The sequence below is a fragment of the Triticum aestivum genome, chromosome 1B, assembly GCF_018294505.1.
Source record: "Triticum aestivum cultivar Chinese Spring chromosome 1B, IWGSC CS RefSeq v2.1, whole genome shotgun sequence".
NCBI classification, from domain to species: Eukaryota; Viridiplantae; Streptophyta; class Magnoliopsida; order Poales; family Poaceae; genus Triticum; species Triticum aestivum.
In genome coordinates this window covers 20,815,192-20,887,280 of record NC_057795.1, presented here as the reverse complement: position 1 = coordinate 20,887,280, position 72,089 = coordinate 20,815,192, and the positions used below count along the sequence as shown (strand labels likewise).

Sequence of the window (72,089 nt, the reverse complement as noted above, 5' to 3'; positions counted from 1 at the left end):
CTAGAACCCTACTTCAGCCACGTAAAACTTGCAAACAACAATTAGAGGACGTCTAACTTGTTTTTGCAGCAAGTGCTTTGTGATATGATATGGCCAAAGTTGTGATGAATGATGAATGATCTATATGTCATGTATGAGATGTTCATGCTATTGTAATAGGAATCACGACTTGCATGTCGATGAGTATGACAACCGGCAGGAGCCATAGGAGTTGTCTTTATTTTTTGTATGACCTGCGTGTCATTAAAGAACGCCATGTAAACTACTTTACTTTATTACTAAACGCGTTAGTCATAGAAGTAGAAGTAGTCGTTGGCGTGACAACTTCATGAAGACACGATGATGGAGATCATGATGATGGAGATCATGGTGTCATGCCGGTGACAAGATGATCATGGAGCCCCGAAGATGAAGATCAAAGGAGCTATATGATATTGGCCATATCATGTCACTACTTTATATAATTGCATGTGATGTTTATTATGTTTTATGCATCTTGTTTACTTAGAACGACGGTAGTAAATAAGATGATCCCTTACAAAATTTCAAGAAGTGTTCTCCCCTAACTGTGCACCGTTGCTACAGTTCGTCGTTTCGAAGCACCACGTGATGATCGGGTGTGATAGATTCTTACGTTCACATACAACGGGTGTAAGACAGTTTTACACAGCGAAAACACTTAGGGTTAACTTGACGAGCCTAGCATGTACAGACATGGCCTCGGAACACGGAGACCGAAAGGTCGAACACGAGTCGTATGGAAGATACGATCTACATGAGAATGTTCACCGACGATGACTAGTCCGTCTCACGTGATGATCGGACACGGCCTAGTCGACTCGGATCGTGTAACACTTAGATGACCAAAGGGATGTCAAATCTGAGTGGGAGTTCATTATAATTTGATTAGATGAACTTAATTATCATGAACTTAGTCTAAAATTTTACAATATGTCTTGTAGATCAAATGGCCAACGTAGTCCTCAACTTCAACGCGTTCCTAGAGAAAACCAAGCTGAAAGACGATGGCAGCAACTATACGGACTGGGTCCGGAACCTGAGGATCATCCTCATAGCTGCCAAGAAAGATTATGTCCTACAAGCACCGCTAGGTGATGCACCTGTTCTCCCTGCAGAACAAGACGTTATGAACGCTTGGCAGGCACGTTCTGATGACTACTCCCTCGTTCAGTGCGGCATGCTTTACAGCTTAGAGCCGGGGCTCCAAAAGCGTTTTGAGAGACATGGAGCATATGAGATGTTCGAAGAGCTGAAAATGGTTTTCCAAGCTCATGCCCGGGTCGAGAGATATGAAGTCTCTGACAAATTCTTCAGCTGTAAGATGGAGGAAAATAGTTCTGTCAGTGAGCACATACTCACTATGTCTGGGTTACATAACCGCTTGACTCAGCTGGGAGTTAATCTCCCGGATGATGCGGTCATTGACAGAATCCTCCAGTCGCTTCCACCGAGCTACAAGAGCTTTGTGATGAACTTCAATATGCAGGGGATGGAAAAGACCATTCCTGAAGTATTTGCTATGCTGAAATCAGCAGAGGTAGAAGTCAGAAAGGAACATCAAGTGTTGATGGTCAATAAAACCACTAAGTTCAAGAAGGGCAAGGGTAAAAAGAACTTCAAGAAGGACGGCAAGGTAGTTGCCGCGCCCAGCAAGCAAGCTGCCGGGAAGAAGCCAAAGAATGGACCCAAGCCCGAGACTGAGTGTTTTTATTGCAAGGAAAGTGGTCACTGGAAGCGGAACTGCCCCAAATACTTAGCGGACAAGAAGGCCGGCAAAACCAAAGGTATATTTGATATACATGTAATTGATGTGTACCTTACCAGTAATCGTAGTAACTCCTGGGTATTTGATACCGGTGCCGTTGCTCATATTTGTAACACACAACAGGAGCTGCGGAATAAACGGAGACTGGCGAAGGACGAGGTGACGATGCGCGTCGGGAATGGTTCCAAGGTCGATGTGATCGCCGTCGGCACGCTACCTCTACATTTACCTACGGGATTAGTTTTGAACCTCAATAATTGTTATTTTGTGCCAAGTTTGAGCATGAACATTGTATCAGGATCTCGTTTAATTCGAGATGGCTACTCATTTAAATCCGAGAATAATGGTTGTTCTATTTATATGAGAGATATGTTTTATGGTCATGCTCCGATGGTGAATGGTTTATTCTTTATGAATCTCGAGCGTAATGCTACACATATTCATAGTGTAAGTACCAAAAGATGTAAGATTGATAGTGATAGTCCCACATACTTGTGGCACTGCCGCCTCGGTCACATAGGTGTCAAACGCATGAAGAAGCTCCATGCTGATGGACTTTTAGAGTCTCTTGATTACGAATCATTTGACACGTGCGAACCATGCCTCATGGGTAAAATGACCAAGACTCCATTCTCAGGAACAATGGAGAGAGCAACCAACTTATTGGAAATCATACATACTGATGTGTGCGGTCCAATGAGTGTTGAGGCTCGCGGTGGCTATCGTTATGTTCTCACCCTCACTGATGACTTGAGTAGATATGGGTATGTCTACTTAATGAAACACAAGTCTGAGACCTTTGAAAAGTTCAAGGAATTTCAGAGTGAAGTTGAGAATCAACGTGACAGGAAAATCAAGTTTCTACGATCAGATCGTGGAGGAGAATACTTGAGTCACGAGTTTGGTACACACTTAAGAAAATGTGGAATAGTTTCACAACTCACGCCGCCTGGAACACCTCAGCGTAATGGTGTGTCCGAACGTCGTAATCGCACTCTATTAGATATGGTGCGATCTATGATGTCTCTTGCCGATTTACCACTATCTTTTTGGGGCTATGCTTTAGAGACTGCCGCATTCACTTTAAATAGGGCCCCGTCGAAATCCGTTGAGACGACACCGTATGAATTATGGTTTGGGAAGAAACCTAAGCTGTCATTTCTAAAAGTTTGGGGATGCGATGCTTATGTCAGGAAACTTCAACCTGAAAAGCTCGAACCCAAATCGGAAAAATGCGTCTTCATAGGATACCCTAAAGAAACTGTTGGGTATATCTTCTACCTCAGATCCGAAGGCAAGATCTTTGTTGCCAAGAATGGGTCCTTTCTGGAGAAAGAGTTTCTCTCGAAAGAAGTAAGTGGGAGGAAAGTAGAGCTTGATGAAGTATTACCTCTTGAACCGGAAAATGGCGCAACTCAAGAAAATGTTCCTGAGGTGCCTGCACCGACTAGAGAGGAAGTTAATGATAATGATCAAGATACTTCTGATCAAGCTCCTACTGAAATTCGAAGGTCCACGAGGACACGTTCCGCACCAGAGTGGTACGGCAACCCTGTCTTGGAAATCATGTTGTTAGACAACGGTGAACCTTCGAACTATGAAGAAGCGATGGCGGGTCCGGATTCCGACAAATGGCTAGAAGCCATGAAATCCGAGATAGGATCCATGTATGAAAACGAAGTATGGACTTTGACTGACTTGCCCGTAGAACGGCGAGCCATAGAAAATAAATGGATCTTTAAGAAGAAGACAGACGCGGATGGTAATGTGACCATCTATAAAGCTCGGCTTGTCGCTAAGGGTTATCGACAAGTTCAAGGGGTTGACTACGATGAGACTTTCTCACCGGTAGCGAAGCTGAAGTCCGTCCGAATCATGTTAGCAATTGCCGCATTTTATGATTATGAAATTTGGCAAATGGACGTCAAAACGGCATTCCTTAATGGTTTCCTTAAGGAAGAATTGTATATGATGCAGCCGGAAGGTTTTGTCGATCCTAAAAATGCTGACAAGGTGTGCAAGCTCCAACGCTCGATTTATGGGCTGGTGCAAGCATCTCGGAGTTGGAACATTCGTTTTGATGAGATGATCAAAGCGTTTGGGTTTACACAGACTTATGGAGAAGCCTGTGTTTACAAGAAAGTGAGTGGGAGCTCTATAGCATTTCTCATACTATATGTAGATGACATACTTTTGATGGGAAATGATATAGAACTTTTGGACAGCATTAAGGCCTACTTGAATAAGAGTTTTTCAATGAAGGACCTTGGAGAAGCTGCTTATATATTAGGCATCAAGATCTATAGGGATAGATCAAGACGCCTCATAGGTCTTTCACAAAGCACATATCTTGATAAGATTTTGAAGAAGTTCAAAATGGATCAGTCCAAGAAAGGGTTCTTGCCTGTTTTGCAAGGTGTGAAATTGAGCTCAGCTCAATGTCCGACCACGGCAGCAGAGATAGAAGAGATGAGTGTCATCCCCTATGCCTCAGCCATAGGTTCTATTATGTATGCCATGCTGTGTACCAGACCTGATGTAAACCTTGCCGTAAGTTTGGTAGGAAGGTACCAAAGTAATCCCGGCAAGGAACACTGGACAGCGGTCAAGAATATCCTGAAGTACCTGAAAAGGACTAAGGAAATGTTTCTCGTTTATGGAGGTGACGAAGAGCTCGTCGTAAAAGGTTACGTCGACGCTAGCTTCGACACAGATCTGGATGACTCTAAGTCACAAACCGGATACGTGTATATTTTGAATGGTGGGGCAGTAAGCTGGTGCAGTTGCAAGCAGAGCGTCGTGGCGGGATCTACATGTGAAGCGGAGTACATGGCAGCCTCGGAGGCAGCACATGAAGCAATATGGGTGAAGGAGTTCATCACCGACCTAGGAGTCATACCCAATGCGTCGGGGCCGATCAAGCTCTTCTGTGACAACACTGGAGCTATTGCACTTGCCAAGGAGCCCAGGTTTCACAAGAAGACAAGGCACATCAAGCGTCGCTTCAACTCCATCCGTGAAAATGTTCAAGATGGAGACATAGAGATTTGTAAAGTACATACGGACCTGAATGTAGCAGATCCGTTGACTAAACCTCTCCCAAGAGCAAAACATGATCAACACCAGAATTCCATGGGTGTTCGATTCATCACAATGTAACTAGATTATTGACTCTAGTGCAAGTGGGAGACTGTTGGAAATATGCCCTAGAGGCAATAATAAAAGCATTATTATTATATTTCTTTGTTCATGATAATTGTCTTTATTCATGCTATAATTGTGTTATCCGGAAATCGTAATACATGTGTGAATAACAGACACCAACATGTCCCTAGTAAGCCTCTAGTTGACTAGCTCGTTGATCAATAGATAGTCATGGTTTCCTGGCTATGGACATTGGATGTCATTGATAACGGGATCACATCATTAGGATAATGATGTGATGGACAAGACCCAATCCTAAACATAGCACAAGATCGTATAGTTCGTTTGCTAGAGTTTTTGCAATGTCAAAGTATCTCTTCCTTCGACCATGAGATCGTATAACTCCTGGATACCGTAGGAGTGCTTTGGGTGTATCAAACGTCACAACGTAACTGGGTGACTATAAAGGTGCACTACAGGTATCTCCGAAAGTATCTATTGTTTTATATGGATCGAGACTGGGATTTGTCACTCCGTATGACGGAGAGATATCACTGGGCCCACTCAGTAATGCATCATCATAATGAGCTCAAAGTGACCAAGTGTTTGGTCACGGGATCATGCATTACGGTACGAGTAAAGTGACTTGCCGGTAACAAGATTGAACGAGGTATTGGGATACCGACGATCGAATCTCGGGCAAGTAACATATCGATTGACAAAGGGAATTGCATACGGGGTTGATTAAATCCTCGACATCGTGGTTCATCCGATGAGATCATCGTGGAGCATGTGGGAGCCAACATGGGTATCCAGATCCCGCTGTTGGTTATTGACCGGAGAGCGATCTCGGTCATGTCTACATGTCTCCCGAACCCGTAGGGTCTACACACTTAAGGTTCAGTTACGCTAGGGTTGTAGGGATATGTATATGCAGTAACCCGAATGTTGTTCGGAGTCCCGGATGAGATCCCGGACGTCACGAGGAGTTCCGGAATGGTCCGGAGGTAAAGATTTATATATGGGAAGTCCTGTTTCGGGCATCGGGACAAGTTTCGGGGTTATCGGTATTGTACCGGGACCACCGGAGGGGTCCCGGGGGCCCACCGGGTGGGGCCACCCATCCCCGGGGGCCACATGGGCTGTAGGGGGTGCGCCTTGGCCTGCTTGGGCCAAGGGCACCAGCCCCACATAGGCCCATGCGCCTAGGGTTTAAGGGGGAAAGAGTCCTAGGAGGGTAAGGCACCTCCTAGGTGCCTTGGGGGGGAGGGAAACCCCCCTTGGCCGCCGCACCCCCTAGGAGATTGGATCTCCTAGGGCCGGCCACCCCCCCTTGGCACCCCTATATATAGTGGGGGAGAGGAGGGACTTCATACCTTGAGTCCTTGGCCTTTGGTTGCCTCCTTCTCCCTCCCCAACACCTCCTCCACCTCCTTATTGCTTAGCGAAGCTCTGCCGGAGTACTGCAGCTCCATCAACACCACGCCGTCGTGCTGCTGCTGGTGCCATCTCCCTCAACCTCTCCTCCCTCCCTTGCTGGATCAAGAAGGAGGAGACGTGGCTGTTCCATACGTGTGTTGAACGCGGAGGTGCCGTCCGTTCGGTGCTAGGATCTCCGGTGATTCGAATCACGTCGTGTTCGACTACATCATCCCCGTTCTTTGAACGCTTCCGCTCGCGATCTACAAGGTATGTAGATGCATCTATTCACTCGTTGCTAGATGAACTCCTAGATGATCTTGGTGAAACGAGTAGGAAAATTTTTATTTTTCTGCAACGTTACCCAACAGATAGTGTCTCTCCATGGTGTTCCTTTGGAAATTAACTCGGATCGAGGAAGTCTTTTCACCTCTCGATTTTGGGAAAGTTTCCAAAATGCTATGGGAACCCGTCTCTCCTTTAGCACCGCTTTCCACTCTCAGTCGAGTGGTCAAGTGGAACGCGTCAACCAGATTCTAGAAGACATGCTTCGAGCCTCTGTTATCTCATTCGGAATGGGTTGGGAGAAGTGCCTCCATTTGCCGAATTCGCTTACAACAACAGCTATCAATCTAGCTTGGGTAAAGCCCCTTTTGAAGTTCTCTATGGACGACGGTGTCGAACACCCCTTAACTGGTCAGAAACCGGGGAAAGACAATTCTTTGGCCCGGATATGATTCAGGAAGCAGAAGAGCAAGTTCGCATCGTTCGTGAAAAGTTGAAAACAGCCCAATCTCGTCAAAAGAGTCAATATGACCGAAAACATAAGGCTATGACTTTCGAGGTTGACAAGAAGGCTTATCTTCGGGTTACCCCTCTGAAGGGAACCCATCGTTTCGGTATCAAAGGCAAATTGGCTCCTCGTTACATTGGACCTTTTCGCATTCTCGCCAAACGAGGAGAAGTTGCCTACCAGTTGGAACTACCTCCGCACCTCTCCAGAGTCCATGATGTCTTCCATGTTTCTCAACTCAGGCGTTGCTTCTCGGATCCTATCCGTGGAGTGGACTACGAAACGCTTGATCTCCAAGATAATCTTACATATCGAGAGTACCCCATTCGTATCCTCGATCAGGCCGAGCGTACCACTCGACGTCATAATATCAAGTTTCTCAAAGTTCAATGGTCGCACCATTCTGAGGATGAAGCAACTTGGGAAAGGGAGGATCGTCTTCGACTCGAGTATCCCGCCTTCTTCCCGGAGGAACCCAAATCTCGGGACGAGATTCTTTTGAGTGGGGGTGAGTTGTCACACCCTAGCTAGTCATGCATTAGAGTGTTGCATCATGTTTATTCTTTCACCAGAAATCTGAAATGGGGATGACAGAACCCCCAGTCCCCTCTGAAACCAACTAGGGTTTTCTAAAAACCTTTTCAATGAACCTGAAATGCCCTTCTAAAATGCCCATCATTTTTGTCTTGGTTCAGAACCTCTGCCAAAAGTGGTGCACATTTTCCTAGGCCATCTTAGGGTTTTTGAATTAAATCATAAATATTTGAATTTGGGCATTTAAAATTATATAAAATATTTAAATGCTCAAATAACTCCAAACTAAAATGTTTCATGTTGGAAATAATCCAACTATGGACCAGGAGTAGTTTGGTGATTTTAGGAGTAGCCTAAGTATTTTATTTAATTCAACAAAGTTGCAGAAGTAAAAAAAAACGGAAAACAGAAAAAAAGGGAAAAAACTTACCTGGCGCCCAGCACCCGGCCCACCTGCCGGCCCAGCCCAGCACCGCTCCAGCGAGCTGCTTGCCGGCCAGGCAGGCAGGCAGGTGCCCGATGGCGACCGCAGCGTGCGCCACGCACCTGCTCGCCGCCTCGCCGCTCCCCTCGCCCGGTGACGTCGTGGACCGGCCTCCCTCGCTCCCCCGAAACCCCCAGACACCCCCTCTCCTCTCTAGCTCCTCCCCCTCGCGCTCCCCCGCCATGGCCGACGCCACCATCGCCGTGCCTTCGTCGTAGCCGTGCTCCCCGCCGCCCGTGCGTCCTCTCATCGTGTCCAGGAGCTCCGCCGCTGTCCACTCCATCAAGCAAGCCGAGCCCCGAGCGCTCGCAACGCCTGAGTCCACCGCAACGACCTCGCCCGAACCGCCGTCGCCGGAGATCCCCTTCAACGCCGTCGTCGCTCCGGTCCATCTCCGGCCACACCAAGGGCTTCGTCGCACTCACTGTGAGCTTAGCCATCTTCCCCTCCCTTCCGTTCTTGCTCCCGAGCCGTGTAGCGACCTCCTGGAGCTCAACCGCACCCACCGCCGTGGAGCTCGTCGCCGACGTGCTCCCGGTCATCCTCCGACCCCTCCACGGTGTCCATCATACTCACCGTGTCCCGTAGCACCTAGCTAGCCACTCCCCGAGCCTTACCGACCCCTCTAGCGTCACGTTCGTCGTCGACCGAACCCCGGTGGCCGCCAAAGTCGTCGCCGGCGCCAACTCCGGTCACCCCGACCCCAACGGACTCCACCAAGAGCTGCGGCTCGACCTCAGCTCCTCTCCGGTGGCCTCCGCGGCTCGTTTGGTTGCCGAAACGGCAAAAACCACTTCCGCCGCCGCGTCGGGCTCGCCGGCGGCTAAACGCCGGTGCAGCCGACCCGGGTTTGACCACGGATGGGCCCTGGTTGACTCCCCTGAGTCAATGACAGGTGGGGCCCAGCCCTGTTAATTAAACAGGTTTAGTTTTATTTAAACTTTAATTAAACTAATCACACTGACACGCGGGACCCACTGTCAGGTTTGACCCGGACGTGTTCCGTTGACCTGCTGACGTCACACTGACGTCACGCTGACGCAATAATTGATTTTCTGGAATTATTCTAATATAGGAAATTCCAGAATATAATTTAAACTTCAAAAATTCATAACTTTTATTCTGTAACTCCAAATCAGACAAATTATATATGAAAAATGATCAGAAAAATCCAATCTATCCATCTGTACTATTTTCATGCATGATTAAACAAGTTAACCTGATGTTTAATGCAGAACAAGGAAAAGCACTTTAAAAGGCCATGTTTGGGTTTGAAATTTGAATCTTTGATTCAAATTGGTTCAAACCCTTCTGGTTTTAGTTGCATTAGCCCAACACATTCATATTGCCATGTTTCATGCATGCATCATATTGTTGCACATTGTTTGGTGATGGTTGTGTACCGGTGTCCTTTGCGACAGGTTCTGCCTCCGAGGAGTATCGTGATTACCCTAACGAAGAACCGTATCAGTGCATCGAACCATCAGGCAAGCAACCAACCATTTGATCATATCGATACAATCCCATGTTCTCGCTCCTGCTCTCTTTTACTGCATTAAGACAACGCGTTTCAAACTGCTGTGTGCTACGGTAGTTGAACCCACTTCCTCTGCATGACCTGTCATTGCCACAGTAACTAGATGAAACCCACTAGCATGTGTAGGAGTTGATTGAGCCATATGTATGTGTTGTTCCTACCTTGCTATGCCTGCTATGCTTAGAGCCGTGTCAGGTCTGGTTCATCTGGGTGATGGGCTAGAGTGAAATGATTATGTCGGTAATGGGAGTGGTGTGGTGAACACGATTTGGTAAAGGTATCGATGAGAGGCCATGTAGGAGTACATGGTGGGTTGTTTCATTGAAGCCGACCTTAAGCACTGAGATCTGTATGTGTGATTTAAGAACCAGCTACTACCATGCATTGGGCCCGAAACCAATGGACCCTCTCGACTTCTTATTCACCCTAGTTCTCTGTCCAGGAGTTGCAAGTAGTTTCTGGTGTTTGTAGCCTACTGGAGGCCGTGGACAGCGCTGACCGTAGGGGTGGGCTGTGATGCGGTAGGTACGTGGCACGGTGTACCGAATACCCGTTAGGTATCTCGGGAACCCTGTTCACATCGTTCGGGGCCGTATGGGAAACCTCGGCCGGACTCCCTGCGGATGGAACCTGGATAGGCGATGAACCTGGACTGGAGGCTTAGGTGATTAGGTAGGTCGTGGCCGACACCCACGTTGGGCTTCCGCTTGAAGGTTGCCGAGTACATGTCGTGTAAACGACGGTAAGTGGTGAGAGCGTGTATGAAGGAGTACACCCCTGCAGGGTTAACATGATCTATTCGAATAGCCGCGTCCGCGGTAAAGGACTACTTGGTTGCCTATACAGTTCATAGACAAGTAAATGGAAACTGCTAAAAGCCTCAAGATAAGTGTGAGTGCCGAGGATGGCTCTTCCGTAGGAAGACGGAGGTGGATCCTCGGTAGTGTATTGAATTGGTGAGTAGTGGACTCGTGTACGCAAAACCATTTCAAGTTGGAGTCTCGTAGGTTAGCCTAGCCAAGAGTCAAAGCTGGCTTGCTGCAATAACCCCACCAACCCTTCTTGATGATATGCATGTATGTAGGATCTGATGTAAGTCTTGCTGAGTACCTTTGTACTCATGTTGCTATAATTTACATTTTTACAGAAGACGCTGCAACCCCTTCTGATGGGTTCTACGTAGACGTTGACATCAATGAGTAGGCTAAGGCCCAGGTGGTGATCCTGAGCTTGTGAAGGACCACGTAGTATAGCTAGGCTTTCCAAGCCTCTTTTATTTTACTAGTTGTCTGTACTCAGACAAGTTACTTCCGCTGCTGGTTTGTATGACTGTATGACTTGAATGCTGGGTCGTGAGACCCGTACCTTTGTGTATGTTATGTATGGCTCTGTGAGCCTTAAATAAAGTACTTGTGTCGTAGAGTCATGTTGTGATGCCTTGTTGTATTTGCACATATCCAGCATATTGTGTGTATGATTGAAATGCTTGGTATGTGTGGGATCTGACTATCTAGTTGTTTATCTTTAGTAGCCTCTCTTACCGGGAAATGTCTCCTAGTGTTACCGCTGAGCCATGGTAGCTTGCTACTGCTCTGGAACACTTAGGCTGGCCGGCATGTGTCCTTCCTCGTTCCGGTGTATGTCCCTTCGGGGAAATGTCACGCATTGAGTACCGGAGTCCTGTTAGCCCGCTACAGCCCGGTTTACCGGAGTCCTGCTAGCCCAGTGCTACAGCCCGGACCCACTTGCTGTTGACCGACACGTTCGAAGCTGGGTCATGAATGCCTGTCCCTGTAAGTCTGTGCCACTTTGGGTTTACGACTAGTCATGTCAGCCCGGGCTCCTTATCATATGGATGCTAGCGACACTATCATATACGTGAGCCAAAAGGCGCAAACGGTCCCGGGCAAAGGTAAGGCGACACCCGTGGGGATACCGTGCGTGAGGCCGCAAAGTGATATGAGGTGTTACAGGCTAGATCGATGTGACATCGAGTCGGGGTCCTGACAGCGTTGGCATCCAAGGAGAACGTCCATCTAGGCTTGGATTGTTTTGGATAACGGGTCAAGTACGTACCTGCCTCCTCAGGTCATGACACTCATATATACCAAGGATGAAGGTCGTTTCGGCAGGCCGGCCGGCCGGCTACTCGCGCCACTCTTTATCGTTCATATTTCGATCGGCACTCGAAGGATGTTGCTGCCGGCCAGGTACTTGCAACATGGAATGCCGGCGGGCATGTTGCAGCTTGCTAGGGTACCTCTCTCCCTTAGCAGTAGAGATTGGGTAGGGTTTCTCGTAAAACAAATGGGACATTTCTTCAGGCTTAGGCTAACATCAAGTTAACAAGGATGCTCTATTAGAAATTTATATGTCGTCTCTGGTCCACCATACTATGTTACGCGGATCAAGTGGTCATAGTTTCATAAGTGTTGGTTAGTATTTTCTGATTAACATGCGATTTTACAGCACATTTTTTGTCTTTTGATTAACCCATCAATTAATTTTAAGACTATATGACCGTTGCGCCCTTGACACAAAGAGCATGCAGCCAAGAAGCCAAGCAACGTATGAATAACATGTTTTACAAAAATCCATGAAGGGGCAAAAAACAGATGCAACTAAGAAGCAAGGCGAACTATTTAAAGGATTTTTTTTCTTGAATTATCTGGAAATGATTATGTTTGTAGTGTGTTCGTATTTGTCTTGTATTTTTTGTTGAATCCTTTAAATAGTTCACCTTACTTCTTAGTTGCATTGTATTCAGAATGAAAGATAATTATTAACATGCTTCAGCTGGTGAATGGATTCTAAGATTTTTATCATTCCCCGGCTTTCTTCATTTTGGAACTGTGAAAATAACTGTGAGTTTAAATGGGATTGTTACTGCATACTACACCTTTATATATGATGGTGATCCTTTACACCCTTGACGTAATAAAAAAAACCAATATTATTACAATTCCGGGTGCAGATCGCTTGGTATGGCACCATCGAACAAACAAATAGCCGCCAAAAGAATCGGGCAGTGCAACAGCCGGGTTGATAGAAATCAGGACGACACACCCCAGAGCAAATGGCCTCAACCATTAGAACCGGTCCTGAACCACACCTGCACGCATCTGTCTTCACTGCTCCCAGCAACCCTCTCACTGCTCTACCCCCATACCCACGCGGTAAGGCAATGGTGCAGAGCATGCAAGTATGCCACGAAGAAAAAATTCAGATGGGCATTGATCAGGCGCTCATTAATACAATGAGATTGCTTCTGCTTAAGATTTTTCTTGTGCATTATAGTCGCTTTTTATACAAATTCCCGCAGTAAGGCGTGGAGTGTCCTCTCCTTTTTTAATTGTAGGTCGCCATAGCATTCTGACATCTAGTAGGTGAATAGATGTGCGCAGGTTGTTGCTTCGAAAAGAACACATGTGTCATGGCCACTTGTCGATCGTGTGCAGCATGAGCAGCTACCATCATTGGTAGCAAATGAGTATTTTTGTTAATTATTAGGCCGCGCCGCCTCATAATTTGCCACTCTTATGATCGTGTGGTGCTATCAGTCCTATAAATCAGCCGTAACCCTCACTGCAGATGTCCATTCGTAATACCTATAGCAAAACTACGGGAAATGAATCAGACCACAGCCATGCCCATGGTAGCCACCTCAAAAGCTGAGCTTCTGCAAGCCGATGCCGAGCTCTTTTGCCACACCTTTGCGTACGTCAAGTCCATGGCACTGAACAGTGCCGTGAAGCTTGGAATCGCTGATGTCCTCCACCGCTGCGGTGGCGCCGCCTCCTTGCCCGACCTGCTCTCCGCCGTCCCCCTCCATCCAAGCAAAGGCCCCTACCTATGTCGCCTCATGAACATGCTGGCTGCGGCAGGGATCTTCACGGCCGAGGATGTTGTCCCTGCCGCATCAGCACCAGCCGACGGCGATGGGGCACCAACCACAGTTTACCACCTCAACACAGTTTCTCGTCTGCTGGTGGAAGGCAGCTCATGCATGTCGTTGTGCGTGCTCCTGGACACCACCGACTTGTTCGTGACGGCCTCCTTACGGCTGCACCAGTGGCTCCTGAGCGAGGAGGAGGGAGCCACGATGGGTTCGCCGTTCACGATGGCGCATGGTGGGAGCTTGTATGGCGTCGGTAGTCGTGATCCCGAATTCAACGTGTTGTTCAACGGGGCGATGGGTGCCACCAGCAAGTTCATCGCTGCCCTTGCTATCCGTGAACGCAGCGAGGTGTTCGCCGGGATAACGTCGTTGGTCGACGTAGCTGGCGGGAACGGCACCATGGCGAGGACCATCGCTGAGGCTTTCCCACGGGTCAAGTGCTCGGTGTTGGAACTCCCACAGGTGATAGAAGGAATTCCGCCTGATGGCACAGTTGAGCTCGTTGCTGGTGACATGATGGAGTTTGTGCCTCCCGCTGATGTTGTTCTACTTAAGGTATATCATGGTACTAAGTAACTTCACTTCTTAATTAATGACATCATCTGATTCCTACTCTCCCCGATTCATAATAAGTGTCGCAGTTTTAATAAGGTTACTTATGGTTGATCCATTTGGCAGCATGTGCTGCATAACTGGAGCGATGAGGACTGCGTGAAGATCCTCACGCGATGTAGACAGGCCATTTCCCACGGAGCCAAAGCTGGCAAGGTGATAATCATTGATACCGTCGTTGGATCAACCTCACACGAAATGCTTGAAGCCCAGGTCACCATGGATTTGGCCATGATGATGTTATTTAATGGTAAAGCAAGGGAGGAGCACAACTGGCACAAGATGTTCATGGAAGCCGGATTTAGTCACTACAAAATTCACAACGTCTTGGGAATGCGGTCCCTCATCGAAGTCCACCCGTAGCTTGCTTATCCAACAATATCTATTATTCACCGCATCCGCATGTGATGTTGCTTAAAGTGTGTATACGTGGGTGATGCTTAAAGTTTGTATGGTCTTATATTTTCTGTCAATAATTCAATAGTATATGAATGGTTGGCATGCTTCTCTATACCCTCTACTTCGGCATTATTGGTTGCGGTTGTGTTTTTTGATTAACTGAATACCTTGCTCATATTACTCTAGGCTATACTTGGCCATACCTCGGGCCGGGCCGGGCTTTGGGCTGGGCCTAGCCAAGCCCGATGCAAAAAACCCAGGCCCCGGCCCGGCCCGGCCTGAACATGTAAAAGCCCGTCGGGCTCCGGCTCGGCCCGGCCTGAACATGTAAAAGCCCGTCAGGCTCCGGCTCGGCCCGGGCCGGCCCGGCCCGACCTTCAAAAAAACGCAAAAAACGACGGGCCCGGGCAATCTAGGCCCGAGCCCGGCCCTGGGGCAGCATCGGCCGGGCCGGGTCGGGCTTTTCCGGGCCGGGCTTCCCATGGCCAGGTATACTCTAGGCGTCCCATTTACCTAGTGCATTGATTGATATGATTTGCTACTTTTTTTTTGCTAGATGTAAATTACCACTAGCATAGACCGTTAAATTCAAGAAGAATAGTATAACATAGGAATTAGTCAGAAATGAGTTATCAAAGTAGAACAACAGTATTTACCTATTAATCCGTGTCGCAGCGCTGGTAGTAATACATGGTTGTATGTGTGGATTAATTATGTTTGTTGTTAACAGCTGCTTCTTCGTTATAGCTCTGCATATCAATCGCCTCCACCGCCATCCCAGCGCATGAGTTCCATAAGGATGGAAGTATGGAGTACCTATTAGTGTTTTGATTTGGCAGACGCGAGAAAAGGGAGAGGTTCAGATTAGAAAGAAAACGAAGAGGTGCACACACCTTCAACCCTTTTGTGAAGAGATATACAGTATCAATTTGCCCCTGAGCATAATCAACAACTTGTATTTAAAAAACTAATTTATAAATAAGAAGTTATATGAATGTATATTGTAGGGGTGGTGGGATTGCCCGATCCCTTCTCCCGGACTTTTGCAGGGGTTTTACAGGGTTAGTCTCAGTTGGCAAAATGTGATTGGATAAGGGGGAGGGAGGGACCCCAGCCAGCTGAAAATCAGAGGGGGGGGGGGGGGGGGGGGGGGCAGTTTAGATAGATGGAAGGAGTCTACAAACTTCTGTATAGGGTCCGTGTGTTTAGCATTATTGTTAAAAAATATTTATGGGTTGATCAAAAATGTCTCACAAAGTTAGGCAATCATGAACATGAAGAAATATACAGAACTAAACCTGTGTAGATGCACCAATGCTTAAGGGTCTACTTGCATTCTATTGTTTCGCTCCAGATTTGTCAGCCTTGATAATAAAGGCATGCCAGTCGACTACATAAGGTGTGTCGGCATGATGTGAAAAAATGTGGCCGCCGGGAGCGTGTACAATTACAGATGTAAAACGACCTCCTGCCCAACACGGCAGTGCCGACCATGAGCTCTCGGTGGCCTGCATCCTGGCCGTGGTGCCATGCATGTAGAGGAACACCGCCCAGTCTTGCTATGAAATAGTATGCAACCAATTGATCATGTTGCTATCAAGAAAAAAAACAGCTAATTAGGATTTGGAAAAACTCACACTACATGATAATTAATGTGTCGGTCATCAAGTTCTAGGAGGCCCAGGGTTAGCAGTTCCAACGGTGGTAGCATGCACCCGGAGGCCGCGAGAAACCAAGAGGACACCGCAGGTCAGTCGACTAGAGTTCAAGTGGTTGGAGCAGCCATGGCGGTCTTGATCGTCTCTTTTATTTTCGTGCGAAAAAAAAACTTGATGTTATTATATGCGGGCGAACATTTTGCGCATCGACGCAACCACTGGATTGAGATGTCGGAGGTCAGGCTGCCACGCGACGGCAAGCGATCCGATGGTCTTCACCGAGTATGAACGGCTCGTTGTGCGGCCCTTGGTAGATGCTGCACCTGTTCGGCCCTCTGGAATAATTAAGCTTGATGAGTTCGATGTGGTAGTACTACTATTGCATTGAGTAGGCCGCCCGGCGAGTTGGTGCCGCTAGTTTGGAGGCGTTGCATCTGGCCGACGGACACTATGAGCTGCACAGGGCACACTATAAGAAATATATCAACTTGTGACCTTGACTATTGGTCACTGAAAGGTCACTGTTTTTCATTTGCGACCTTTTTGTGACCAAAAACAGAAGATCAAAAGCTGGCGGTCATAAACTGACATTCACGATCTTCTCTGTAAGAAGATCGTAGACGTTTATGACCAAAATACGTCTACTGTGGCGTTTTGGTCACTAGCAACCTCCACAGGCCATGTAGGCATCCAGCGTGGCAATCTGATGTGGCACAAGATTCAGCCCGGTCCAATTCGATTTTCTACATGGGCCTAGCCCAATAATTCGGCCTTTTCAATATTTATTTTTCCTATTAATTTTTGCTAGCTACATGGGCCTGGCCCAGCAATTCGGCCTTTTTATTTCTAGATGCGGCCTTTTACAACGTATGATCTTTTATTTTTTGCCATTTTATTTTCCACTGTTTTACATTTGTCCCAAATATCATAATATCATACACGGGTCCCACACATCAGAAATTTCAAATGTGCTCAAATTATTTTGATAAGTGGGTCTCATGAGTCATGTTTCCCTTGCACACATTTCAAATCACATACATAATTACTATTTCATATGAAACAGAAATTGTAATTCTGAAACATACAACATTTTATTCAAAAACAGAGAAGATACAAGAAATTCTGGAGTTCACAATGCCCAAAACACCCAGCTATTATTAGCTAACTTGGTCTACAAAAATGTCTTGGCGCTTCTTTAAACATCTTCTTTCGTCTTGAATTTAGGCAAAATATCTGCCAACAAGAAAACAGGATAGCGAGGATATAGGATGAATAACAACAACACCAAGTGATGGGGTGCTATTTAGTAAGATTTAAGTCCGGAAAGAAACATGCATGAAAATTAAGAAGAGCTAGAGCAAGTCTGCATGAAAATTAAGAAGTGCTATTCAGTATGAATGCGCTGAAGTTTCTGTGCACGTCATGCCAAGTCAGCAAACACGCAACATGCATGTGAGCCATAAAAATGATCACACTTCAGCACCTACAGCAGCCTTACACAACAGATCAAGCCATGAAGTGATAATAACAGTGTGTGATGAGAAACTGGCCACTCCTTTTAATTACTATATATGAGCAACAAAACATCTAGTTTCAGATACTCGAAAGGATTCATTCATATACTTAATTATATGCTGATAAGGATTATAGACAAGGATTGTAGAGGTTAACAACAACAAAACTAAAATTGGAACTTGATACCATTTGTGATGCACGACATAAGCTAACAAAAAAACACATTCCAAAACAATCCATATAAAACATTTATGGATGGATACATTGAAGAACTAGAAAAGTTCAAATAGGTTTATAAATGCACAACTAACTTAAGGAAAAGGAAAAGCAACTTCTACTTTAGAGCAATTTGCACAATATTGATAAAAATCAGTTTGCTACTACTGTCATTGGAAAATTGTTGTGGATTTGTTTTGATACAGAAGATAGAACTGGTAAAATCTGTTTGCTGCAACTCTGTCGTGGATTTGTTTTAATCGCAGAAGATAGAATTGGTAAATAATCTCCTACTAGCATGTAGCGACTAAGATTTAAGCAGGTATGACAATTCATATGTTACTATTCCACAAAGGCAGCAAAGAGATATTCTAGAGGTGAAGTAAATGGGGCGCATTTGGAGCCTGAATTGGGATACAGATTAGGCACTAGAACAGTTCCCACAATATTGACACCATCCTGATGAGTGATGAGTACGAGTGATGAGTCCCCTCTCCATCAGGTCGCTAGCCAAAGACTCGTTGATCTGCAGGTAGTAGGTAGACACAAGGTGAGCAAGACCATCAGCACCATATATAAATCAAACAACACAGATGATGATACACTAATACACTGTGCATACTTAAAAATGCCAGAAGAGTTAAAATTATTAAACTGAGAGCAGTTGCAGCAGCTCAAAGTGGCAGCAGCTCAAAAACAAGCCGATGCTGTCGCCAAGGATGGCGCGCATCTCCTCGTCGTCCCTGCAGGCGTTCTCCAGGACCCTAAACCACCACAGCAACAACTAGTGAGCTAGCTAGTTAACTGAGCAGAGGGTTCATACATTGAAAAAACAGTGAAATGTCTGAGGAACAGTGCATTACCTCAGAAACTGAATATATTTCAGTGTTGAAGCCAATTTCCTCTCCCTCGTCATTGGTACCAAAACCCCTAGGTTGTCCGAAGTAAATCCCTTCCACGCAGAGCAGTACAAATTTCAAGTTTCATCAGAATGCACCTGGAAATGCATAAATCAGCAAGAAAAGAGGGGCAACCAGTAACCACCCATATCTCATCATAATTTAGTCAACAATACCTCCAGTAAGCTCTCTAACAACCATGATGTCCACTCCTTCAGCCACCTCTTTCTTCAAAGTAGATGCATCTACTAACTACAAAAGTGTCAGGTCAGAGAGGGAAGTAGTTACACAGGACATTATTATTCTTAAGTGAATTAAAAAAGTCCACCCATCCCAAATCCTGCAGCTATGGCTACATTTGCTAGTATTTTGCTCCTTGGTTAAACTATGTGCCGCTACTAGAGATTACATCGGGGATGCAGGAGACAATGCGATGCGTTCGATACATGGCCTTGGATGCAACTAGCAAACTAGAGTACGAAAGGCAGTGCTGTCGAGTAAAGCATAGTACTTATGTGAAATGCACTGAAACTGAAACAAGTAGGGATATATCCTGCGGCAACACCGTGGCTGGCCGCAGATTGGCGAACACGCCGAGCCCGGCACGGATGTTGAGCAGCCCGGTCTCAGGCTTGAGATGCTTCTCATTGCTGTCCCACTTATACCTGCAAGCGCAACATCAGCGTCCATTTACTGAAACTGAAAGTCACAGATGCACACCACAACTTCTGAACTAATTACTATTGCCAGATCATTTCCACTCACCCTCCTATCGCGCCGAGAAGGATGGCGTCGGAGGCCCGCGCCGCCGCGAGCGTCTCGTCGGGGAGCGACACCCCGACGGCGTCCAGCGCCGCGCCACCCATCAGCATCTCCCGGAAGCGGAGCTCCACGCCTGCAGCCGCAAGCAAACAATGGGGTCAGCCATCTAGCTTAGCTTCTAGCACTCGGAGCTCAAAGTCATGGACGGCGTAGGGTTCGGCTAAGCTTGCCTTCCTTGGCGCCGGCGGCGGAGAGGACGTCCTTGGCGACGCCGACCACCTCCGGCCCGATGCCGTCGCCCGGGAGGAGCGTAATGTTGTAGCTCCAGGCCGCGGCCGAGCGCCGGAAGGTCGCCGTCGCATGTCGCGGCCGCGTTTGGCGACAGGTGATGGAGATGCGGAAGGCCGTCTTTGTCCCCGCCGTGAAGCAGACGTAGTCATGGTTGTAGGAGATGTGGAGCAGGTTTCGTCCGCGCGTCGCCGGCCGAGAGGGCCACCGCCTCCATGGCCGGTGACGGGTGTAGGTCTGCTGGGCACCGTCAAATCCCGCCTTAGGTCGCCGGGATTGGGCGCCGGACGTGGCGGTGGGAAGTTGGATCTGGGAGTGGGAAGAGGGGAGAGGATCTGAGGTGGGGAGGGGAGGTGTGGCCGAGGTGGGTGGCGGCGAGGGGACTGGTGGGTGGCGGAGGTGGGTGGCGGCGAGGGGATGGGTGGAAGAGGTTGAAGGGGATCGACGGTGTTGGGAGGAATCGATGGGGGAGGCGGCGCACGGAGGAGGGCGCGGCTAGGGTTTGGACGAGAGCTGCGCTGATTCGGGAGGGGGATGAGAGGGATGAGGGGTAGAGGGGGTGGGGGAGAGGGCTGCCATCGAATCCAGGCCTATCCAACGGTGGTCGGGCATGATCCGCGTGAGGTGCTCGTGGACCAATCAGAATGCAATAAAGGCCTTGATGATTTTATGACCATATAAATAGGTCGTAAATGATTAAAAATAACTTCTTTTGCAGGAGAAAAGCACTTTTCGTTGTTGAAGTATAAAAAATAGTTTTGTTGTGACGAACCTACCAACTCTATGTATTAGACCAAATTTTATGTATAATTGACCAAATGATTTTATGTAAAATGCTTTTGATCCACGAAAAATTCATTTTCCATTTTCCGACTGCCTGAAATGAGGTTTTTTTGTGAAGGACCTACCACATACTTGTTGCAAAATTGTACCAAATCAATTTTCTAAAATACTAGGATATATTTAATGCACAATTGACCAAATGGTTTGGTGTCAAAAGTTTTTGGTCCACTTCTGGTGAAAAAGACAAATTCCCGCCGATTCAGCTGGAAGCGGGTCAAATTTGAACTATAGCTACCTCGTAGTTTGCTCTTTATGTTTTCTAAAAATCATTTCTAGGTAAATAAGTATCTATTTAATCAGGGAAACACCAAAAAATTCCAAGATTCAACCACTAGCTAGGACCGGTCAAGCTCGGCGTTTTGACCGCATTTTGAAAAGGGCATAAAAAATTCAAAAAAATTAAAAAATTGGAAAAGCTCCGCAGTGTGTCATTATATGTGACCTAGTTTCCAGGAAAAATAATAAATTTGTAATATGGTAATTATTTTAAAAAAGTGTTCTCAGAAATGAGCTATCAAGTGTGAAGATTCATGGATTTCAAGCCAAATGATCAATCTTATAGCCACATTCATGGCATAGTTTGTTCAAATGATCTCATATTATGCACAAGGGTGCATATTGGAATGGCAAACAATATTTCCTAAGGAAGTTTTCATTTTCTTTGGACGAAAAAACCATTTTCCATTTTCCGAGTGCCTGAAATGAGGTTTTTGTGTGTAGGACCTACCATATATTTGTTGCAAAATTGTAGCAAATCAATTTTCCAAAATACTAGGACATATTTAATGCATAATTGACCAAATGGTTTGGTGTCAAAAGTTTTGATCCACCTCTGGTGAAGAAGACAAATTCCCGTCGATTCAATTGGAAGCGGGTCAAATTTGAACTGTAGCTACCTCTTAGTTTGCTCTTTATTTTTTCCAAAAATCATTTTTAGGTAAATAAGTATCTATTTAATCAGAGAAACACCAAAAAAATTACAAGATTCAACCACTAGCTAGGAACGGTCATTCCCGGCGTTTTGACCGCATTTTGAAACGGGCATAAAAAATTTAAAAAAATCACAAAATTGGAAAACCTCCGCATTGTGTCATTATATGTGACCAAGTTTCTAGGAAAAATAATAAACTTATAATACGGTAATTATTTCAAAAAAAATGTTCTCAGAAATGAGCTATCATGTGTGAAGATTTATGACTTTCAAGCCAAATGATCAATTTTATGGCCACATTCATGGCATAGTTTGTTCAAATGACCTCATATCATGCACAAGGGTGCATCTTGGAATGACAAACAATGTTGCCTAAGGAAGTTTTCATTTTCTTTGGATGAAAAATTCATTTTCCATTTTTTCAAGGGCCCAAAATGAGTTTTTTTATGAAGGATCTACCATATATTTGTTGTAAAATTATACCTAACAAATTTTATAAAATACTAGGCCATATATAATGCACAATTGACAAAATGATTGGGTGTCAAATGTTTTGATCCCCCTCTGGTGAAAAAGACAAATTCCCGCTGATTCAGCTGGAAGCGGGTCAAATTTGAACTTCAGGTGCCTCATAGTTTGCTCTTTATTTTTTTCCAAAAATCATTGCTAGGTAAATAAGTATCTATTTAATCAGAAATACATGGTTTGATGGCGAGACATCGAGGTTTGGACGGTGGCCGAGGGCCCCAACTCTAGAGCGCGTTAGGTCGCATGCCCGCCGCGTGGTCACCGCGTGACTGTGGCGTTGCCATGTGTTCTGAGCGGCCTAGGCATGTCTAGTGGGTTGGGCACTCCCAAGGTAGGTGCTAGGAAGAAAATCACAACATAAGATTCTCACGCGGAGACCGATCGATGCTCAAACATGAATAAGCAGCCAAGTTTTTGATTTGCGGTACGGGAAATGCACATGGCTAATGGGCGTGAGTTCTGGCTGAGGATGATCAGTTACTAAGAAGACCGTCTTCACAAATTGTCACCTCAAAAGGAGGAGCCTAGGTGGTACTTGCTTTACAAAGTACCATACTGGACATAAATACGAATATTGAAGCTGGGCTCAAAATAATGAATGGATTGAGCTGGCATTTGGTGTAGGATGGTTATTTGGGCATAGGAAAACACTGTAGAAAATGGATACCATTTGGACATGCCAAAGTGGTACTTCCTTCACAAAGTGCTGCTCTAAATAGATTAGTAAAATGAATATTTTCGAATTATTTTTGAACTAGGCAAGGAATGTTTTTGACATATTTGATGAAGATATGATCCAAAACATTTATGAGAATTTTTTGGCAATTTTTGGAATAACAGAAATATAGGTTGCTTCACAACCTAGGGCAAAAACCGCCACATGGACATGACACATAAGCAAAACTGATGAGATGGCGCCTAGTCATCACAACCCACCACAATCTACAAGGCTATGACCATCTATATTGTTCGTTAACGACTAGAAATAAGGCAGCGGAATAGCACTGTTTGCTTTGTGACCATTTCATGTAAGGAAATTACGACCTTTCTGACCAAAATGGTCGCAATGGTTTAGGGTTGGAGCCCCCCGAACAGCTTTTGACCAATTGGTCTGAAATGGTCATAGATCTATGACCAATTCTTCCAGGGTCACTGACAGAAGGTCACTAGTTGACATATTTCTTGTAGTGGCAAACCTAGGGTAAGAGAGGATAATGTGCATGTTATGTCCTTTTAAATAGGACGCCGAAAAGTCCCAAACGTTTGGGATTTGACCATGGCAAATAGAAGTTTTTTGTGGCATTTTTTCTTGTGGGTGGGTGATTTATATTTGTTGACCATGGCAAGTTTAGTTGATATGCATGGCAAAGCCGCCCTCAGTTTTATTTTTACCAGAAATTGCCATGCATGCTTGCAAACTAAGTTGACATACTCGTGTCAACTAAAATTGCCATAAAACACGTTCGATTTATCATGGTCAAAAATTCGATGTTCGGTTAGGATCCCCATTCAGGTTGTATTTATTTGCCGGAGATTTCCTGTTCACATGCACATCCTTCGTGTGAGTCCTGCACTACTTTATGCATTTGTCTTACAAGACAACCTGAATGGGGATCCTAACTGCACGTAGCCTCTTTGTATCATTTTCATCTATTCTGGCCTACGTATATAAGATGATGAATGTCCACCGTTAAATTTCCATAACTGAAGTTTAAGAAATCTCCACCGTTCCTTTTCTTCTGTCTTATAATAATAATAATAATAATAACAATAATAATAACAATAATAATAACAATAATAATAATAATAATAATAATAATAATAATAATAATAATAGTAGTAGTAATAATAATAATAATAGATAGATAGATAGATAGATAGATAGATAGATTTTTTTGGAAGAAACTAGTAATGCATATATTGTGCAAATCTTTGTAACATAAAATGAAACTTTAATCACGCGTTAGATCACATCATACACCGGCTGTCCCATAAGCATAGTTTAGAAACTACTAGCAAAAAGGCCCGTGCGTTGCAAGGGGAGAAAAAGAATACCACATGCCCTTAATTTACAAAAAAAAATGGTCTATAATCCGATAATTTGTAGCTACGGCAGACAATGATGGTCTTAGCTGACAGAAGCACAGTTCAGGAGTCCACAGGTAACGCGGCTTGCATATAGATTTAATTCATAAAAGAAATGATCAAGTGATCATGCATTTATTCATGTCATGTGTGAAATGGGGTATTCTTATGGGCCTGTAAAGGAAAACGAAAAAAAAAACAGACGGATAATGCATTATTGATTAAGATTGCATCCTAGATAGTATGTTTTTTAATTCTTAACTGGTAATCATATTCAAAATCTACATATTTTTCTAATCAAAATTCATATATAACATGTTAAATTTGGAGTTACGTTTTAGAAGATATGAATATTTTAAAAAACATTTGATATGTACTGTGGATTTAATGTCAGAAAAATCAAGGGTTTTACTATAAAATAGCATAACGGACTAAGAATACCTATTTCTTTTATTAGTAGGTATAGATATAGATATAGATATAGAGTACATATATAGATATAGATTTAGCTGTAGGAGGAAGGTGGCATTATTTTTTAGCTCATCTGTTGGGACGTGGAAAGACACATATCTGGGGGTATGCTCGCTCATCCGATGTACCCTGCTTCCCAAGTAGCATGGTGATACCATGCGTCGTTATCGCTGTTGCTTTATCGCTAATGCACATCAGCTTCCATGTGTCCTATTATTAACGGAAGACTGCAAAAAAGAATTTTAAAACAGAAATGAAGGACGTGAATCCAAGGAGAACTTCCATCTAGGCTTGGATAGTTGAGATAATGGGTCAAGTACCAGCCTCCTTATGTCAAAGCTGCTATGATTGACGAAAACGCCAACTGGTATAGGACACCCATATATACCAAGGACGAAGGACGTTTCGGCAGGCCGGCCGGCGGGCTACTGGTGCCACTAGTGTTTATTTCCTCTTTATCGTTCAAATTTTGATCTGCACTTGAAGGATGTTGCAGCCGGCCAGCCAAGTACTTGCGTCATGGATGAACAGGGGATCATTGTAAAAGATCATTTAGATTGATGTCTATATTTTCTGATGAACATGGGATTTTACAGCATATTTTTTGGCTTTTGATTAACCCATCAATTAAACTTTTTTTCAGAATTTATTTGCAAAGCACGACGCCAATGACAATTCTCATGTTGCATTCCCTTGCACCAATCTTTATTGAGGTAGCATTAGATAGGTGCATGCGGACATAGGTAACAACATCATGTAAAATCAGGGGGTAAATGATTAGGGATAAGTCCACACCTTGAGTCCATCGCGCGTTGCACTTCACGGACTGAGCACCAATACCTTGACTCGAACATAAATCGAGAACTGGCCTCCCCAATGACCTCCTACCTGGCAACCGACAACAAAACAAAGGTACTTCGCAAACCGCGTGCCAGGAACTCGGTGAAGGATCTGCCGACTCTTTGTCAGATGGAACTAGGCAAAACAAGGCATGCTACGTGTGAGCCTCACACAGGTAGTACGTCAGCCTAGATGGAACTCGGCAAACGTGCATGCCATGTGGCATCGCCGTTAACGGCGCGTCTCGTCTACCACTCTGTGTTTGACGAGTTTGCCTTTCTACGTACTCGGCAGTAGTTGCTTTTTTGTTTTGTCGAGTTCCTTATAATGATTGCTGACCCGGTCCAGCTGTGGCCTGTTTGCCGCGGGCCGAACAAGGCAAACTCACTGGCCGAGTTGTTTTTTGGTTCTTGCTTTTAAAATTTGAAACAATGCCGCGACTGCTAAATTAAGCTGATTTCTTGTGCACCGTACGTGCTCCTTAAGACCGCTATTTTGGTAGAGTTTCTCTAAGCTGCAGGCGCTCCCATCAGAATTAAGAAAACAAACAAGCTCAGTCGTCGGTGTATTCAACCCCGGTATAAACAAATTGAACCCATTAGCAAATCATGTTCTATAAAGTGGCAGCACTCCCAGTGAGTTCTATCACCAGAGTTTGAAATACAATCTTATGTTAAGTGCACCTTACAAAACCTTGCTACTTAGCTAGTACCCCCTGGTGCTGATCAATGGCGGCGGTGAAGTTGGAGGAAGTGCGAAGGGCACAGCGGGCGGAGGGTCTGGCGACCGTGCTCGCAATCGGCACGGCCGTCCCGGCCAACTGCGTGTACCAGGCCACCTACCCGGACTACTACTTCAGGGTCACCAAAAGCGAGCACCTTTCGGACCTCAAGGAGAAGTTCGAGAGGATGTGCGAGAAGTCCACGATCAGGAAGAGGCACATGCACCTCACCGAGGAGATCCTCAAAAAGAACCCCAGCCTCTGCTCCCACATGGAGCCGTCGCTCGACACGCGCCACGACATTGTCGTCGTCGAGGTCCCCAAGCTCGGGAAAGAGGCGGCAGAGAGGGCCATCAAGGAGTGGGGCCAGCCGCTGTCGAAGATCACCCACGTCGTCTTCTGCACCACCTCCGGCGTGGACATGCCGGGCGCCGACTACCAGCTGACCAGGCTTCTCGGCCTTTCGCCTACCGTCAAACGCCTCATGATGTACCAGCAAGGCTGCTTCGGCGGTGCCACCGTGCTCCGCATGGCCAAAGACATCGCCGAGAACAACCGCGGCGCACGCGTGCTGGTGGTCTGCTCGGAGATCACCGCCATGGCATTCCGTGGCCCCTCCAAGTCCCATTTGGATTCGCTGGTCGGACATGCGCTCTTTGGCGATGGCGCGGCCGCTGCCATCATTGGTGCCGACCCCGACGAGCCCTTCGAGAAGCCACTCTTCCAGCTGGTATCAGCGAGCCAGACCATCCTGCCCGGCTCCGAGGATGCCATCAACGGCCACCTTACAGAGGCAGGGCTCACCATCCACCTTCTGAAGGACGTGCCCGGGCTCATCTCCGAGAACATCGAGCAAGCGCTCGAGGACGCCTTCAAGCCTCTTGGCATCCACAACTGGAACTCCATCTTCTGGATTGCACACCCAGGCGGGCCGGCGATCCTGGACATGGTTGAGGAGAAAGTTGGCCTTGATAAGGAACGCATGCGCGCCAGCCGAGAGGTCTTGTCGGAGTACGGCAACATGTCCAGCGCATGTGTCCTCTTCGTCCTCGACGTGATGCGTAAGACCTCTTCCCAGGATGGCCAAGCAACCACTGGAGAGGGTAAGGAGTGGGGTGTCCTCTTTGGCTTCGGCCCCGGCCTCACCGTCGAGACACTCGTCCTCTACAGCGTCCCGATCACAGCCACTGCATGATCGATCAGCAAACCACACTTTATTATTTATTCGCCAACAATATGAAATCCCCAGTACTACAAGTAGTTACGAGAGCGACCGTGTGATGGCTGTTCTCAGTTTCCATTATCAGTGGTTTTCACTTTTTGTTGTGTTTCTACTATAAGAATTGATATGCGTTTTCCTCACCAAACCCTGTTCTATGTGCTCCTGATGTACCTCGTGTATTTTAGAAATGTTCAACATTATGTTTCTTATTAGTAATTTTATATAATGTATGTGGGTTGCATGGTCTACATCCTCAAACATGTACGGTTCAGCTGCCTGTCTCTTTTCCCTCTCATCTTCATCATTGAGCTTCTTAACCATCTATTTACTTTTGCCACGAGAACTGCATAATCCATATGTCTGGGATGCTAAAGCCATCTATGATAGAATGTTCTTAATTAGACATACTAGTTATTAACCCCGTGCACCTACAGAGGCTAGTGTTTTCGGTATTCAAATAGGGACATTCAGGACACTATTTTGATCAGTGTAATAGTATTTAATTTCTAATTTTGTATAGATAAAAGGATCGAGTTAAACAGCTCCATCCATTTGTGATTGTACTGTTTGCATGTATACTCCTTTCCAGCCATCAATCGAGACACAGCTATTTTTCATCCCAGGAACTTTATATTCATGAAGGTTGCTTGTGTATTGGTGGCTGTAGTTTTGCAAATGCAAAATTCAGTGGATGTATCATTTGTTATCCTTTTTTCCCTACAAATTATGACGGAGTTTGGTGTTATGGTTTAGAGATGTTGAGCACTCTCGATAACATCTTTACTGTTATCGTTAAGAGCATATCATTTTTAAGATCAAATTTACATAAGATATTCATGCAAAGTGTTCTATAGGGAGTACATGTGCGCATTCATTTCCCCCTGGTAATAAGTAGTGAATCCATGCACTTCATTCATTCTGTATGAAAAAATGCGATATTGAAACCATTTATATTACATGAAAAATATATTGTCATGTTTAGAGTTTTTTTTGTTAAACATCATCAGATAGGGGACCTGATTTATTTTCATGATTAAATTTCTAAGAGAACCCTATTGAGGAAAATCAGGGAATTCTAGTTATTTTCCATTGAAAATATAAAAGTCATATTGGTTCATGACATGGATAATTGTGTGTGTGCATGAGATCTTCCTCACAAATGATACAATGGAAGGCTTAATTTTATAACCTTGTAGCGGTATACTAGCATGGAAATTTAAGCACATGATGATTTTAGTACTATTTGCACTATTCTCCTAATAATGGCATAAGTAGATATATGTGTAGTTATCATATCTTGTGCCAAAGTATTGGCAAATCCCACGGGCTGCAGTCAATGAACCAACTAAATATAGTAACATGTCATCACCAGCCATATATATGCTTCATACAAAAAGCAGTAAATTATGTGATGAATGTGCCCAACCCAAATCTAAAGCTCACGCAAGATAATAATCAAACCTCCAACTTTTTAGCATGTATGATATAGATCAAACCTGCTTGAAATAATTACCATTGCCCACATCACGTACATGTAGACAAAAGAAACTCATGGAGCTGCAATAGGCCAGTACTCACCATCAGCTCGTGGCATGGGCCTCCTCAGCACTTGACATTGTAGGGCAACGGTGTGCTCATCAACGCCTTCGCTCACCAAGGAGCACACCATCCTCTTTCATGGTCAATCTGCAGATTTTCTTGTCACTAAAGTACTATATGCGCCTACTATGTTTCTTCATGGGGATCGCTCATTAGGAGCTGTTGAATTTGGTCTTGTGTCGGCAAGAGCATATGTCTGTTGGCAACATATTTGACAAATGTTTAGGTCATTTCAACTTTTTAAATTAATCGTCAAAGCTTTTCTTTATCAGGAATGCCTGCAGACATTCATTTTCTTTGCCGACAATGAGGAGATCCTGAGACCATAATATATTAGCAAGGGGTGATATTTAAGTTACCTCAAAAATAAATTTGCACTTTGCTGTTACACTACGGCAGATAGATCTCAAAATATCTAATTGAGGTAAGATGGGGATTATAGCTTTTTTTAATCTGCAACACATATATGGGTTTGTGTATCACATGTTTCTGCCAGATAACAGACATAAGGCTTATTTTTATTACATTGAGTTAGTAAAATTGGTATGGAGATTTCAGCGTACAATCATTTTTAATATTTATTTCTCCTAATTATGATAAAAATATATACATATGTGTAGTTATCACACCTTGTATTAAAATTATCAGAAAATTCAATGCCTGCACCCAAATCTACACATATATGCACCAGAAAAATAGATGCACATATGAACTACCAAAATCTATAGCACACATGAATTATATCAAACCTGATTGATATATTTACCTCTGCTAGCGCGCTATAACATCGCTAATAGCACACTATAGCATTCTGAGAAATGCCTTCCTTAATAAATCAGTGTACAATGTCTCGTTAATAGAATGCTAATAGAATATTTTGAATGCCTTGCTATTTTGTCGTAGCACGCTATTTTTCCATTGGTCTGAAGGCATGATGTAGCCGGCCTGTGGAGGTAGACCAAATTAAATAGACATTCGACCAGCTAGCCCGCAACTGGCCAGTATTCTCAATCATGTCTTTGCACGAACCTCATCAGCACTTCAACTCATCGATTAAATGCTTGTGGATTCACAATCCTTTAGAAAGCATGGCCATATGGAAACATGCAATTACTACAGGTGCAAACAGCGAGATCCGTATACATGGATGAGATATCTTTTGTCTAAAAGATAGGCCTATGAAGGTGCACATGTGGAGCCTGAAGAGGAATGGAGGCCACATCTCCAGCAGCTTGTGCTGGCAAATTAATTAGCGGCCAGAGGCGATCATTACATTTACTTTGTCCGGCCTCTTTTTACTTGTTCTTTTTATACGGAAGGAGAAGATAGGCCTATGAAGCTGCATGTGTGTTTTCGGGTTATTTTGAAGGTCTCGACAAACAAATCTACTCTCTGTTTTGTCCTCCACCACATTTAACTTTCATTTGTCAAATGTTCTAAAGGGTCGCTGCTCCAGAGGAGAAGAGGTGCCTGCTTTTTAACTCGGACTATCATCCCAATCCAATTGCTAGCCACGCGAGAAAGGCCACAGTTGAGGATTTTCCAAAAAGAAAAAAAAACAGGCGAGTGAGGAGCCGATCCATCACCTCCTAGTATATTCAAGAGAAAAAAAATCCAATTTTATAACATTCATCACAAAGAGAGGTGATTTTGTAACATGAAGATTTCTATAACCACATTTTCCTCTCTCATAATAATTACATGCAGGACCAAAATTAAACTTAATAATATAACTATCGCTTAGGACTTCCTCAGCCTATGTGCTTTAATGTTCGAGTGGTGTCTTTGGTCAAGTAGGGTTGCCTCGCTCCTACGTTTGCCGCTTATATTTTCCGCACGTTAGGCAAAGCGTAGCACGGGAGCACCCCTGTGTTTGCACTGCAAGTTTTGCTGGACAAAATGAAGACGAAAACAAGGAACAAGATTCGCCCCTGGCAAAAGCTTGACACAAAGATGTGTAGATCTTATTCCTTGCCATTCATGACGCGAGCTAGATAACAATACTTAACCCATACTCAAACTAGGCAACTACGGACTACATAGACAACCCATACGAGGGTTTCCTCCACCTCGTTGGCGCCAGAAGGCTACCAGCGTGAGGAAACCATCATCGGCGAAGTCTCTTAGGAGGAAGACCTAGTTGCCCTATTTCTCGGTGGTGGCCACTAGGTAACATTCACTAGCTTATCTGTTATTCTTTGTTCTAGACACACTTCTATATCGGTAGACACACTTGTAATGCAAGTAAACTACTCCCTCTATTCACAAATATAAGTTGTTTTGGATATTCCAAAATGAACGAAACACAGACTGCAGTGAGTGAACAAACACGCTAAAACATGTCTATATTCATCCAATTTGAAAAAGAATTACTTCCTCCCGTCGCTGATTTAGTACAAAGTTAGTATAATTTTGTACTAGACCAGCGACGAGTAATATTAATCAGTGGGAGTAGAACATCTTATATCTGTGAACATAGGGAGTGGACGTCTATATTACCATTTTTTGTTTTTTTTTGAGACGAACTGTAGAACAATTGTTCTATGGTAAATTTTCATTAGTAAAAGTTATGTACATGCAAAAATAAAGAAAATAAAGAAAATTATTCAGCCAATGCCTGCTCTAGGGAACAACATGGTTAAACTAGGTGTTCTGTTCTCTCCAAAGTTTGATCTTTTCGGCCTTGGATGCTTTGGCTCTGAGCTCTGTAACTTGGAGACCCTCTTTCAGATAATATTTCCATGTATCAATAGAAGGAGTAGCCATTATGAAGATTTTATCATTCCTGATTATCCAAATACCCCAGCAGCCCATAATAATGATATCCAATGCAATTTTTGATCGGACGTTGTTCATGGCTAGATGTATTTCATCATATACTGAGATTCCTCATAGCTTGTTCGGTGCTATGGAGCGCCATCATCTCCAAACAAATTGACAGTCCCAAAATAGATGGGTTACTGTTTCTTCAGTAGCATCTGCACATAGAACACAAGTATAGTCTTCCAAATACATGTTCCTCCTATGAATTAAGTTCCTTGTGCTGAGGCAATCACAGATTAACAGCCAAAAAAAGATTGTGTCTGAGTTTGCATGCTGTTTTCCAAAGAAATCTGAAGATGTTGTGAGTTGTGCCTTCTCCCTTGATTGCTTTGTACATTTTCATGGATGAGAATTTTGGTGTTGCCCAAGCATATGTCCATCTATCTTGGTTTACAGATATGGGTCGGCCAGTAAGAAGAGCTTGCAAGGTGTTGAATTTTTCATAGGCTAGCTGAGATAGTGGCCTGTGAAATAGCTGACTGATATCACTATATTCCAACACTTTATTCAGAGAGATGTCATGATTGATAGCAAATGAGTGCAGTTACCGGTATTTGGCATATAATGGAAAATCTTGCCAATTATCAGACCATAAATAAACTGAATCTCCCATGCCTGCTTTACAGATGGCATGCTGCTTGAACATAGAGAGACGTTTTAGCACATCTCTCCACCAGAATGATCCCACCTTTTTCTCTTCAGGTAATCTTTTATGATAATGTTTCTCCCAAATGATGCTCACCCAGGGTGTGTCAATCTTGTTGAAGAACTTGTGCAAAAACTTGAGGAGAACAACCTTGTTATGTGTCTGGAGATCTAATACCCCTAGAACACCATGGTGCTTTGGTCTGCTGACTTTATCCCAAGAAATACGCATAGTACCCATGTCCATTGTGCCATAATTTTTCCAAAAACAGTTCATAAGATAGGAATTGATTTGTTTGATGATTGTTTTGGGTATCATCGGAGTGCACATGAAAAAAGTAGGCATACTGGTGAAAATGGACTTAATAAGGCTCAATTTGTCTCCAGATGATAGCCTTATAGAGGAACTTAGTAATCTATTTTCAATTGTGTTCAACATTGGTATGAAGTCTTCCACCCTAGGCTTTGTGAGACACAGTGGCAGTCCAAGGTAGGTATGGGGCAGAGTACCAATCTTGCAGCCTAAAAGGTTGGAGAGTTCATTCATTTTATCAACAGGTGTGTTGATTGAGATCATTGTAGACTTAGCATAATTAATCCTGAGTCTAGAGTATTGAGCATAGTGCAGAAGGGGATTTTGGATGTGCTGAATCTTTCTGTGATCAACATTGGCCACTAGGATGGTATCATCTGCATATTGTATGATTGGGTAATCTGGACAGGCAGTATGAATCAGTGGGGCTTCAATCATGGCAGAATGGTATACTGTTTTACAATGCTATCATCCCAAAGCCGTTACACAAGATCGTCATGCATGAACATATATATAGAGAAGTGACCTCTCTTTCTCCGTGCTTGGTCGAACAACAAATTTCCGTATATCTATCCGACGATACTACATATATACAATATAACATCTTTTACGATCCCTGACATCATCTACCCAAATCATGCAATTCCGCATGGTATTCTCCGTCTTTAGGTATGACGTGGTCAACAAAGAATCCCGCCAATTCCTCTTGAATTGCTCGTATGCGATCATGTGGTAGGAGTTCATCCCGCTTACTGATAAGGGTCACTTATTAAGCCACTGGAGACAAATTCCTCTTGAATTGCTCGGAAGCATCACTGATAAGGGTCAATTTGTCACTGTTAAGTAATACTGGTGAAAATGGACTTAACAAGGTTCAATTTGTCTCCAGACAAGTAGGCATAGTGCATGCTGTTTAACTCGGACTATCATCCTAACCCAATTGCTATCCACACGAGAAAGGCCACAGTTGAGGATTTTCCAAAAAGAAAAAAAAGGCGAGCAAGGAGTGGATCCATCACCTCCTAGTACATTCAAGACAAAAAGACATTCCAACTTACATTCATCACAAAAAGAGGTGATTTTGTAACATGAAGATTTCTATAATCATATTTGCCTCTCTCATGATAATTACATGCAGGATCATAATCAAACTTAATAATATAACTATCACTTAGGACTTCCCCGGCCTATGTGCTTCAATCGTCGAGTTGTGTTCTTGGTCAAGTCGGGTTGCCTCGCTCCTACGTTTGCCCCTTATGTTTCCACACGTTCGGCCAAGCGTAGCACGGGAGCACCCCTGTGTTTGCACTCCAAGTTTCCCTAGATGAAATGAAGACAAAAACAAGGAACAAGATTCGCCCCTGGCAGAAGCTCGGCACAAAGATGTGTAGATCTTATTCCTCTCCATTGATGGTGCGAGCCAGATAACAATACTTATCCCATACTCTAGCAAGGGTGACCGCGGACAACATAGACACACCCATAGGAGGGTTTCCTCCACCTCATTGGCACCAGAAGGAAACCAACGGCGAGGGAACCAGCATCGGCGGAGTCTCTTAGGAGGAAGACGTAGTTGCCCTATTTCTCTACAGGTGTGGCCACTAGGTAATATTCACTAGCTTATCTGTTATTCTTTTTTTAGACACACTTGTATATTGGTAGACACACTTGTAATCCAAGTAAAGTACTCCCTCCATTCAAAAATATAAGTTGTTTTCGATATTTCAATATGAATGAAACACGGACTGAAATGAGTGAACAGACACCATAAAACTTGTCTATTTTCATCCGATTCAAAGTAGAAAAACTACTTCCTCCGATCCATATTACTTGTCGATGATTTAATACAAAGTTAGTACAATTTTATACTAGACCAGCGACAAGTAATATTGATTGGAGGGAGTAGAACATCTTATATTTGTGAACAGTGGGAGTGGATGTTTATATTTTGTTGTCAATTGTATTTTCTTTCATATTGAATGTAAAGAACCTTGCGAGGCTGCAGGTATCGGTCGAACTATATATCACATGGCCGGCCGGATGCCCTGGCCCCATCCGATCGATCTAAGCCGGATGCTACCGAGCGCTACGACCAACAACTACTGCCGAACCTCTGCCGTCTCATCAACTACACTAGACGAGATCAACCTCTGCTTCCGACCCCATACGATTTTTTGTTGCCCCTAATTCGGTTTGAATTGGTATACTGTTCCACTTCTGCTGTCACATCAACTTACACGAGCTCTTGTCATGTCAAAAAAAAAAAAAACTAGACGCGTTGGCAGCCCGAGATGGTTGGACGTACCAAATGGCACAAATGCATCCATAGAGGCAAGCAGGTGCCATAGTGATGCCGAACCAAATGACAGGCGTCGTTGCCGGCCGGCGGTAACCCGTAGCTCTGGTCAACAAATTCAACTGACGCAATCGTTCACTAGATGCTGTTTAATTTATTAACTTCCAATTTATGTTTGCCGCGACACCACTTCCATTTTCGTATCAGCACTATCAGACATTTGGACGGGTCTAGTAAATGCATTGATCAAATGTTCCACTAATATACTTTGAACAAGAGAGACGTCGGGACAATATGTATTCCTTTAGATAAGCTATATAGAGAGAGGTTTTTTGGACTGTATAATTGTCTTTCGCTCGATGGAGTATTTGACCAGACAGTACTACTCCCTCCATTTCAAAATAGATGACTCAAATTTGTACTAACTTTAGTACAAAGTTGGGTCATTTATTTTAAAACGGAGGGATACCTTTCAATGCTTTGCACAAAAGCTGAAGAGAAATTTGGCCATAGGCAACTGCAAACATCGGCCAGGCAAAAGGACGAGGATTTAGGGCACATGAATCAGGGGCACGGAAGTCGTGGGCGCGCGTTTTTTTTATTCGGAAGTACTCTACACACGACAGTGCATGGACGAGATCTGGACGATGTCCATCTTAAATGGTGCTGATTTGCTAAAAGATGCCATCCAACAATGATTTGATCCACCGTCCAGATTTCGGCTCGATATGTGTCGTCCCTGTAGCACTGCTCTTTTTTATTTTGGCTTTTGATTTCCAAAATTATGTATCTTCCAAATGAAAATTCCAAATTAAGTTATTATTTCATGTTCGTGTTTCTCGTGACCAACACTTTGAAATAAGATCCATTTTAAATATATTTTGACAACTTATATATATATATATATATATATATATGTGTGTGTGTATATATATATATATATATATATATATATATATATATATATATATATATATATATATATATATAGTAACGCTAAACTAAGCTTGAGTGTAGAATAGCTTATTCTACACCCCTAGTAACGCTCTATACAAAATATAGTAACGTAACATGTAAAATATAGTAAATTTTTTGACCATGTAAGAAATCAAAAACTTGGATAGTAAAATATATATCTCATAATTACTACATTTTACATAGCGTTTTACTAGATTTTGTACATACCGTTACTGGGGTGTAGAATAAGCTATTCTACACTCACGCTTAGAATAGCGTTACCCTATATATATATATATATATATATATATATATATATATATATATATATATATATATATATATATATATATATATATATATAAAGTTTCAATATTGAAACTTAGTATGCGCTATCGAGAATTGTCCGGTATTTTGTTTCTACGACCAACAGAAAAAAATTGCTTAAAATTATACCTATAAAACTTGGTTGAAACATGGAAATTTCAGATGAAAAATCCGTAAGTTTCAACGCTGAAACTTAAAACTTACTATGCCCTATGTAGGATTCAACTACTAAAACTTAAAACTTACTGTGCCCTCGTGCAGGATTCAACCACTACATGAACCGTGAGGCAATCGAGCGGCCAGGCGGGCTGGGCAGGTGCGTGCCCCCGCACTCGCATGCCCCTGTGAATTTCCGTCGGGCAAAATGGGATCCTGAGGTTGTTCTACTACCATGTCAAGAGGGCCCAATAGAACATTGAAGGGGGCGCAGTCTGGATTATGTTGCTTTGAGCGATGCACTCCGGCAGGTAAAAGGGTGCACTGAGACAGGAAACTAGTGCACACACCCGATGGCATTATTGGGAGTGCTTGCCGGACTCGAATGGATGAATTTTGAATCGTACATAAATTTAAGCAGATGCTTCCAGGAGGGAGGACACGGCGGCAATGAGGAGGCGACGGATGAGGAAGAACTGCAAACAGGCATAGGTCGGCGTGTATTTCCGTTGTGGTGTGCATGGCGGTGGCACAGAAAGTATGGGTTATATTGTTGGACTTGATCGAGCGCCACATCGAATGAAAGTAACAAGCGAATCTTCTCTTCATTGTTAGTGACGCGGTCAAGTGGTGAGGCTTGCCTAGGAAGAAATGGGCCAAAAGAAGATGGCAACAAGCGCTAATGCCGCGTAGTGGTTTTTGTGCAATTTCTCCGCACGGTTTGGTGGCACAACCACGATTTAACAAAGTTGTCGCAGCCTGCACATTTAGAAGTTATATAGTGGCACACCCATCATTTCTCTTCTTTATTTATTCAGAACTAGATGTGATCTCTCCCTATATATACTTACCTTCTTCCAGGCACCACCAAGGAACTATACAACCTATAGGCACCACCCAAGTACCAATGGATAACAATATTGTGGGCGGAAGTAGGATTAATCCGGCGGGTGGTGAGGACGACGAGGAAACATGGTTGCATGCGTGGGGGCTCATCACCAGCTTTGCGGTCTCCATGACCCTTAAAGCGGCAATCGAGCTGGGCATCTTCGAGGCAATCAGCCGGCAGCTGCGCAGTTACGGCGGATGAATTAGCCGCGCGGCTCCCAACCATGGACAAGGGTGGCGGGGCGGCTTCGGTGGACCGCGTCATGCGGCTGCTTGCCTCCTTCGACGTCGTCAAGTGCGTGACGGAGGCAGGTCCAAGCGGCGAGGCCATCCGGCAGTACAGGCCCTCCCGGTGTGTCGGTGGCTCAGCGGCAACCACGGTGCACTAGTAGAAAAACACCAATTAGTTTCGGTTTGTAAGGGCCTTTAGTCCCGGTTCATGAACCGGGACTAATGGGTCGTTACTAATACCTCCACCCATTAGTCCCGGTTCAAACACGAACCGGGACCAATGTGCCTCCACGTGGCCCTGTGCGCCGAGTCCAGTCAGGGGGCCTTTGGTCCCGGTTGGTGGCTCCAACCGGGACCAAAAGACATCCCCACGTTTGCATTCCAGTGGCTGGGGTTTTTGTTTTTTTTTGAAAAGAGGGGGTTGGGGGTTTTGGGGGGTTAATTTAGGTGTTTCATATATTGTGTTAGCTAGCTAATTAATAGAGAGAAGTGTCCTCTCTTATGTCCGTGCTTGATCGACGCTACGTACTATATACACATAAGTGATCGAGAGAACCATTCAGTAGAGAAGTTCGTCATGCATACCGAGAGAAGTGATCGATCGACCTCTCCTTCTCCGAGAGATTGGTCGAACAACAAGTTTTCGTATCATGTATCCGACGCTACTGGCTACATACATGTACAATATGTATAAGATCTCTTAATTACAAACCCCTAGCATTTGAAATCAATTTCCACATGGTATTCTCCGGCTTTACTGATGACGTGTTCAAGAAAGAATCCCGCCAATTCCTCTTGAATTGCTTTCATGCGATCTGGTTCTGGGAGTTCATCCCGCATCTGCCACGTCTAATTTGAAGAAGGGGGTTAATTAATACATATATATGAATGAAACTCAACAGAAATGATGGTGTAATAAAATGAAATTGTGAATATTATTGCTTACGCACTTCATATTGTCTTTTAGAGTAGCCCCGCTTGTTTTTCAAAGTCGCGTTGTGGATGAACTCGCACACGTAGTATCCACAGAAATCATTCCCTTCCTCCTGCCACAAGCACTTTATGAGAAATAGAGGTCAATCAAACTGATAATGAAGTATTATAAATGGCATTGATGAAAGTATAGCTATAGAATCAACGGGAGATGCGCGCAACTAGCTAACCAGTAGTACTTACTTTCGGGTATGTATATCGTAGCTCCTTCGGCAGTCCCGGAGCTTGTGCGGTGAACTGTTTCCAAACCCTGCAAGACAAAGAAAATAATTATTATTACTTGAGATATCAGGAAATGAACAAAAAGTTGCCGATATGGTGCGATAATGATCGATTGAACTTACTTGCTGAGCATTTCAGTGATGTCCGCATAGGTTTCGGGATCTTTCCGTCTCGAGTCTTAGACGGTTACTAGTCCACGCTCAAGCTTAATCTCCAGAAGAATATAGTGGTACCTGCGCACGCATGCATAACTCATCAGTTACATTACTATAACCTCGCTCGAGAAATAAGGGAAACCGAATATGCACACGACAGTAACACTCACAGGCCGTTGTAAGGAAAGAGTATGGTATCTTTGTTTTGATTTTTGATCAACGATCGTAGCAAGTTGTCCTCGGCCTCTTCGACGTGCTTTTCAACCAGAAATACATCTATGATATTTGTGTTAATGAACCCAATATCATAAATTTCTTGTTTTTTGCACTCGACGATCTTCAATCTGCATAATATATTGAGGATAATTAATTATAAATACATGCAATGAAAGAGCCGAGCTATATATAGAGACTTAATGACAGAAATAGTACTTACAGGCAGTAGCAAAAGACCATTAATTTATCGAGGGCCTTTTGATTGAAGAACTCGAAGAACTCCTCAAATAGAACACACAACAGATCATTTGAAACGAGGTCATGCTCCTCTTTAATGTTCAGATACAAACTGTTCGTCCCCTCAGACTCTCTGCAGGTTTTCATGTACCAACTATGGAATCTTTGCATCATTATTGTCAGAGATTTTTCATCTTTGACGAGAGGCTTCCCGTACTCGTATCTGTGTTCGTCCACCTCCATGAAATCAGGAAGTGCATCGTCAGGCAGGTAATCTTCAAGATTGCCATAACCGGCCACCATCCCCGGAGCATTAGACACATTGAGCGGGGGGCACGATTGCTGTGCTTGTTCACCGAGCTGGGCAATTTTTTCCCCTTTGCTCGTTCTTTTAACCTTTTATCACTGACAGTAGTTCCCGACCGCTTGGCTTGGAGATATGTCTGTTCAGTAATGCGCTCATAGTTGGTTTTCGGCGGAGACTTTGGTGGTTTCCTCAAGGCATCGATAGTGCGCTTTGCTTTCACCGGATCTACCTTCTCCTTCGGAGGTGGATGTCTCTTTGCTTTCACCCCTTCAAAGAAGTCCTTCACGTGGGTCCGCACAATCGTATTGTTTTCCTCCTCGGACCTCTCGTACGGTAAATTCTCTAGAGGCTTGAGAGATGATGGACCGTATTTGTATTACCTCCCGCCTCTGGTTGTGCTGCTAGACGCCGGAGCAGACGGAGCGGCTGCAGCGTCTGTCTTCTTTCGTGCTTGCTTACGAGGTGGAGGAGAAGGAGTACGACGCGCCGGAGCAGCCGGGGCGGTGGCGGGTCTCTTCCACCCTTGCTGGCGAGGCGGAGAAGGAGGAGGATGCCGGCTGCACGGGAGTGCCGGCGCAGGCGGAGATGGAGGCGGAGTGCCGCCACGCGCCGGAGAAGGAGGCGGAGTGCCGCCACGCGTGCCCTGATCGTCACTCGCTAGAGGAGGAGGCGGTGGAGGAGGCGGAGTGCCCTGACTCGCCGGAGGAGGAGGAGGAGGCGGAGGCATCCAGTTCGGAAGGTTAATGAGCTCCTTCCGCCATAGGCATGGAGTCTTCAGAGCAGAACCCAGCCTAGTCTCCCCTTCACCGGTAGGGTGGTCAAGCGAGAGGTCCTCAAATCCCTCCGTTATTTCATCCACCATCACCTTAGCATATCCTTCTGGAATCGGCTGGCAGTGATAAGTTGTGCCGAGTTCACTAGGATAAACTTGGCCAACAGCCGCCTTGACCTTCAAAGTCATCCATCGCGCCATAATGTGGCAACTTTGAGACTCCGTGATACCATCCACGGGATAGCTGGCAGGAGCCGTCAAGACATGCTCCGGCTGAAGCAGCTCGGTGGGAGCCACACTGCTTCTCCGCTGAGATGGCGGGGTAGCTTCGGGGGAAGCTTCGGCAGGTCATTTGTTGCGATCTGCTGCTTCTCGTTCCTCTTCTCGATCCTCTAGCCCCATTACCCTTCCAAGCAGCGTCTGCAGTTGGTCCTGCTCCAGTTTCTTCCTCCTCTCGTGGGTTTTATAACCCCCTGCGTCCGGAAAACTAACCTTCCACGAAATGGAGCCTGGCGTGCCTCGTATCCGTCTAGGGTGCTCAGGATTCCCAAGGGCCATTGTGAGCTCGTCCTTCTCCCTGTTTGGAAGGAACGTCCCTCGCTGCGCTGCAGTGATATAGTGTCGAAGGTTCTTGACTGGTATTTCCAGTTGCTCGTCCGTCCACTCGCACTTCCCTGTTACAGGGTCCAATGTTCCACCAGCCCCGAAGAACCAAGTCCGGCAACGGTCTGGCCAGTACATTGTCTCTGGTTCGATCCCTTTTTCAAGCAGATCATGCTCAGCCTTGGTCCACTTAGGTCGGGCTTTGAGGTAGCCACCTGACCCCGTGCGATGGTGAAGCTTCTTCTTTGCAGCATTTTCCTTGTTTCTCGCCGACATCTTCTTACTCTTTTCCGATGTCTTGTGGGCCACAAATGCGGGCCAGTGATCTTTGATCTTCTCATATTTGCCGATGAATTCTGGTGACTTTTTTTTCGACAAACTGGTTCAGCTCTTTCCTCCACCTCCTCATTAGGGTTGCCATCTTCTTAAGAGCACAAGACTTGATTAGTTGCTCTTTAATTGGATTCTCCGGATCCTCCTCTGGCGGTAGGGTGAAGTTTGCCTTCAGCTCAGTCCAAAGATCTTCTTTCTGCATATCATTGACATAAGACACCTCATGGTCTTCCTCCTTAGGCTTATACCATTGCTGGATGCTGATCGGGATCTTGACCCTAACAAGAACCCCGCACTGAGCAGAAAATGCCTTCCTTGTCCGGATGGGTTCAATCGGTTCACCGTCGGGCGCGATTTCTATGATCTCAAACTTTTCATCCGAGCTCAACTTTTTCTTCGGGCCTCATCTCCTTACCGAAGTTGTGCTCGATCCGGAGGGCTAGAAATTATAAGGAAGAAAGACGAGAGTAATTAATATGTGTACATATACCAAAACAATGGAAGCATCAATTAACTAGTCAGCACGGGCTTAACTAATATATATATACCTGGCCGGACTCGGTTCGGTCATCGGAGCAGTCAGCACGGTCTCCTTCTTGTACCTCCATTGTGTCACCGGGGCCATCATGAACATAGTCCTCTTCTTGTACCGGCATTAATGGGCCGAAGCCATCATGAACATTCATCCAGCTGGCCATCGGTGTCGAGGAGAAATGACGCAACATCATCACTTCCATTTGCGATTATCTCCCCCAACATCGCTTTTGTTTCTTCGTCTCGGGAGTGATCCATAGTTTCTGCAAATATTTACAACATGCCAATAATTATTCAAACATGGTACAGATGGATATATATATATATATATATATATATATATATATATATATATATATATATATATTAGTGGCAAACGTAGAACTAGCTAGCTAATCACAATAAGGAATCATGTTAGTGTCCTCGACGCTGCTTCTCTAGGGTTTGGGGTCGCCTCGACACAACGCTTCAAGGGTTTGGGTTGGCCTCGACGATAACGCTCTTTTAACTTGGTAAATTTGGGTGGCCTCGAGAGAGTTAATTTGTCGGGTAGGGGCGCGGTGGGAGGGGGTATGAGACCAACATCATTTTCTCTCTAGAGTTTGGGTGTCCTTGAGAGTTTTGGTCGAGCGAGAGGGCCGAGGGCCGGGGGGTGCTACCGTTGTATAAGTTATCACGGTCGAGAGGGGGTATATATATCGACCGCCCCTCATGTCGAAGTTATCTAGAGGGGGTTATATCGACAACGATGCGACATACATATACATGGAAAATAATGTTATCGGGAAGGGGGTATCGGTACCACCCCCTCGTGTTGAAGTTTCTTCTTTCTCCTCTATTCCTTTCTTTCTTTTTCTACTCTTCTTTTTCTTCTTCTCCCTCGAGAAAGGAAAATAATTAAGGAAAAGGAAGAAAAGAGGAAGAAGGAAGAAGGAAGAAGAAGAAAAAAAAGAATAAAAAAAAGAGGAGAAGAAGAAAGGAATAGAGGAGAAGAAGAAAAAATAGAAGATTTTTTCTTCTTCTCCTCTATTCCTTTATTCTTCTCCTCTTCTTTTTCTTCTTTTTTCCTCTTCTTATTTATTTCTCCTCTTCTTCCTCTCTTCCTTTTCTCCTTTCTTCCTCTTCTTATTTTCCTTTTTCCTCTCATGCTTTTTCTTCTTCTTCTTCCTTCTTCCTTCCTTCTTCATCTTTAATTCCTTTTCCTTCTTTTACTTTCTCCTCTACACTAACCTAAAATGCACTAACCTAAAATCGATATCTACTAACAACCTAAATATAAAATTAATACATATATGAAAAAACATATATAAACAAAAAAATGCTATGAACATTATATTCATACATACATATATAGCCACATCCATTCATCATATATATAGCTACCACACACATATATACATTATATATATGAAAAAATGCAATGAACAAAAAAATTCACTTATGAAAAAACACTATGAACATGTACACATATATACACGTAAAACACATATACACAAAAAAATGCAAAAAAATACATATATACTTGCATATATGTATAAAATTTTGCATATATAAATTTTTGCATATATAAACTTCTTCATATATAAAAAACAGAGGAAAGGGCACCGGCGGCCGGACCGAAGGCGGTGACGTGTGGTCGGGGCGACGGCGACGGGGTTGGGAAAGGGGCGGCGCGCACGGCGACGACGACGGGGTCGGGGAAGGGGCGGGGCGCGCGGCGACGGCGACGGGGTCGGGGAAGGGGCGGCGCGCGCGGCGACGGCGACGGGGTCGGGGAACGGCAGGTGGCGCGCGCGGCGACAACGATGGTGTCGGGGCCGGCAGGGGCGGCGGGCGCGGCGACGGTGTCGGGGTAGTGGCTCGGCGGCGGCGACGGCGAGCTGGACCAGCCTGACGGCGTCGGGGCAGGGCTCGGCGGCGACGGCGATGAGGAGCAGAGGCGTCAGGGCGAGAAGGAAAGAGATGAGTTTTGGCGAAAACTGCTAAGTCCTGTATATATAGCAAGAGCATTGGTCCCGGTTGGTGGCTCCAACCGGGACTAACGCCACCTTTAGTTCCGGTTGGTGCGGCCCAAAGGGCGGGAAGGGGCGGCCTTTGGTCCCGGTTGGAGGCACCAACCGGGACTAAAGGGTGGGCATTGGTACCGGTTGGTGGAACCAACCGGTACCAATGCCCACCCTTTAGTCCCGGTTGGTGCCTCCAACCGGGACCAAAGGCCCCTGTGCTGCCCGCGTCGCGGCCAAAGTTTAGTCCCACCTCGCTAGTTGAGAGGGGCGCGCAGTGGTTTATAAGCCCCACTGCCACACCCCTCTCGAGCTCCTCTCCACTGCAGGCTTACGGGCCTACTTGCTACTGCTTTGCCTGATGGGCCTTCTGGGCCTACTGCGGGCCTGAATCCTGGCCCATAGTAGGGTTTCAAGTCGTATTCAGGCCGTGGGGGCCCAGTAGGAGGCATTTTTTTGTTTTTTTGTTTTCCTTACTTATTGTTGCTATTTTATTTTTTCCAGTTTTTTTGTTTTGTTTTCTGCATTATTTATTTTCTTTTGTTTTTTGCTTTATTTTTTAATTCTTTTTGCTTTTAGTTTTAGGAAAATTATAAACTTTCTGTTAGTGCCATTACTTTTCAAATTTGAAATCACTTTTTTTGTTTTTTTGTTTTCTTTCTTGCTTTATTTATTTTATTTTGTTTCTACTTACAACAAAATACTTATTGTTGATTTTTTGTTTTGTTTTCTGCATTATTTATTTTCTTTTGTTTTTTGCTTTATTTTTTAATTCTTTTTGCTTTTAGTTTTAGGAAAATTATAAACTTTCTGTTAGTGCCATTACTTTTCAAATTTGAAAACACTTTTTTTGTTTTTTTGTTTTCTTTCTTGCTTTATTTATTTTATTTTGTTTCTACTTACAACAAAATACTTATTGTTGCTATTTTTAATTATTACGAGGGCCGAACCATAAGACATTAAAGCATTTCAAATGAACTCTGAAAAAGTTGAAAGTTGGCATGGTACCATAAATTGACCCACACATAGCATGTGCATATACAAAACAGACAATGGTATCATACTCGTCCGTTACAAAGTTGGCATGGTATCATCATAATAGTTTCGGGAGAAAGTCTTCACTTTTTCTTCACTTGTGTCATTTGCTTATTGCGCCGTAACCATGGATAATCTTCATCGTTTATCAGGATGCTGGGGTCAGCCTTGACTTTGAAGGGAGGAATTTCATGAAACTTTTCATAATCTTCAGACATGTTTGTCTTGTCCTCCACTCCCACGATGTCCCTTTTTCCTGAAAGAACTATGTGGCGCTTTGGCTCATCGTATGATGTATTCGCTTCCTTATCTTTTCTCTTTCTCGGTCTGGTAGACATGTCCTTCACATAGATAACCTGTGCCACATCATTGGCTAGGACGAACGGTTCGTCAGTGTATCCAAGATTTTTCAGATCCACTGTTGTCATTCCGTACTGTGGGTCTACCTGTACCCCGCCTTCTGACAGATTGACCCATTTGCACTTAAACAAAGGGACCTTAAAATCATGTCCGTAGTCAAGTTCCCATATGTCCACTATGTAACCATATTATGTGTCCTTTCCCCTCTCGGTTGTTGCATCAAAGCGGACACCACTGTTTTGGTTGGTGCTCTTTTGATCTTGGTCAATCGTGTAAAATGTATTCCCATTTATCTCGTATCCTTTCCAAATCGTAACAGTCGAAGATGGTCCCCTGGACAACAAGTACAGCTCATCACAAACAGTGTTATCACCTCTGAGACGTGCTTCCAACCAACTGCTGAAAGTCCTGATGTGTTCACATGTAATCCAGTCGTCGCACTGCTCCGGGTATTTGGAGCATAGACTGTTCTTGTGTTCATCGACATACGGGGTCACCAAGGTAGAGTTCTGTAGAACTGTGTAGCGTGCTTGAGACCAAGAATATCCGTCCCTGCATATTATTGAGTCCCTTCCAAGCGTGCCTTTTCCAGTCAGTCTCCCCTCATACCGCGATTGAGGGAGACCTATCTTCTTAAGGCCAGGAAGGAAGTCAACACAAAACCCGATGGCATCCTCTGTTTGATGGCCCATGGAGATGCTTCCTTCTGGCCTAGCGCGGTTACGGACATATTTCTTTAGGACTCCCATGAACCTCTCAAAGGGGCACATATTGTGTAGAAATACGGGGCCCAGAATGACAATCTCGTCAACTAGATGAACTAGGACATGCGTCATGATATTGAAGAAGGATGGTGGGAACACCAGCTCGAAACTGACAAGACATTGCACCACATCACTCCTTAGCCTTGGTATGATTTCTGGATCGATCACCTTCTGAGAGATTGCATTGAGGAATGCACATAGCTTCACAATGGCTAATCGGACGTTTTCCGGTAGAAGCCCCCTCAATGCAACCGGAAGCAGTTGCGTCATAATCACGTGGCAGTCATGAGACTTTAGGTTCTGAAACTTTTTCTCTGCCATATTTATTATTCCTTTTATATTTGATGAGAAGCCAGTCGGGACCTTCATACTAAGCAGGCATTCAAAGAAGATTTCCTTCTCTTCTTTGGTAAGAGCATAGCTGGCAGGACCTTCATACTGCTTTGGAGGCATGCCGTCTTTTTCGTGCAAATGTTGCAGGTCCTCCCGTGCCTCAGCTGTATCTTTTGTCTTCCCATACACGCCCAAGAAGCCTAGCAGGTTCACGCAAAGGTTCTTTGTCACGTGCATCATGTCGATCGAAGAGCGAACCTCTAGGTCTTTCCAGTAGGGTAGGTCCCAAAATATAGATTTCTTCTTCCACATGGGTGCGTGTCCCCCAGCGTCACTCGGAACAGCTAGTCCGCCGGGACCCTTTCCAAAGATTACGTGTAAATCATTGACCATAGAAAGTATGTGATCATCGGTATGCATGGCGGGCTTCTTCCGGTGATCTGCCTCGCCTTTGAAATGATTGCCTTTCTTTCGACATTGATGGTTGGTCGGAAGAAATCGACGATGGCCCAGGTACACATTCTTCCTGCAGCTTGCCAGGTATATAGTATCGGTGTCAAGTAAACAATGCGTGCATGCGTGGTATCCCTTGTTTGTCTGTCCTGAAAGGTTACTGAGAGCGGGCCAATCGTTGATGGTCACGAACAACAACGCCTTTAGGTTAAATTCCTCCTGTTTGTGCTCATCCCACGTACGTACACTGTTTCCATTCCACAACTGTAAAAGTTCTTCAACTAATGGCCTTAGGTACACATCAATATCGTTGCCGGGTTGCTTAGGGCCTTGGATGAGAACTGGTATCATAATGAACTTCTGCTTCATGCACATCCAAGGAGGAAGGTTATACATACATAGAGTCACGGGCCAGGTGCTGTGATTGCTGCTCTGCTCCCCGAAAGGATTAATGCCATCCGCGCTTAAAGCAAACCATATGTTCCTTGGCTCACTTGCAAACTCATCCCAGTACTTTCTCTCGATTTTTCTCCACTTCGACCCATCAGCGGGTGCTCTCAACTTCCCGTCTTTCTTACGGTCCTCACTGTGCCATCGCATCAACTTGGCATGCTCTCCGTTTCTGAACAGACGTTTCAACCGTGGTATTATAGGAGCATACCACATCACCTTCGCATGCGTTCAGATCCTTGTACGCACCGCGGTAGAGGATGCAGTCATTAGGGCATGCATGTATCTTCTGCACCTCCAATCCTAGAGGGCATACGACCTACTTTGCTGTGTATGTACTGTCGGGCAATTCGTTATCCTTTGGAAGCTTCTTCTTCAATATTTTCAGTAGCTTCTCAAATCCTTTGTCAGGCCTAGCATTCTCTGCCTTCCACTGCAGCAATTCTAGTACGGTACCGAGCTTTGTGTTGCCATCTTCGCAATTGGGGTACAACCCTTTTTTGTGGTCCTCTAACATGCGATCGAACTTCAGCTTCTCCTTTTGACTTTCGCATTGCGTCCTAGCATCGACAATGACCCGGCGGAGATCATCATCATTGGGCACATCGTCTAGTTCCTCTTGATCTTCAGCAGCTTCGCCCGTTGCAGCAGCATCGTGCACATCATCGGGTTCCTCTTGATGTTCAGTACCATCACCGTATTCAGGGGGCACATACTTGTCGTCGTACTCTTCTTCTTCGCCGTCTTCCATCATAACCCTTATTTCTCCGTGCCTCGTCCAAACATTATAGTGTGGCATGAAACCCTTGTAAAGCAGGTGGGTGTGGAGGATTTTCCGTTCAAAGTAAGACTTCGTATTCCCACATATCACTAGTAGAAAAGGGGCCAATGGTCCAGGCCGGTCCAGCCCATTAGTCCCGGTTCAATCCAGAACCGAGACCAATGGGGGAATTGGACCCGGTTCGTGAGCCCCAGGGCCGGCCGGGCCACGTGGGCCATTGGTCCTGGTTCGTTTGGACCTATTGGTCCCGGTTGGTGGGACGAACTGGGACCAATGGCCCTCGCTCCTGGCCCACCACCATTGGTCCCGGTTGGTGGCCTGAACCGGGACCAAAGGACGATCATTAGTCCCGGTCCATTCCACCAACCGGGACTAAAGGGTTGGTCCTCGTTGCGGCCAAAGTTTAGTCCCACCTCGCCAACCGGAGGGGAATCAGACCTGTTTATAAGCCCCTCCCTCTCTGCCTTATTGAGCTCCTCTGAAAATGAAAATAGATGCCCTTATATAGGGAATTTAGGCTAAATTCATACAAATTTCTCTTGAAATTTGTTATGAATTTAATTTGAATTTCCTCTATAAGCGCATCTATGCTTATTTCTGAGTAGCTTTTTATATAGTTTTTTTCTTTTCTGCTATATTTATTCTTTTCTTTTTATTTCTGAGTTGTAATAAGTCATTAAAAATAAGCATCTATGCTCATTGTTTAGTAAAATTAATCATAACTATTTTTTCTTCTATTTATTTTTGAATTGTAATAAGCCATTAAAAATAAGCATCTGTGCTCATATTTTAGTAAAGTTAATCACAAATATTTTTCTTCTTTTTATTTCTGAGTTGTAATAAGTCATTAAAAATAAGCATCTATGCTCCTTTTTTAGTATAGTTAATCACAACTATTTTTTGCTTCAATTCATCTCTGAGTATCTTTTTATATATTTTTTTCTTTTCCGCTATATTTATTTTTTTCTTTTTATTTCTGAGTTGTAATAAGTCTTTAAAAATAAGCATCTATGCTCCTTTTTTAGTACAGTTAATCACAACTATTTTTTGCTTCAATTCATTTCTGAGTAGTTTTCTATATAGTTTTTTTTCTTTTCAGCTATATTTATTTTTTTCTTTTTATTTCTCAGTTGTAATAAGTCATTAAAAATAAGCATCTATGCTCATTTTTTAGTAAAGTTAATCATAACTATTTTTTCTTCTATTTATTTTTGAATTGTAATAAGTCATTAAAAATAAGCATCTATGCTCATATTTTAGTAAAGTTAATCACAACTATTTTATTTTCTTTTTATTTCTGAGTTGTACTAAGTCATTAAAAATAAGCATCTATGCTTCTTTTTTAGTATAGTTAATCACAACTATTTTTTGCTTCAATTCATTTCTGAGTAGTTCTCTATATAGTTTTTTTTCTTTTCAGCTATATTTATTTTTTTCTTTTTATTTCTCAGTTGTAATAAGTCATTAAAAATAAAAAAGAGGCGCAATGCTTGTTAATTTGCTTCAAGCCTTTCGGAATAGTGTCAGCTGCACTGCACATAGCTCTGTGCAGTCTATCGTATTCCTCAAGGCTTGAAGCTAACCAACGTGCAGTAGCATTGGGCCTCTTCGTCATCGTCTCTGCACTCAGGGCTTATAAACAGCTGTGAGTGCCTCTCGCTTGGCGAGGTGGGACTAAAAAACAGCTACAAGAAGAATCAACAAAAAAACAACTGCAGAAAATAAAAAAGTAGTTAGACGGGTCCATTGGTACCGGTTGGTGGCTCCAACCGGGACTAATGCCACCCTTTGGTCCCGGTTGGTGGCCCTAACCGGGAACAATGCCACTCTTTAGTCCCGGTTGGTGGTACCAACCGGGACCAAAGGTCTTCGTTTCCCGGCCTTTGGGCTGCTGAAAAGAGGCCTTTGGTCCCGGTTGGTGGCAACAACCGGGACTAAAGGGGCCATTAGTCCCGGTTGGAGTCACCAACCGGGACCAATGCTCTTGCTATATATACAGGACTTAGCAGTTTTTGATCTCTCCTGCTCCACTCCCGTCGCCCCGCCCCGCCCCGCCGCCCGAGCGCCCCGCCCAGCCCACCCGCGCCGCGCCCCGATCGACGTCGCTGCCCCGGCCCGCGCCGCCCTCGACGCCGTCGCCGCCCCGCTCCGCACCTCGTCGCCGCCTTCGCCGTCGCCGTCGCCGGCCGTACGTGAGCACCTCGCCGTCGCCTTGGCCGGCCGTACGCCGGCCACCGTCATTTTTTTGTTAGATTTAATTAGATTTTTTTGTTAGGTTAGATGTGTAGTAAGATATGTACGTAGTTCATAGATTTTTTTGTTAGCTTAGATTTTTTTTATTAGATTAGATGTGTAGTAATTAATTTGTTTATATTATGTTAGATTTTTTTGTTAGATTAATTATATTTTTTTGTTAGATTAGATGTGTGTAGTAATTTAGATATGTAGTTCATAGATTTTTTTTGTTAGATTAGTTTTTTTTGTTAGATTATATGTGTAGTAATTAATTTGTTTATATTATGTTAGATTTTTTTGTTAGATTAATTAGATTTTTTTTGTTAGATTAGATGTGTGTAGTAATTTAGATATGTAGTTCATAGATTTTTTTGTTAGATTAGATTTTTTTTGTTAGATTAGATGTGTAGTAATTAATTTGTTTATATTATGTTAGATTTTTTGTTAGATTAATTAGATTTTTTTTGTTAGATTAGATGTGTGTAGTAATTTAGATATGTAGTTCATAGATTTTTTTGTTAGATTAGATTTTTTTTGTTAGATTAGATGTGTAGTAATTAATTTGTTTATATTATGTTATATTAATTAGATTTTTTTTGTTAGATTAGATGTGTGTAGTAATTTAGATATGTAGTTCATAGATTTTGTTTGTTAGATTAGATTTTTTTTGTTAGATTAGATGTGTAGTAATTAATTTGTTTATATTATGTTAGATTTTTTTGCTATATTAATTATATTTTTTTAGAAAAAGGAAAAAAAATAAGAAGTAGTTTATATATAGTTGAACTAGCTAGTTAATTTAATAAACTAATTTATTTTACTATATATAGAAGTAGTTTGTTTTTAGTATGTACTACTTATTTATTTATAGTAAGTGCTTAGTAGTTGAACTAGATAGTTGATTTAATTAATAAAACTACTTTTATTTAACTATATATAGAAGTAGTTGCCGCATCGACGTCGGCGATGCCTATCCCGCATCCTCGTCGTCGTCGACTCGGCGGTGGAGACCTGCTTGATTAGGGCCATGTTCGGGACTGGGCTCCGCCGGGCTGGTATTGGGAGGTGCTACCTTCCGGGGGACGTAGTATCGTGAGGAGGCAGCCCGTTGTTGACCCGATCCTTGTTTGGTGGCGGTCGTGTGGGCCAGTGACGGTGGTGAGGCATCCGGACACCGCGGAGGTGGTACGTCACCGTGTCAGCGAGGAGGACGAGCACGTCCATCGCTACATGGTTGCATTGGAGGGCAGATTTGACAATACCTGGCAGGTTCTTGAGGGATCTCACTGGAGCTATGATCCTGTGATGGTTCCTTATCTTTGGGTGTCCACCACCCTCGTCGATACCCGTCGGGCGCTACAGTTCTAGTTGTATTAGTGATAATATTCGACGATGTACGGACACCAAGAGATGATGTACTTTTGCTTATAATTATTGAATGCATGCTAATTTGAATACTATACTTTATTTTATGATTTGGTTTTGCTTATTTTATGATTTGGTTTTGCTTATTGAATGCTCATATTGGATAAGTTCTCCTTCATTCCCGTGTGCTAGACAATTTGATATAATAATGCATTCGGGAATGAAAGGAAGAGCTACGTACATCGATCATCGATAGTCAACCCGTGATTAATAATAATGATCTAGTTTAATATTTGAATTATGAACGTAGGCCGGAAATGTCGTACTCATCGGACGACGAAAACCGCCCGGGGGAGTGCGACTGGTGCCACGACGACCGAGGTATCTGCGACAGGTTCATTGTGCTGGACGAAGATCGTCGCTTCAGCATTAAACTCGAGAGACCTTCGATGTTCATACGGTATGCAACCGACGATAATAGTTTTTTTCGTAATTACTCATGACTTCAACTATTTTAATGATGACAATATTTTTCATCTTTTCCAATTTGACTAGCTTATCCCATGCTTTGCAGGACGCTATGTCTTGGAGAGGATGGGTTTTGAAGACCATGAAAGTTTCGAAACCAAAAAAATTATCCTAAGTACCCATCATGGTGTGGATTTTCAAGTAAAGCTGTACAATGCTCAGAGTGTAACCCATTTTGGTTGCAAAAATTGGGAAGCACTTTGCAAGATGTATGGTTTTGATGAGGGTATGCTTGTTACCATGGATCTTGGTGATCCTACAATCGAGCAAGAGAGACCTACGATTTTCGTCCTTGTGGATACACCTCCAATTCCTCCCCCATGTGAGCTTAACATAGTTATTAAGTAATTTATATTGTTTATTTCAAAATAGTTGACAACTTATTCTCCATTGACAGCTTATTTTCATTCTTCAAAGAATGTGCAGAAGATGGTAGACAGAACCTACTACACCGAAGGCTCCGAACTAACTTATTAGGAGAAAAATCATCTGGTCGCATTTTGTACTGATCTTGAGAATTACAATGTCTAAAATCGAACTCCTCAACATTATGGTCAATACGTGCCACTAGTGCACGTGTTGAACTACGGTAACTACCATGGAGATACCCTGGTAAGATTTTTGTACTATTACAACATCCGTGCATCTTTTTGCACACTTCTAAAACTAGTACATCATATGATTGCTAACTACGAAGTTATTACTATGTTTTTCAACAGATAATCCCGAATGATTGTGTGCCTCATCTGATGTATACACACGGTAGCCTTCATGTTTTGAACATACAACCAGGTCGTCCTAGGAATCTCAACTGTCCATACCGGGTTTCTAAAATAAGTGGAGACATGAGAATCAAAGAATGGAAAAAATGTATGGACAGTCGTAAGGAGCTTCTTGGAAGCAACATTCAGCGAAGGGCAAAAATTGGAGACATGATGATCGCCATTCTTCATAATGGAGAGTCAGGGTCTATATTGTTTTATGCTATTTTACCTTAAGGGTGTTTAGGTCCTACCTGATACTGATGATCATGTGTTAAGAACAATTATGTAGGGTTGGGTTCGATGACTATGAGGATGATGAACGTATGACTTATTATTAATAACGAGTAGAAGTTGTATGATGATGCATGATTAGTAGGACGAGTACTTGTTATTATATATGCTGATGTATGCGAGCATGCATGAGTTATTATATCAGCGGGTAAAATGAACATATATAGCAGCAGCGTTGGTAAACCAAGGAAGAAGATATAAGAGAGGACACTTCTCTCTATTAGCTAGCTAATATAACAACCTAAAAATAACCACCAAAACCCCTAAAGCAGCCACTTTCCAAAAAAAACATGGACTTTTGGTCCCGGTTGGTGCCACCAACCGGCACCAAAGGCCCCCTGACTGGGCTGGGCGCACAGAGCCACGTGGAGGCACATTAGTCCCAGTTCTTGTTTGAACCGGGACTAATGGGTGGAGGTATTAGTAACGACCCATTAGTCCCGGTTCATGAACCGGGACTAAAGGCCCTCACGAACCGGGACTATTAGGTGTTTTTTACTATTGTATAGGGCATGGACAACACATAAAACCATTCTGCTTGTTTGCCTCAGTCACTTCGAGAAAATCATGCACGCCCTTAAAGTACTCGGAGGTGTGTCTTGAACCGTACATCCATTGCCGGTTCATCTGCGTGCATTATATATAATTAAGTGTGTCAAAAATCATTACACAACACTAAAACCAAATTAATAGAAGTTCATCATCACACTAAAACCAAAGTACATACATAGTTCTCATCTAACAACATAAAGCTCTGCAGAGCATCTAAATTAATTAAACCATACACTGAAACTATGTAAAACATTTCAACGCGAAAACAAATGCGATCATAATCGCAACCAATGTAACAACTGATCCAACGGCATAATGATACCAAGCCTCGGTATGAATGGCATATTTTCTAATCTTTCTAATCTTCAAGCACATTGCATCCATCTTGATCTTGTGATCATCGACGACATCTGCAACATGCAACTCCAATATCATCTTCTCCTCCTCAATTTTTCAATTTTTTCCTTCAACAAATTGTTTTCTTCTTCAACTAAATTTAATCTCTCGACAATAGGGTCGGTTGGAATTTCCGGTTCAACAAACTCCTAGGTAAATAAAATCTATGTCACGTTGGTCGGCATAATTGTCATAAACAATAAATGAACCAATAGTTATGAAAAGATAATATATACCACATCCGAATCATAGACAGGACGAGGGCCGACGGGGGCGGATACCAAAACCGTCGCACTATATAAGATGCAATAATAAAAGTAAGAAAATTATACAAGTATCTATGTAAACATACAAGTAAGAGGCTCACCACGGTGGTGCCGGCGACGAGATCGGCGCGGGCGATCGACGGCGGTGAAGAAGGGGACGGGACGGGACGAACCGCTAAACCTAGACAAATATTGAGCAAAATGAAGTTTGGAGGTGGAGCTTGGAGAGGAGAAAACTTAAGTAGTGCGGGTTGGGCATTCCATCGAACACCTCGTGTGCATAGGAGGTGAGCTAGAGCACCACAAAGCTCCCTCCTCGCATGCCACGAAAAACAGAGCAGTGAGAGTGCTCTGCTCGCGGGGTATATATGTACCGGTTCGTGGCTTGAACCAGGACTAAAGGGAAGCCTTTGGTCCCGGTTCAGGCGACCAACCGGGACCAATGGTGGTGGGCCAGGAGCAAGGCACATTGGTCCCGGTTCGTCCCACCAACCGGGACCAAAAGGTCCAGACGAACTGGGACCAATGGCCCACGTGGCCCGGCCGGCCCCCGGGGCTCACGAACCGGGTCCAATGCCCCCTATTGGTCCCGGTTATGGATTGAACCAGGACTAATGGGCTGACCCAGCCTGGACCATTGCCCCCTTTTCTACTAGTGGTGGCCCGTCGCTGGCGCCCTACACTATGTTCACTACGGACCAGGACTTCTTGACGGCCTGGTAAGCTACGAATGACTGCTGCAATTGCCTACGGTTTATAGAATCTAACATCGCCGTGCATTTCAAAGGCAGCAGCTGGGGGCGGCAGCGGGAGGCGGACAAACAACATTCAAGAGGACGCATGGGGTATCGATGGGCGAGGACTTGGGGAGAAACCCTCGGCTACTCGGGGTGGTTGACAAGGCCATGGTGCAGATCTCGGTGATGGTGACCAGCAAGTTGTTGGAGCGCTTCCACAGGTTCGACGATGTGGCTGTGCTCGTTGATGTTGGTGGCGGCACTGGTTCTACCCTAGAGATGATCACCTCCAGGTACAAGCATATCAGGGGCATCAACTTCGACCTGCCTCATGTCATCTCCTTCTTATGAATTTGACTTGGTCTCGTCACCTTGTGAATATGGTAATGTGCGCTTTCTCTATAAACTTTTACACACAACTCATTTACTCTTTCTCTCTTAGCACACTCTCCTAACCATTCTATGCTCTCTCTCTCTCTCTCTCTCTCTCTCACACACACACACACACACATGAACCGCGGGCAGTGCTAGAGAGTGCCCCACTCTCATCGCGCCAGTCTTTTGTGATGTAGTGGGTTCTCTGCTTGTAGTGGAGTGTTCAAGGCGCACCGAAAACGCCCGAACTTATGTCGATGGACCGGGAGCTGGTCCTGGGTTGCTAACAAGTTGTTTTAGAGCCGTTCCTAGCCCCAGGTCAGTCTTTTGGGGTGTGGCGGGTTCTCTGCTAGTAGTTCAGTATCTGATGCACACCGAAAACATTCGAACAGATGCCGATGGACTGGGAGCTGAGCCTGGCCTGCTAACAAGTGGTATTAGAGCTGCCCCCACGCCATCCTAAGGGGGGCTTCCCTAGGGGGTGGGGTGTCAAGAACCAGACACTCGGGTAGTGCCAATAACTTTAGTCCCACCTCAGATACGGGAGCAGGCTAGGACCTCCTTATAAGGGAGAGTGTAACGCTCTCCTCAGGCTCGTGTTTTGGAATGTAGCGGGCTCTCTGCTTCTAGTCTACTCTCCGATGCACACCGAAATGTTTGAGTACGTGCTGTACACACGTACCCGCGGAACTTTCAACTCAGTAGGAATACCATCAGTTTCCTCAATTCAATGGATTAATTTCTACTAGAAAAAGCATCGACACCAATATTTTTCTCACGAGTTCATAAGGGATCAGGTAGAAAAATGTTGTTATCCAGCAAAACCAAACACCTATCACTCAACTCTTTTGTCTTTCCTTGTTTTTGTATTGCAACTGTAGTCTCTTCTTTTGCATGGACGTTGTGACTGTACATTTAGATCTTATTTGTATCATTTTCTATTGTTGAGTTATTTCATCTATGCTTTCATGTGAGATAATTGAGAACTTAGCTAGTAATGTCAACCCAATGCAGGTGTCGAACATATAGCTGGAAATATGTTTGATAATGTTCCCACTGGAGATGCCATTTTCTTAAAGGTATATATATACGAACTACTGTATCTAGTTCCATTCTCTGTCATTCTGTATTCCATATGGTGTAAAGTCTAATATTACTCAAAACCTTGTAGATACGTTATACGCCCTCATTATTTCATATATAAAGTATTTTTCAACCAAAATATAGAAATGATGTCAATAGAATATTTCTTCAAAATAATTTACTACTACTGACAAACAATGCATTCGACTTGTAATTCTATAAACACATTGGTAAAGTAATAAAAGTAGTTATCTAGGGTCCAAGCAATTAAGGTGGCTGCCCTTGTGCAGAACTAATCAAACCACATGTTTTCTCTTACTAAGATTTTCTCCGCGGTGCGATGTCGGACAGTGACAGACAGCCCCTCAAAAGTCCTGACGGAAAACCACACTCCTCATATGAAAACCCTCAATTCCATGGAGATCCATGCACATCGATCATATAGCAAAATTCAACACCAATTCAACAATCCAGCGCTGCAACAAAGCAAAACGTACCACAACTCAACATTCAAACATGCCAAAATTGAATTCAAAGTTCGTGTACAATAGTGAATCTGCAATGTTCTCATTGTGACAAACAAAGAACATTCTGTTGTGCTAAATAAATCCCCTAAATATTTGAGAATGCAGAGCAGACTTAAACTACACTTCGAGCAAAGTAGGTTTAATATTACATAACATATTCTAGATACTGAATATTTCTTGAATGTACATACAGACGGTACTCCATATGTTGGATGACAATGACTGCATAAAGGTTCTAAAATATTGCAATCAAGCTTTGCCAGACAAGGGGCGGTTGATCGCTGTTGAGTTTGTCTTGCCGGCTACTCTAGAGGTGACAAGAGCAGCACAAAATCTCTACATTCTCGATGTGATGATGTTAAATAACTCAGAGGGTGGGAAGGAGAGAACCGTGCAAGAGTTTCTGAAGCTTGCTAGGGAATCGGGTTTCAGCGGCACCTTCCAGTCAACTTACATTTTTGGGAACTTTTGGGCTCTCGAATTTACCAATTAGTAACCATCGCATTTTATGTACATGCTGGCTACTATTGATAATGTGTGTGAGATTGGCTTTGTATTATTTATTCCAATAATGATTGCCTTTTTATCAAAATAATGCATATGTATCATTATTTGTACCATTTAATATAATGATGATGTTGGTATAATTGTTTATATTGCTTATATTTGAATAAAAATGTTAAAAACTAGTTATCGAGGTATTCTAGGTGTATTTTTGTATTGCCAATATTTTTCCGTGAAGAGGTACATAAAAGCACAGAGTAGTTATTCACAATGTCTTACTTTGGCCCTGTAGCCTTTTCCCAGTTACATAATAATAGCACAATTGTTCGTACAGTAAAAAAATCAATAGATCAACAAAATTGGTAATTTATTGTTTTTTAATAAAGGTTTGAGTTTGTAAGCTCAAGATGAATCATCGAGTGGGTACACACACAATGAGCACACATCCAACCTCTACATAGTTAGGATGCACACAATCAACACTAACACAAGCATGCAAAAAAAAACACCAGTAAATATCAAAGTCATATTAGACTCAAGTTTTTTTGACCGACAAATAGCACAATGTCTTGTTGGTCTGCCATTAAGGGGCGTGACCTCAGATAGCATAGGAAAACCCCTCAAGAGTCCCGCTATACAACCACACTATTCATATCAAAACCGTCAAATTCATGCAAATCCATGCACATTCATCATATAGCACAAATTCATAACCAATCCAATAATGCAACAAAGCACAATGAGTGATAGGAAACATGGCGACGAAGCTCAATAGGAGCGGAGGAAGAAGTTGGGAGGACTCCACGAACGGATAGGAGGATGACTTCGAAGGGAAGGATTAGGACAACCACTCGTACATTGAGGTGCTATATACATGGTTTTTAACCCCTTTCCGCGACGACATTTGGAACCGTCGCCAAGTGAGTGCGGGCGATAGGGGGGTCCTTCCCACACGACCCAGAAACCATCAGGGATAGGCCGTCCTATCACACAGACTGGGGCAAAATGATCTCATGTGCGATCGGGCAAGGCATCGCAACCCAATAGTTTCCGTTCGTATGTACACCCCACAGTCAATCCAAGGAATACGTTTTCGTTCTTATGTACATCCCACACAGTCAATCCAGGGAAAACATTTCCGTTCGTATGTACATCCCACATAGTCAATCCAGGGAAAACGTTTCCATTCGTGTGTACATCCACTACTAGGGTAAACCTTATACACAGAATGTTACCAATAGCGCTTGTTAAAATGAGGCGCTATTGCTACTTAGCAGTAGCGCGTCGGCTAGAACGGTGCTACTGTTACACGCTTAGCAGTAACGCGATAGGGGCACAACGCGCTACTACTATAATTGCCACACCGATCCCGACGTGCTAGGTATAGTAGTAGTGCCCTTCTAGGAACAACGCTACTACTACCACTAGTAGAAAAGGGGGCAAAGGTCCAGGCCGGGCCAGCCCATTAGTCCTGGTTCAGTCCAGAACCGGGACCCATGCACTAGTAGAAAAACACCAATTAGTCCCGGTTCGTAAGGGCCTTTAGTCCCGGTTCATGAACCTGGACTAATGGGTCGTTACAAATACCTCCACCCATTAGTCCTGGTTCAAACACGAACCGGGACCAATGTGCCTCCACGTGGCCGGTCCGCTGAGCCCAGGCAGGGGGGCCTTTGGTCCCGGTTGGTGGCACTAACCGGGACCAAAAGTCCATGTTTTTTTTACAAAAGTGGTTGCTTTAGGGGTTTTGGGGGTTATTTTAAGGTTGTTATTAGCTAGCTAATAGAGAGAAGTGTCCTCTCTTATATCTTCGTCCTTGGTTTATCAACGCTGCTGCTATGTTCATTTCACCCGCTGATATAACATGCTCATGCATGCTCGCATCATACATCATCATATATAATAACAAGTCCTATGCATCATCATACAACTTCTACTCGTTATTAATAATAAGTCATACGATCATCATCCTCATAGTCATCGAACCCAACCCTACATAATTGTTCTTAGCACATGATCATCAGTATCAGGTAGGACCTAAACACCCTTAAGGTAAAATAGCATAAAACAATATAGACCCTGACTCTCCATTATGAAGAATGGCGATCATCCTGTCTCCAATTCTTGCCCTTCGCTGCTTGTTGCTTCCAAGAAGCTCCTTACGACTGTCCATACATTTTTTCTATTCTTTGATTGTTATGTCTCCACTTCTTTTAGAAACCCGGTATGGATAGTTGAGATTCATAGGACGACCTGGTTGTATGTTCAAAAAAGAAGGCTACCATGCATATACATCAGATGAGGCACACAATCATTCGGGATTATCTGTTGAAAAACATAGTAATAACTTCGTAGTTAGCAATGATGTACTATAGTTTTAGAAGTGTGCAAAAAGATGCACGGATGTTGTAATATAGTAAAAAATAATATTACCAGGTAGTTACCGTAGTTTAACACGTGCACTAGTGGCACGTATTGACCATAATGTTGAGGAGTTTGATTGTAGATATTGTAATTCTCAAGATCAGTACAAAATGCGACCAGATGATTTTTCTCCTGATAAGTTAATTCGGAGCCTTCGGTGTAGTAGGTTCTGTCTACCATCTTCCGCACATTCTTTGAAGAATGAAAATAAGCTGTCAATGGAGATAAGTTTGTCAACTATTTTGAAATAAACAATATAAATTACTTAATAACTATGTTAAGCTCACATGGGGGAAGAATTGGAGGTGTATCCACAAGGACCCAAATCGAAGGTCTCTCTTGCTCGATTGTAGGATCACGAAGATCCATGGTGACAAGCATACCCTCATCAAGACCATACATCTTGCAAAATGCTTCTCAATTTTTACAACCAAAATGGGTTACACTCTGAGCATTGTACAACTTTACTTGAAAATCCACACCATGATTGATACTTAGGATAATTTTTTTGGTTTCGAAACTTTCATGGTCTTCAAAACCCATCCTCTCGAAGACATAGCGTCTTGCAAAGCATGGGATAAGCTAGTCGAATTGGAAAAGATGAAAAATATTGTAATGATTAAAATAGTTGAAGTCATGATTAATTACGAAAAAAAACTATTGTCGTCGATTGCGTACCGTATGAACATCGAAGGTCTCCTCGAGCTTAATGTTGAAGCGACGATCTTCGTCCAGCTCAATGAACCTGTCGCAGATACCTCGGTTGTCGTGGCACCAGTTGCACTCCCTCGGGCGGTTTTCGTCGTCCGAGTACGACATTTCGGGCCTATGTTCATAATTCAAATAGTAAACTAGATTATTAATCACAGGTTGACTATCGGTGATGTACGTAGCTCCTCCTTTCATTCCCGAGTGCATTATTACACCAAATTGTCTAGCACACGGGAATGAAGGAGAACTTATCCAATATGAGCATTCAATAGGCAAAACCAAATCATAAAATAAAGTAGTATTCAAATTAGCATGCATTCAATAATTATAAGCAAAAGTACATCATCTCTTGGTCTCCGTACATCGTCGAATATTATCACTAATATAGCATCACTAATACAACTAGAACCGTAGCGCCCGACGGGTATCGACGCGGGCGGTGGACACCCAAAGATAAGGAACCATCACAGGATCATAGCTCCAGTGAGATCCCTGAAGAACCTGCCAGGAATTGTCGAACCTGCCCTCCAATGCAACCATGTAGCGACGGACGTGCTCGTCCTCCTCGCTGACACGGTGACGTTCCACCTTCGCGGTGTCCGGAAGCCTCGGCACCGTCACTGGCCCACACGACCACCACCAAACAAAGATCGGGTCAACAACGGGCTGCCTCCTCACCAACCTATGTCCCCCGGAAGGTAGCACCTCCCAATACCAGCCCGGCGGAGACCAGTCCCGAACATGGCACTGATCAAGCAAGCCTCCACCGCCGAGTCGACGATGATGAGGATGCGGGATAGGCATCGCCGACGTCGATGCGGGAACTACTTCTATATATAGTTAAATAAAGTAGTTTTATTAATTAAATCAACTAGGTAGTTCAACTACTAATCACTTACTATAAATAAATAAATTAGTACTTACTAAAAACAAACTACTTCTATATATAGTAAAATAAAGTAGTTTATTAAATCAACTCGCTAGTTCAACTATATATGAAGCACTTACTATAAATAAAATAAAGTAGTACTTACTAAAAATAAACTAGTATTTTTCTAACTAATTATATTAAACACTTTCTCTTCTTATTTTTTTCCTTTTTCTAAATACTATGAACAAAAAAATCATTAAAATTCTATAAACAAAACTACAACATAAAAAAATCATAAAGATTCTATGAACAGAAAAAAATCATAAAAATTTGACATATTCGATCTTTGCATATATATGAACATTCAAACATGCATATTCAACAATAATATCACCCAAAAAATCTATTAACAGAAAACAAATCTAACAAAATATGAACAAATTAATTACACAAGATGAAAAAAAATCTATGAACTACATATCTAAATTACTACACATCCAACAAAAAAATCTATGAACTACAAAAAAATCTAAAAAAATCTAACAAAATCTAACAAAAATCATAAAAAATCTAACAAAATCTAACAAAAAAATCTACTAACAGAAAAAAAATCTAACATAGTATGAACAAATTAATTACACAATCTAAATTACACAATATGAACTACATATCTAAATTACACCACATCTAATCTAACAAATAAATCTAACATAATATGAAAAAAAAATCACCTAAGAAAAAAAATATGAACTACATATCTAAATTACTACAAATCTACTAACAAAAAAATCTACTAACAAAAAAATCTACTAACAAAAAAAATCTAAATTAATTACACAATCTACTAACAAAAATATGAACCACATCTAATCTAAAAAAATCTACTAACAAAAAAATCTACTAACAGAAAAAAAATCTAACATAATATGAACAAATTAATTACACAATCTAAATTACACAATATGAACTACATATCTAAATTAGTACAAATCTAATCTAACTAATAAATCTATGAACTATACAAAAAATCTAAAAAAAATCTAACAAAAATAAAATAAAGTTGCTCATGGCCGGCGACAGCGAGGTGCAGCACGGCGGCGGCGACGTCGGGGCGGGGCGGCGACGTACGGCGTCGGGTCGGCAGGACGGGCGGCAACGGCGCAGCAGCGGGGCGGGGCGGCGACGACGCGTGTCGGGGACGGGGCGGGCGGCGACGGCGTCGGGGCGAGCGGCGACCGCGTCGGGGCGGGGCGGGGCGGCGACGGCGAGGTGGCGGTAGGGGACGGCGTCGGGGCGTCGGGAGAGATCGAAGTCGGGGCGGGACGGCAGTGCTACTATATAGCAGAGGCTTTGGTCCCGGTTAGTTCCACAAACCGGGACCAATGCCCCCCTTTTGTCCCGGTTTGAGCCACCAACCTGGACCAAAGGCCTCTTTTCGGCAGCCCAAAGGGCGGGAAACGAAGACCTTTGGTCCCGGTTGGTGGCTCCAACCGGGAGAAAAGGGGCGCATTGGTACCGGTTGATGGCACCAACCGGTACCAAAGAGGGGCATTGGTACCGGTTGGCGCCACCAACCAGTACCAATGGACCCGTCTAATTTTTTATTTTCTGTAGCCGTTTTTTAGTTGATTCTTTCTGCAGCTGTTTTTTTAGTCCCACCTCGCCAAGCGAGAGGCACTCGCAGCTGTTTATAAACCCTGAGTGCAGAGACGATGAAGAAGAGGCTCAATGCTCAACTGCACGTTGGTTAGCTTCAAGCCTTGAGGATTAGGGTAGACTGCACAGAGCTATGTGTAGTGCAGTTGACACTATTCCGAAAGGTTGAAGCAAATTAACGAGCATTGCGCCTCTTTTTTATTTTTAATGACTTATTTTTAATAGTTGTGATTAACTTAACTAAAAAATGAGCATAGATGCTTATTTTTCATGACTTATTACAACTCAGAAATAAAAAGAAAAAAAATAAATATAGCAGAAAAGAAAAAAAACTATATAAAAAACTACTCAGAAATAAATAGAAGCAAAAATAGTTGTGATTAACTTTACTAAAAAAGTGAGCATAGATGCTTATTTTTAATGACTTATTACAATTCAGAAATTAATAGAAGAAAAAATAGTTGTGATTAACTTAACTAAAAAATGAGCATAGATGCTTATTTTTAATGACTTATTACAACTCAGAAATAAAAGGAAAAAAATAAATATAGCAGAAAAGAGAAAAAACTATATAAAAACTACTCAGAAATAAATAGAAGCAAAAATAGTTGTGATTAACTTTACTAAAAAAGTGAGCATATATGCTTATTTTTAATGACTTATAAAATTAAGAAATAAATAGAAGGAAAAAATAGTTGTGATTAACTTAACTAAAAAATGAGCATAGATGCTTATTTTTAATGACTTATTACAACTCAGAAATAAAAAGAAAAATATAAATATAGCAGAAAAGAAAAAAACTATATAAAAAACTACTCAGAAATAAATAGAAGCAAAAATAGTTGTGATTAATTTTCCTAAAAATGTGAGCATAGATGCTTATTTTTAATGACTTATTACAATTCAGAAATAAATAGAAAAAAATAGTTGTGATTAACTTAACTAAAAAATGAGCATAGATGCTTATTTTTAATGACTTATTACAACTCAGAAATAAAAAAAATATCAGAAAAGAAAAAAACTATATAAAAAACTACTCAGAAATGAGCATAGATGCGCTTATAGAGAAAATTCAACCTAAATTCATAATAAATTTCAACTAACTTCAGAGAAATTCAATATGAATTTAGGTTAAATTTCCTGTGTAAGGGCATCTATTTTCATTTTGAGAGGAGCTCAACAAGGCAGAGAGGGAGGGGCTTATAAACCGGTCTGATTCCCCTTCGGTTGGCGAGGTGGGACTAAACTCTGACCGCAACGAGGACCAAACCTTTAGACCCGGTTGGTGGCATGAACCGGGACTAAAGGGCAGCCTTTGGTCCCGGTTCATGCCACCAACCGGGACCAATGGTGGTGGGCCAGGAGCGAGGACCATTGGTCCCGATTCGTCCCACCAACAAGGACCAAAAGGTCCAAACGAACCGGGACCAATGGCCCACGTGGCCCGGCCAGCCCCCGGGGCTCACGAACCGGGTCCAATGCCCCCATTGGTCCCGGTTCCGGGTTGAACCGGGACTAATGGGCTGGACCGGCCTGGACCATTGGCCCCTCTTCTACTAGTGATGGGGGCATTGGACCCGGTTCGTGAACCCCGGGGGGCGGCCGGGCCACGTGGGCCATTGGTCCCGGTTCGTCTGGAGCTTTTGGTCCCGATTGGTGGGACGAACCGGGACCAATGGGCCTCGCTCCTGGGCCACCACCATTGGTCCCGATTGGTGGCTTGAACCGGGACCAAAGGCTGCCCCTTAGTAATTAGAATTTTGTTCAAAACATTAAAAGCAAAAAAATTATCATAAAAGAAAATAAATAAGTAATTAGAATTTTGTTCAAAACATTAAAAGCAAAAAGAATTATCATAAAAGAAAATAAATAAGTAATTAGAATTTTGTTACAAACTTTAGTAGCAAAAAGAATTATGATAAAAGAAAATAAATAAGTAATTAGAATTTTGTTCAAAACATTAAAAGGAAAAAGAATTATCATAAAAGAAAATAAATAAGTAATTAGAATTTTATTACAAACTTTAGTAGAAAAAAGAATTATCATAAAACAAAATAAATAAGTAATTAGAATTTTGTTCAAAACATCAAAAGCAAAAAGAATTATCATAAAAGAAAATAAATAAGTAATTAGAATTTTGTTACAAACTTTAATAGCAAAAAGAATTATCATAAAAGAAAATAAATAAGTAATTAGAATTTTGTTCAAAACATTAAAAGCAAAAAGAATTATCATAAAAGAAAATAAATAAGTAATTAGAATTTTGTTACAAACTTTAATAGCAAAAATAATTATAGTAAAAGAAAATAAATAAGTAATTAGAAACAAAAAAGAAAGCAAAAAAACTGGGAAAAAATTAAAAAAGAGTGCCACCTACAGGGCCACCACGGCCTGCATACGACTAGAAACCCATTACTAGGGCCAGGATGCACGCCCGCAGTAGGCCCGATAGGCCCACAAGAATAGAGAGTGATTTTAGGCCCGTAAGCCTGCAGTAGAGAGGATCTCTAGGTGGTTGGTTCGGCAGGGCTTATAAACCACTCCGAGCCCCTCTCGGCTAGCGAGGTGGGACTAAACACAGCACCGCACCGCGCCAGTTCCAGCACATGACCTTTGTATTGGGGAACGTAGTAATTTCAAAATTTTCCTACACACATGCAAGATCATGGTGATGGCATAGCAACAAGAGGGGAGAGTGTTGTCCACGTACCCTCGTAGACCGTAAGCGGAAGCGTTAGCACAACGCGGTTGATGTAGTCGTACGTCTTCACGATCCGACCGATCCAAGCACCGAACGTACGGCACCTCCGAGTTCAGCACACGTTCAGCTCGATGACGATCCCCGGGCTCCGATCCAGCAAAGCTTCGGGGATGAGTTCCGTCAGCACGACGGTGTGGTGACGATCATGATGTTCTACCGGCGCAGGGCTTCGCCTAAACTCCGCGACGATATGATCGAGGTGGAATATAGTGGAGGGGGGCACCGCACACGGCTAAGGAATGATCCGTAGATCAACTTGTGTGTGTATGGGGTGCCCCCTGCCCCCGTATATAAAGGAGGGAGGGGGGAGGCCGGCCGGCCCTTGTTGGGCGCGCTAGGAGGAGGAGTCCTCCTCCTAGTAGGAGTAGGACTCCTCCTTTCCTACTCCTACTAGGAGGGGAAGGAAGGGGGAGAGGAGGGGAAGGAAAGAGGGGGGCACCGCCCCCCTTCCTAGTCCAATTCGGACCAGAGGGAGAGGTGGCGTGCGGCCCTTCCTGGCCGCCCCTCTCTCTTCCCACCAAGGCCCATGTGGCCCATTAACTCTCGGGAGGGGTTCCGGTAACCCTCCGGCACTCCGGTTTTCTCCGAAATCACCCGGAACACTTCCGGTGTCCGAATATAGTCGTCCAATATATCAATCTTTATGTCTCGACCATTTCGAGACTCCTCGTCATTTCCGTGATCACATCCGAGACTCCGAAAAAACTTCGGTACATCAAAACTTGTAAACTCATAATAAAACTGTCATCGTAACGTTAAGCGTGCGGACCCTACGGGTTCAAGAACTATGTAGACATGACCTAGAACTATTCTCGGTCAATAACTAATAGCGGAACCTGGATGCCCATATTGGTTCCTACATATTCTACGAAGATCTTTATCGGTCAAACTGCATAACAACATACGTTGTTCCCTTTGTCATCGGTATGTTACTTGCCCGAGATTTGACCGTCGGTATCCAATACCTAGTTCAATCTCGTTACCGGCAAGTCTCTTTACTCGTTCTGTAACACATCATCTTATAACTAACTCATTAGTTACAATACTTGCAAGGCTTAGGTGATGAGTATTACCGAGAGGGCCCAGATATACCTCTCCGACAATCGGAGTGACAAAACCTAATCTCGAATTATGCCAACCCAACATGTACCTTCGGAAACACCTATAGAGCACCTTTATAATCACCCAGTTACATTGTGACGTTTGGTAGCACACAAAGTGTTCTTCCGGTAAACGGGAGTTGCACAATCTCATAGTTGCAGGAGCTTTGTATAAGTCATGAAGAAAGCAATAGCAACATACTAAACGATCAAGTGCTAGGCTAACGGAATGGGTCATGTCAATCACATCATTCTCCTAATGATGTGATCCCATTAATCAAATGACAACACATGTCTATAGTTAGGAAACATAACCATCTTTGATTAATGAGCTAGTCAAGTAGAGGCATACTAGTGACTTTATGTTTGTCTATGTATTCACACGTGTATCATGTTTCCGGTTAATACAATTCTAGCATGAATAATAAACATTTATCAGGATATGAGGAAATAAATAATAACTTTATTACTGCCTCTAGGGCATATTTCCTTCAGTCTCCCACTTGCACTAGAGTCAATAATCTAGATTACATAGTAATGATTCTAACACCCATGGAGTCTTGGTGCTGATCATGTTTTGCTCGTGAGAGAGGCTTAGTCAACGGGTCTGCAACATTCAGATCCGTATGTATCTTGCAAATCTCTATGTCTCCCACTTGGACTTGGTCCCGAATGGAATTGAAGCGTCTCTTGATGTGCTTGGTCCTCTTGTGAAATCTGGATTCCTTTGCCAAGGCAATTGCACCAGTATTGTCACAGAAGATCTTCATTGGTCCCGATGCACTAGGTATGACACCTAGATCGGAAATGAACTCCTTCATCCAGACTCCTTCATTTGCTGCTTCCGAAGCAGCTATGTACTCCGCTTCACATGTAGATCCCGCTACGACGCTTTGTTTAGAACTGCACCAACTTACAGCTCCACCGTTTAATAAAAACACGTATCCGGTTTGCGATTTAGAATCGTCCGGATCAGTGTCAAAGCTTGCATCGACGTAACCGTTTACGACTAGCTCTTTGTCACCTCCATATACGAGAAACATATCCTTAGTCCTTTTCAGGTATTTCAGGATGTTCTTGACCGCTGTCCAGTGATCCACTCCTGGATTACTTTGGTACCTTCCTGCCAAGCTTATTGCTAAGCATACGTCAGGTCTGGTACACAGCATTGCATACATGATAGAGCCTATGGCTGAAGCATAGGGAACATTTTTCATTTTCTCTCTATCTTCTGCTGTGGTCGGGCATTGAGTTTGACTCAACTTCACACCTTGTAGCACAGGCAAGAATCCTTTCTTTGCCTGATCCATTTTGAACTTTTTCAAAATTTTGTCAAGGTATGTGCTTTGTGAAAGTCCTATTAAGCGTCTTGATCTATCTCTATAGATCTTGATGCCCAATATGTAAGCAGCTTCACCGAGGTCTTTCATTGAAAAACTTTTATTCAAGTATCCTTTTATGCTATCCAGAAATTCTATATCATTTCCAATTAATAATATGTCATCTACATATAAAATTAGAAATGCTACAGAGCTCCCACTCACTTTCTTGTAAATACAGGCTTCTCCAAAAGTCTGTATAAAACCATATGCTTTGATCACACTATCAAAGCGTTTATTCCAACTCCGAGATGCTTGCACCAGTCCATAAATGGAACGCTGGAGCTTGCACACTTTGTCAGCACCTTTTGGATCAACAAAACCTTCCGGCTGCATCATATACAACTCTTCTTCTAGAAATCCATTCAAGAATGCAGTCTTGACATCCATTTGCCAAATTTCATAATCATGAAATGCAGCAATAGCTAACATGATTCGGACGGACTTAAGCATCGCTACGGGTGAGAAAGTCTCATCGTAGTCAACCCCTTGAACTTGTCGAAAACCTTTTGCAACAAGTCGAGCTTTATAGACAGTTATATTACCATCAGCGTCAGTCTTCTTCTTAAAGATCCATTTATTCTCAATGGCTTGCCGATCATCGGGCAAGTCAACCAAAGTCCATACTTTGTTTTCATACATGGATCCCATCTCAGATTTCATGGCTTCTAGCCATTTTGCGGAATCCGGGCTCATCATCGCTTCCTCATAGTTCGTAGGTTCATCATGGTCAAGTAACATGACTTCCAGAATAGGATTACCGTACCACTCTGGTGCGGATCTTACTCTGGTAGACCTACGAGGTTCAGTAGAAACTTGATCTGAAGTTTCATGATCATTATCATTAGCTTCCTCACTAATTGGTGTAGTTGTCACAGGAACTGGTTCTCGTGATGAACTACTTTCCAATAAGGGAGTAGATACAGTTATCTCATCAAGTTCTACTTTCCTCCCACTCACTTCTTTCGAGAGAAACTCCTTCTCTAGAAAGGATCCATTCTTAGCAACGAATGTCTTGCCTTCGGATCTGTGATAGAAGGTGTACCCAATAGTCTCTTTTGGGTATCCTATGAAGACACATTTCTCCGATTTAGGTTCGAGCTTATCTGGTTGAAGTTTCTTCACATAAGCATCGCAGCCCCAAACTTTAAGAAACGACAACTTTGGTTTCTTGCCAAACCACAGTTCATAAGGCGTCGTTTCAACGGATTTTGATGGTGCCCTATTTAACGTGAATGCGGCCGTCTCTAAAGCATAACCCCAAAACGATAGCGGTAAATCAGTAAGAGACATCATAGATCGCACCATATCAAGTAAAGTACGATTACGACGTTCGGACACACCATTTCGTTGTGGTGTTCCAGGTGGCGTGAGTTGCGAAACTATTCCACATTGTTTCAAGTGTAGGCCAAACTCATAACTCAAATACTCTCCTCCACGATCAGATCGTAGAAACTTTATTTTCTTGTTACGATGATTTTCTACTTCACTCTGAAATTCTTTGAACTTTTCAAATGTTTCAGACTTGTGTTTCATCAAGTAGATATACCCATATCTGCTCAAATCATCTGTGAAGGTGAGAAAATAACGATACCCGCCGCGAGCCTCAACATTCATTGGGCCACAAACATCAGTATGTATGATTTCCAACAAATCAGTTGCTCGCTCCATAGTTCCGGAGAACGGCGTTTTAGTCATCTTGCCCATAAGGCACGGTTCGCAAGTACCAAGTGATTCATAATCAAGTGATTCCAAAAGTCCATCAGTATGGAGTTTCTTCATGCGCTTTACACCGATATGACCCAAACGGCAGTGCCACAAATAAGTTGCACTATCATTATTAACTCTGCATCTTTTGGTTTCAACACTATGAATATGTGTATCACTACTATCGAGATTTAATAAAAATAGACCACTCTTCAAGGGTGCATGACCATAAAAGATATTACTCATATAAATAGAACAACCATTATTCTCTGATTTAAATGAATAACCGTCTCGCATCAAACAAGATCCAGATATAATGTTCATGCTCAACGCTGGCACCAAATAACAATTATTCAGGTCTAAAACTAATCCCGAAGGTAGATGTAGAGGTAGCGTGCCGACCGCGATCACATCGACTTTGGAACCGTTTCCCACGCGCATCGTCACCTCGTCCTTGGCCAGTGCTCGCTTATTCCGTAGTCCCTGTTTCGAGTTGCAAATATTAGCAACAGAACCAGTATCAAATACCCAGGTGCTACTACGAGCTCTAGTTAGGTACACATCAATAACATGTATATCACATATACCTTTGTTCACTTTGCCATCCTTCTTATCCGCCAAATACTTGGGGCAGTTCCGCTTCCAGTGACCAGTCTGCTTGCAGTAGAAGCACTCAGTTTCAGGCTTAGGTCCAGACTTGGGTTTCTTCTCTTGAGCAGCAACTTGCTTGCTGTTCTTCTTGAAGTTCCCCTTCTTCTTCCCTTTGCCCTTTTTCTTGAAACTAGTGGTCTTGTTGACCATCAACACTTGATGCTCCTTCTTGATTTCTACCTCCGCAGCTTTTAGCATTGCGAAGAGCTCGGGAATAGTCTTGTTCATCCCTTGCATATTATAGTTCATCACAAAGCTCTTGTAGCTTGGTGGCAGTGATTGGAGAATTCTGTCAATGACGCTATCATCCGGAAGATTAACTCCCAGTTGAATCAAGTGATTATTATACCCAGACATTTTGAGTATATGTTCACTGACAGAACTATTCTCCTCCATCTTGCAGCTGTAGAACTTATTGGAGACTTCATATCTCTCAATCCGGGCATTTGCTTGAAATATTAACTTCAACTCTTGGAACATCTCATATGCTCCATGACGTTCAAAACGTCGTTGAAGACCCGGTTCTAAGCCGTAAAGCATGGCACACTGAACTATAGAGTAGTCATCAGCTTTGCTCTGCCAGACATTCTTAACGTCGTCAGTTGCATCAGCAGCAGGCCTGGCACCCAGCGGTGCTTCCAGGACGTAACTTTTCTGTGCAGCAATGAGGATAATCCTCAGGTTACGGACCCAGTCCGTGTAATTGCTACCATCATCTTTCAACTTTGCTTTCTCAAGGAACGCATTAAAATTCAACGGAACAACAGCACGAGCCATCTATCTACAACAAACATAGACAAGCAAAATACTATCAGGTACTAAGTTCATGATAAAT

General features: G+C 43.5%; 3 protein-coding genes and 1 pseudogene across 3 annotated transcripts; 3 read left to right on the top strand and 1 right to left on the bottom strand.

The window, feature by feature from the left end:
• The first annotated feature begins 13,325 nt into the window (after nt 1–13,325).
• Nucleotides 13,326–14,570, top strand: LOC123085054 (flavonoid O-methyltransferase-like protein Os11g0303600). The gene is made up of 2 exons (XM_044506626.1): nt 13,326–14,150; nt 14,274–14,570. The coding sequence occupies exons 1-2, from the start codon at nt 13,326–13,328 to the stop codon at nt 14,568–14,570; spliced, it is 1,122 nt and encodes a 373-aa protein (XP_044362561.1).
• Nucleotides 14,571–18,366: 3,796 nt separating this feature from the next.
• Nucleotides 18,367–20,161, bottom strand: LOC123076094 (3-isopropylmalate dehydrogenase, chloroplastic-like). The gene is made up of 7 exons (XM_044498519.1): nt 20,153–20,161; nt 19,887–20,064; nt 19,660–19,789; nt 19,433–19,559; nt 19,071–19,146; nt 18,859–18,947; nt 18,367–18,399 (listed from the first exon to the last, which is right to left on the bottom strand). The coding sequence occupies exons 1-7, from the start codon at nt 20,159–20,161 to the stop codon at nt 18,367–18,369; spliced, it is 642 nt and encodes a 213-aa protein (XP_044354454.1).
• A 4,204-nt stretch (nt 20,162–24,365) lies between these two features.
• On the top strand, nt 24,366–27,558 carry LOC123104469 (chalcone synthase 2). Its single transcript, XM_044526325.1, has 2 exons — nt 24,366–24,392; nt 26,386–27,558. The coding sequence occupies exons 1-2, from the start codon at nt 24,366–24,368 to the stop codon at nt 27,556–27,558; spliced, it is 1,200 nt and encodes a 399-aa protein (XP_044382260.1).
• A 10,050-nt stretch (nt 27,559–37,608) lies between these two features.
• LOC123076083 (caffeate O-methyltransferase-like protein 2) lies at nt 37,609–57,983 on the top strand (annotated as a pseudogene).
• The last annotated feature ends 14,106 nt before the right edge of the window (nt 57,984–72,089 follow it).

Bases quoted from the DNA above. Each gene is read 5' to 3' on its own strand.
- LOC123085054 (XM_044506626.1), top strand. From the start codon at position 13,326: ATGAATCAGACCACAGCCATGCCCATGGTAGCCACCTCAAAAGCTGAG. The intron at 14,151-14,273 runs GTATATCATGGT...TCCATTTGGCAG, and splicing joins CTGATGTTGTTCTACTTAAG to CATGTGCTGCATAACTGGAG.
- LOC123104469 (XM_044526325.1), top strand. From the start codon at position 24,366: ATGATGGTCTTAGCTGACAGAAGCACA. The intron at 24,393-26,385 runs GTTCAGGAGTCC...GCGGCGGTGAAG, and splicing joins TCTTAGCTGACAGAAGCACA to TTGGAGGAAGTGCGAAGGGC.
- LOC123076094 (XM_044498519.1), bottom strand. The intron at 19,560-19,659 runs GTGAGTGGAAAT...TTGCGCTTGCAG, and splicing joins CTTCTCGGCGCGATAGGAGG to GTATAAGTGGGACAGCAATG. The intron at 18,948-19,070 runs GTATTGTTGACT...TCTGCGTGGAAG, and splicing joins TGTTAGAGAGCTTACTGGAG to GGATTTACTTCGGACAACCT.